We start from the raw sequence: 72,089 nt of genomic DNA on the forward strand, positions 1-72,089 counted from the left end.
GCCTTTGGCTTTCCTCCATTATTATGTATTATATATGTGGAAGCTGTTACCATGCTGAGGACCTCTGGTTCTCACCCATGCGGATTTTGTGGTTTTCAGATGCAGGACGTGAGGTTTCTCGCTGAGGCATGCTGGAGACTTCTAGATTTGCGAAGATCCTTTGTTCTCGGGGCTATGTTTTGGTTTATATGTTTTGCTTAGATACTTTTATCTCCATTAAATAATACAAACTGTGATGACTCCTCTTATGGGAGATTTTGGAGAATAGGTTTTATGTATTTGTGTCCCTTTGGGTTTCCTTTGGGGTTTTCCTTATTTTATCATATGTATATATTGTTATGCTCGGACCGGTTATCTTCGCAGCCGGATCTTGAGTCTTGATATTCCTGTTTTTGACACTCCTTTGTATATATATAATCTCGCGTTGGTTATCCTTGTTCGTTACGTTATCGATCGGAGTGTTGCGCTTTAAGGTTGCGGTTTTTGTTTACCCCTTTTTCTACAAAGGCTCCTAGTTATAATCAATCATTCATACTACTATACGTACTAAATTTTTATTTTAGAGGTCGTAATACCTTACCATCTCTGAATTATGACTTAAGCATAAGACTCTGTATGGTAAGGTGTTACAGGTATTGTTCGAGAACTCGAGTTTAGTTAACTAGAGTTTTAAACTGAAACACTTATTTTCTAATCTTTATAAATGAGCCCCTAAATATTATAATTCACATGGCACACACATAATTTATAAAATTTAAAATTTCACATTTAATTCCCTAAACGAGCAAACTACAATTCTTGCAAAGCTTAGGAGTCAAGATATAATTATTTCTGTACTAGTCATAATGTTCAAAATTTTTTAACAATTATATTTTACCCCTTTTATGTTAATTATCATTTCTAAATAAATTAAAATAGTAAAATATTAATTTTCAAGAGACGAAATTCTAAAATTTATCTAAAATTAGTCCTCCTAATGGTCCTTTAGGTTTGTGATCACAAGCTTCTTCTCATATACAATTTAGGACTTTTCTAGGTTATTGCGGTTTTAGAATATTTCTTTTTTTAATTAGAAATCGTTCTTAATATAATGAACAAACTTATAGGATACACAACAAAAAGGTTTTGTTTTTAGCTTTTTCTCAGTTATTATCTCAATATATCCCAAGTTAGTTTTCAAAAAATATTATTTTTGACCATCAAACATTATTTTTAAATTCTTAGTGCCATTAGTCATCTTTTCTAAATGATTTAAAAAGCTTATTAGTATAAAATCTTCTTATCATTACAACTAGAAAATAGGTTAATATAGATAGATTTACAGACAGATTTAGTTGATATTACAGACGAATTTTTGGTTACCGATGAAATTACCGACAGATTTTGTCTCTCTGTAAAAGCCTCGTCGAAAATTATTTACCAACGGATTTTTTTCCGTCGAAAAATTACCGACGAATTTTTACTAGTTACCGACGAATTTTTCCTCTGTAAATTCTCCATCCATTTCCCCAAGCCGATGAACTTTCCGACAAATTTTCCGTCTGTAATTAAAGACGGATTTTCCGATGAATTTTTCGTCTGTAATTACAGACAAATTTTCCGACGAATTTTCTGTCTGTAATTACAGACGGATTTTCCGTCTGTAATTACAAACAGATTTTTCGACAGATTTTTCGTCTGTAATTTAAACCTTAGAAAATCATCTCACACTCTTATTATAGACAGAAAATCTGTTTGTAAATCTGTCAGTAAACTAAAATAGATTTTTTTTATTTTTTCAATTACAAAATAAAATTATTTTCATACAAAATAAATATAAATTTAGTACAAATTTTTATCTAATTTATATTCAAATATTTATAATATTACAAAAAATAAACAAATTCATCGTATTATAAAATTAAAAGAAAATTATTATAAACAAGCAAGTCAATATAATTCAAAACATAAACAAAATGTATTATCAACTATAATTCTCAGTATATTGTTCAACCATACTAAAATTTACACAATTTTACATATATTACAAAAAGATTAACTGAATTCTTTCTCAAAAAATGGACATGAATCAACATCCATCAACCATATGTGCATGAATTCTTCTTGAACCTGATAGGCTTGATTCAGAAGAGTTGATCACCAAAGGGAAAGTAATTTCCTGAGGGTGCTTTGTTTGACATGCCAGAGCCTTCAGCAGCAAAAACAAAAATAAGCATTGAAAAGAATTCTGTAAATGCTGCTCTAATTGCATCAGGCTGAGCAGCTTCTCCAGGAAACCCAATTGCAATTCTTTGGACTGCCATCAATTCATGTGGGAACAACAAAGGATCCACATCCTCTTCTGCCCAACTGTGGCACAGAATGAGAAAAAGATAATGTTAATACAATGATTGAAGTTTTACAATAGGAAAGAGCTAGATACAGATAGAGAGAGAGAGAGTGAGAGAGAGAGTAGCATACCCAGAAACACCATCAGCAATAGCAAGAACTCCCCCATTAACTGCAGTTAGGTGAAATTCTTATCAACATCACCTTGGAGAACCCATCAAAACTTAATGTCTTGCAAAAAAAAATATATTTACGTATAATTAATATGTACATATATGAATCACTAGAGCATCAAGTGCAAGCTTTTTGTAAGCCCTTTCAATTATTTTCTCTTCAATTGTATACTGTGAATTTTCATTTACAAGATATTAAGACCAACCAAAAGTATAAATTCAGTGCTTCAAATTGGTTGTTGTGCTAGAGTTGGATATATATCTTGTCGAATATTTATAGAAAATTTGTGCCAATACAAGTGAGATATCGCACTTACTAGATATACAGGCTTTTAGTTTATCTATAATGACTAATGCTGACAATGGCATTCATTCTAGATTAATATTAATAGGTTTTAAATCACATTCCCTTCAACTACAGATATATTAAAGTCACACTGAAGACACCAGCATGATGTTGCATACAGCAGGTCTAAATCTGGAAGTTAGTAGCACAACAAAGAATAAAATCAAATGCAGTAGAAACCCACCATCATAAAATGTATAGTCTTTGATCAATTAAGCAATCAAGAACTGTCATTGAGTTGTGGAAGAGAAGAGGCTTCAATTTACAACAATTATATGAACATGAAAATGCAGTGTCTGAAGAGAAAACAACATAAATGAATCAATTAAATAAATAAAAAAACACTAAGAATTGAAGTAGAAGATGATGATGGAGAAAGAAGAATACCTCTTCCCTATGTGTTGCTCTCTCAATAGCATCAAGGTTCCTTCTTGAAGAAGCATTCTTCCTTGCCACCACACAATCCACAGAAGCAGAAGCATGATCTGATGCGAGTCCAATTCCAGGGCCACACCATTACAATATTAATAACGATAATGATAATGCTAACTAAAGCAAAAGCAAAAATACCATCACAGCAACACAAAAGCTGTGCTTATCACTATGTTCTTATCACTTTTCTGTTTTATGATATTCCAAGTATTAAAGCAAAACCAAAAGCAGTCAAAGTGAGGTTCAATCAATTGAAAACGAAAAATACCACAACTATAAACAATTAATTAGAACAAAAAATAAGTCAACCATGAAATATCATTCTTACAAATTAGAACTAATTTACCTCTGTTGGAACGCAAATCAGTGAAGCAGCAATGCCCCCTATGGCACCTGCAGTCTAATAAAATTTAAAAACCCTGTGAGAGTTTTGTTTTACCTTGACAAAAGAAACATATCACAAAGAACTTATCATCGAGAAATGCATAAGAAATCAAATAAAGGAGGTATTGTAGTTACCAAATAAAGTGCGTAAGAAATCAAATGGCTTCTCCTCTCCCATGCTAACTGAAGCAAAAGGATTTCTCAGCCGCATGTTCTGTTTTCTCTTAGTGCAACCACAAGCAAAACCAAATTAGCAGTTCAAACAAAAAAGCAGAGCGCACTATGCAACATAACTATGTCAATATTGTATCACATTTTTCTTTTCTAAAGAAAGAACCCTTCTACACCAAGTGACCAAGCATAAGAAATATGAATTCAATCAGCATGAACCTACAATCGCATAAGCGCAATTAGGCATGGCCCTTGTTAGATTCACATCTAGACAGATACAAAATTATATAAAGAACTTTGTTTTGACATTCTTTTAAAATTTTGACCAATTATTAGAAATTGCAAGAAATGCAATGACCAATGAAAATGAACAATGTAAAGAAAAAGATCAAGAATACCATGTGATGTGACAACAAAAATTAAAAAAAGTAAAAGCATTAATAAGAGAGTTGTATATATAGGTATCATTGAATCAATGGATTTCTGGTTCATGCGATACTCCTTAAGCTTTTGAAGCTCTTGAGAGAAGTTCTACAAATACGGGAAGAAGGCACCTGAGGCTAAGATTGGAACACAGAGTCAGGTAGCAGTAGCAAAGCAAAAGCAGATAAGGTATTCAATCAATCAGTTCATAATTTCTTATAAATATAAATCAAGCTAGAGCATTAACAGCTTCTCATATCATATTATATTGTTCTAGTATGATTTTCAAATGAAAAAATATGCAATCCATGAATTACCTTTTTCAATGATTTGGAGTGCTTACAGCTAAAGAACCACACTCACCAATGCTTTTGCTCTGCATAAACAAAAAAAAGAACAAAACTTAGCTGCACAAATGAACCAATTAACCTTCTTAGATTTAACTACTATAATGACAGCAAAAGAACCACGTTCGACATTATTATATGAGGCTCAAACAATTATCATTTAAACTTCTCTAACTACTTATGAACTGAAGAATAAGAGAATAAGCAACATAAACAAAGAAGCACAAATGAATTTTGTTTATATGAGAAGCCAAACCTTGCTAGTAACCTTGTTCTTCGGGAACTTTACGGTACCTGCGGTTCTCTCATTCCACCAGTTCCCTTTCTTGCGGAATCCGTAAAACTTCGATTTTCTAAAATCAATTGGAAAAGAGTAATAACAATTAAAAGCACAGATTTATTGTAATATTCAAAATAAATGATTAAATGATGATCAAAGATTTCATGAACTGGTAATTATAGTTACCTCAAAAGCAGAACTGTAAAAGGCACAATAGAGCATTGCAGAACTGAAATAAAAAATTGCATACATGCATAAATGATCTAAACAAAAGAAGTATAATTTTGCAAGTAGTAATGAAGAAGCTAAAAGAAAAATTAGTAGTTTCAAAGACAAGTGAAAATTAATAGATAAAAAGCCACAGATTGAGGTACCTTAAAATAGCACTGAAGCCAGTTGAAAATATTTTCTTTGCCTACATCAAGAAAAGAGAAAATAGGTTTACCATTGAAAAATGAGGCACAAGATAAGAGTTGACTTTGTCAAAATGGAAATAGTCTTTGCATATTCGAGTGTCAAAAGCAAAGTGAAATATTGGTCAATCATTATTCCTTACTAACATCTGAAGAAGATGACGAGCATTCCTCATATGAATATGTCTTTTTTTCCACTCCTTGATCTTGATCTGTTCCTAGAACTCAAAAGCTGTTCCAAGAATTCTTCCCTTTTCCCTTCAACACTATAGACAACACCATATTATATTGTCTTCCTTTATCGTTACTACTAGCTTTTAGGGCATTTGTTTTGATTGAAGTAGATTTGCATGAAATCTAACCTCCAAGCGAAAGGAACGAAAGCATATATGCATAAATATCATCAATCACCATTATCAAATCGTAGAACAAAAGCAACAAAAGGAACGAAACGCTGAATGAACTAACCTCCAAGCGAAGAAAAATGGAGGGCTTTAGTTTTGGTTAATTAGCGGATTAAAAATCTAACCTCTAAGGGACGATGACGAAGGGAGCAGATGCGACGAGAGTGGCGGCGGAGGGGGCTCGTGCGACGCGAGCGGCGGCAGCAGCGGCAAAAGATGCTCGTGCAACGGAGAGAAAAAGCATCTCGTTGACGGAGAGAGGGAGAAGCTTGTTAGATTTGTGTGGAGTGTGAATGGAGCCGCCGGCTCTGAGCTCAAGAGAAACGTCAAAAGGAGGACGGTAGCACCGCCGGCGAGGGGAGCGGAGGAGCACAGTTTTATATTGCAAAATAAGAAGGAGAGAAGAAGAAACTCGTGCGATGGAGCTCTCACTTGTGTGGGGTGTGGATGGAGCTCGAGAAGATAGGGTTGAGTTAGGATTATCTCAATGTTTCGGCAGAAAATTTTAAATTACAGACAAATTTTCTGTCTGTAATAATTTAATAAAACGCAGCATTTTTGTCTATTTAATTACAGATGGATTTTTCGTCTGTAACCATTTTTCACGGAAAAAATTAATTTTTTCGACAGAATTATCGACGGATTCTTTTTTTCGTCTGTAATTTATGCTAATTCACTTTTTTTGTTTTCCGACAAAAAATCTCTCTGAAATTTCCTCTATATTTTCGTGGGATAAAATCCGTCGGAAATATCTGTCTGTAATAACTAGCTTTAGTAGTGCATCAATCCAATTTTTTTAGGAAGATTTTTCTAGAAAAATCCAATCTGAGTACGTGTAACATTCCAACTTTTAGTATGTCATGTTGCAATCATAACTGTACTAATCTCCAAGAGTTATCAACCGGTCAACCTATGAAACTCAGTATATATATATGAGCCTGTTGTACTACGGTGAACGATCATAAGGTCGAGAAAGAGTACCATCGTGCGTTACAAGATGGATAAAAAGAAAGATTTATAATATATGAGTAAATGATACAATATTAGTCCATTAACTTTCATATCATACATTTAGTGCCGCAAAGAATTACAACATGAAGAAGCCCTAGACTAGAACTTGAGTTAGCTACGCAGTAAGATCTTGTCCCTCAAACCAAATGCTAACCAAGAGTGTAGAAAAGATTTGAGTCTTAGGAATGTCACATCATCCGTGACTGTTTAGTATTTCCCATACTCGCTTATAGGTAGTTTAGCCGTAAAAAGTCTTTATTTCTTGAGTGTTGAAACTTCTTCCGCTCCTAGACCTTTAGAATAGGTTTCTGGAAAAGAAGTTCTTCGAGGAAACTCTCTAGTGCCAACCATGGATCCGATGCCACATATGATTCTATTATTACTTCCGATAGGCAGAAACGAGATCCCTCCTGCTACCCAAAAGGGTAGACCAAAAGCACTGAAATGAATATGAGAAATGTGGCCTACCTATAGCCTATAGCTATAGAAGGAATCTTTCGTTACTAGAACCCCTTACTAGTGACTGTAAGCAAAATGTATTTAGTGAATGCCTGGTCCTCTCGAACCAGATAAACACTAACCTGGGGATACTGAGTTCAATATTTTTATGTATAGCTCTATAATCTCTATCTAAATGACTAAGTCTTCCAGTGGTCTCTCTCCTACCCAAAACCATCCCTTCCAGTGTTAGCACACTAGATCCCAATCTTTTTTGCAGTTCTTAGAGAACCAAAACACCGCATGTTGCAAGCTATTTTAGCTTGTCCCAACCAACCCCTTCTATCAATCAATGCACACAAATATGCTTGCTTGGACAGACACAAACATATGCTTGCCCCTATACCTTCCTATGCCGGAAACCACTATGTCTCTATAGAGGTTCTTAGTCTATATGCCAATACTAGCAACTGAGAAGGAGACAGATTCCGTTAGACCACTAAGTGAAAAAAATGAAATTGTTGCTTTACTTTAGATCTTTCGCTAAAGACGAGCTATTTTTTATCCCGAGATCAGAATTAGAAGGAAAGGCCAGACAGAAGAAGGAAAAATTCTTGATGATAGCAATCCTTTCACAAGCCCAATCTTACTTTCTCTTTTCACAAGCAACAGCAGAAGAAAGGGCAAAGAAGCGGCATTCAAGGATTTCCTCAAGCCTACTTAGAGAGAGGGGGATGTGAGACTGAGCTGGTAAAAATCCCTCGTAAGATGGTGACTTTCGCCTTTTGTGTGTTGACGATTCTTTAGGTATGGTTATAGAAATGATCCCTACCAGCATATCTAGTTCAGGATGATCCCGGATATATGTTTCAGATTCAAAAAGGATGTTAAATAACCCAGCTTATGATGACAAAAGGCGGGAAGTGCAAAATCCTGTATTATTGTTCACGATTTGCTCCCTCTATAGGTACCAAATCTCAAACAAAGCTCTTATTAAATGGTAGCCCCAGGCTGATGTCGTAACATCTGTAGGGAAATTGACGCATCTCCCACTTACCAAAGCTTATGACTAGTGAAAAATCTCCAAACACATCCAGCTCTTCAATACCTATATAAACTGCTACTTTCAGTCTGGTAACACAGCAACGTTATTCGAACAGTCGAACTTCAGCTTCACTGCAATGGGGATGTGAGCACCAGGGGTGAGACCGGAACTTCCCCTATTCCGACCTTCTGATTTGATGCACCGTCGAAAAGAATATTCCAGCCTGCTTTTTCTTCTTCGTCAGGGTACCTCATGGGTTCGTAGGCAGGCAACAGATGTTCTCCCAAGTGATCCACAATCGCAATGCCTTTGATTAGCTTAGAACTTCTCCTTAGAATAAAAAAGTTTGATCTATTGGATTCTAATACTTTCACTGCATCAGTTTAATCAGATGTGTCTAGGAATGTCTCTCAAAATTCTGAACTGGTCCACTAACTACTTTATAGGCCAGGGGATGGTTGTGGCTCTGGCTGTAACTGGGACAAAGGGTCTAAAGGAGACTCCAATTCAAAAGAGGATGGATGGTGAGGTCCTTCAGGTTGCAATGCAGCGAGAGAAAACTCATATGGTGAATCCGGATAGAAGGAATGAGTAAGGAGCGAAAAACAGAAAGGTTGGTCGTGAAGGGTGCACACACGAATACGAATTCCATCCTAGATGAATGTGATTTCGACGTCTATGTTCTTTTAGGTGTACAGTTCCAACAACTCTTGATGCACGAAAACTTGTCTCTCAACAAATTTCCATTCGACAAGTATACCGAATTTGTCGTCAAGTAAAAACTCACAATAGAGTGAGGTCGAATCCACAGGGATTAACGGATTAAGCAATCAATGGTTAATTGATTATCCTAGTTAGAAGAATCATTAAGGAGTGATATGTAACAAGGAAATGTAAATGGCATAAAAGTAAAGAAAGCAATAAAGTGCAGAAAAGTAAAATGGCAAGAAAAGTAAATGTAAGAACTAAAAATAAAATGAACATTGGGATCAAGAGATATTGCAATTCTCAGATCAAGTTCATTCTCATCTCTTCCTCAATCAATGCATTCATTGATCTCCTTGGCAATCTTAAGTGATTGGATCCTAATTCCTTGGCAATCCAATCTCTCTAAGCTTGAACAATTACCCAATTCCTTGATTTAATTGCTCATGGGAAGAGATGAAGTGTGGTCACTGATTATACCACATGTATTTCCAAATCAAAGTGTTGGAAGGATTACATGTCACTATATCCACCCAAACCCCCATTTGGTCCAACATTAGAAAGCATTTCTAGCATGATCTCCTCATCCCTTTTCCAAGGCTTAGAGGAGATCCAATTATGGAGAGTTTCTTTTCCAAGACAACTAACCAATTGGATGAAGATCGAAAGCTTTCTAGTAAAATCAAGAAGAAAGAAAGAGGAAGAAGAATAGAAACTATAATTGATCTATTGAATCACAATAGAGCTCTCTAACCCAATGAAAAAAGTTAGTTGATCATTGCTCTACCAAAATAGAAAAGAAAGAAAGTGCAGAAAAGTAAAGATGAAGATTAAAACTAAAATTGAAACTTCAAAATTCATAAATGAAAAGTACAAAGAAAAGAAAGAAAAGGAAAAGTGTGTGAGGGGAGGGAGTCCGAAGACCCCTCTTCAATCCCCCATTTCCAGCCTCCTTTCAAAGTAAAAACTAAGGCCTTTATATAGGCTCTCCTAAATTACAAAATGAAATTAAAAGCAAATTACAATTAAATGAAAAGTCCTACTCTAGATACTTCTTGTGGCCTTTGATTGGTTGAGACTTGTGGTGGACGAAATTGTGATCACTATTCTTTAAGTTGTATGAAATTATTATTGTGACACCAGTTGAATTCACAACTCCGTTCAACTAACCAGCAAGTGTACTGGGTCGTCCAAGTAATAAACCTTACGTGAGTAAGGGTCGATCCCACAGAGATTGTTGGTATAAAGCAAGCTATGGTCACCTTGTAAATCTCAGTTAGGCAGATTAGATCTGTTTATGGGTTTTCGAAAATAAAGATAAGAAAATAGAAATAATAAAAGGGATAGAGTACTCATGCAGATTCATTGGTGGGAATTTCAGATAAGCGAATGGAGATACTGTATGGCTCAAGGACGCCTGCTCTCCCACTGCTTCAACTCAATCCTTCTTACTCCTTTCCATGGCAAGCTGTATGTAGGGCATCACCGTTGTCAATGGCTATATCCCATCCTCTCAGTGAAAATGTTCCTATGCTCTGTCACAGCACGGCTAATCATCTGTCGGTTCTCAATCAGGTTGGAATAGAATCCCTTGATTCTTTTGCGCTTGTCATCACGCCCAGCCTTCAGGAGTTTGAAGCTCGTCACAGTCATTCAATCACAGAATCCTACTCGGAATACCATAGACAAGGTTTAGACTTTCCGGACCCTCATGAATACCGCCATCTATCTAACTTATACCACGAAGATTCTGTTGGGGAATCTAAGAGATACACATTCAAGCTCTGTTGCATGTAGAACGGAAGTGGTTGTCAATCACGTGCGTTCATGAGTGAGAATGATAATGAGGGTTACTTATCATCACATTCATCATGTTCTTGGGTACGAATGAATATCTTGGAATAAGAATAAGAGAGATTTGAATAAAATAAAATAGAACTTCATTAATACTTGAGGTACAGCAGAGCTCCACACCCTTAATCTATGGTGTGCAGAAACTCCACCGTTGAAAATACATAAGTGAAAGGTTCAGGCATGGCCGAATGGCCAGCCCCCCTAACGTGATCAATGATCTCCTCAGATGAAGAATAAAACAAAACTGAGACCAAAGATGAAACGTGGTCAAAAGACATCTAATACAATAGTTAAATGTTCTATTTATAATGAACTAGCTCCTAGGGTTTACATGAGTAAGTAATTGATGCATAAATCCACTTCCGGGGCCCACTTGGTGTATGTTTGGGCTGAGCTTGATCAATTCACGAGCTGAGGCTTCTCTTGGAGTTGAACTCCGAGTTATGACATGTTTTGGGCGTTCAACTCCGGATCATGACGTTTTTCTGGCGTTTAACTCCAGACAGCAGCATGAGCTTGGCGTTCAACGCCAAGTTACGTCGTCAATCTCCGAATAAAGTATGGACTATTATATATTTATAGAAAGCCCTGGATGTCTACTTTCCAACGTCGTTGAGAGCGTGCCAATTGGAGTTCTGTAGCGCCAGAAAATCTACTTCGAGTGCAGGGAGGTCAGATTCCAACAGCATCAGCAGTCCTTTTTGTCAGCCTTCTTCAGAGTTTTGCTCAAGTCCCTCAATTTCAGCCAGAATTTACCTGAAATCACAGAAAAACACACAAACTCATAGTAAAGTCCAGAAATGTGAATTTAACATAAAAACTAATGAAAACATCCCTAAAAGTAGCTCAAACTTACTAAAAACTATATAAAAACAATGCCGAAAAGCGTATAAATTATCCGCTCATCACAACACCAAACTTAAATTGTTGCTTGTCCCCAAGCAACTGAAAATCAAATAGGATAAAAAGAAGAGAATATACTATAAATTCCAGAATATCAATGAATATTAGTTTAATTAGATGAGCGGGACTTGTAGCTTTTTGCTTCTGAATAGTTTTGGCATCTCACTTTTTCCTTTGAAGTTCAGAGTGATTGGCTTCTCTAGGAACTTAGAATTTCGGATAGTGTTATTGACTTTCCTAGTTAAGCATGTTGATTCTTGAATACAGTTACTTATGAGTCTTGGCCGTGGCCCTAAGCACTTTGTTTTCCAGTATTACCACCGGATACACAAATGCCACAGACACATAACTGGGTGAACCTTTTCAGATTGTGGCTCAGCTTTGCTAGAGTCCCCAATTAGTGGTGTCCAGAGCTCTTAAGCACACTCTTTTGCTTTGGATCACGACTTTAACCACTCAGTCTCAAGCTTTTCACTTGGACCTTCATGACACAAGCACATGGTTAGGGACAGCTTGATTTAGCCGCTTAGGCCTGGATTTTATTTCCTTGGGCCCTCCTATCCATTGATGCTCAAAGCCTTGGATCCTTTTTACCCTTGCCTTTTGGTTTTAAGGGCTATTGGCTTTTTCTACTGCTCCTTCTTTTTCTTTCTCAATTTTTCGCCATTTTTTTTCACAAGCTTTTGCTTTTTCACTGCTTTTTCTTGCTTCAAGAATCAATTTCATGATTTTTTTCAGATCATCAATAACATTTCTCTTTGTTCATCATTCTTTCAAGAGCCAACAATTTTAACACTCATAAACAACAAGATCAAAAATATGCACTGTTCAAGCATTCATTCAGAAAACAAAAAGTATTGCCACCACATCAATATAATTAAATTAAATTCAAGGATAAATTCGAAATTCATGTACTTCTTGTTCTTTTGAATTAAAACATTTTTCATTTAAGAGAGGTGAAAGACTAATGGGTTTTATTCATAGCTTTAAGGCATGGTTACATACTAATGATCATGAAATAAAGACACAAAACATAGATAAACACAATAATTAAAAACCGAAAACATAAAGAAATAAAGAACAAGGAATGAATCCACCTTTAGTGGCGTCTTCTTCTTGAAGGACCAATGATGTTCTTCAACTCTTCTATGTCCCTTCCTTGCCTTTGTTGCTCCTCCCTCATTGCTCTTTGATCTTCTCTTATTTCTTGGAGAATGATGGAGTGCTCATGATGTTCCACCCTTAATTGTTCCACATTATGGCTCAAATCTTCTAAGGAAGTATTGAGTTGCTCCCAATAGTTGTTGGGAGGAAAGTGCATTCCTTGAGGCATTTGTTGATGATGAACTTCCTCATGTACTTCTTGAGGGCCGAGAGGAGCTTCTCTTGTTTGCTCCATCCTTTTCTTGGTGATGGGCTTGTCTTCTTCAATGGAGACATCTCCATCTATAATAACTCCAGCTGAGTAACATAGATGGCAAATAAGGTGAGGGAAGGCTAGCCGTGCCATGGGTGAGGACTTGTCGGCTATTTTATAGAGTTCATTGGAGATGACCTCATGAACTTCCACTTCCTCTCCAATCATGATGCTATGGATCATGATGGCCCGATCCACAGTAACTTCAGATCGGTTGCTAGTGGGAATGATGGATCTTTGGATGAACTCCAACCATCCTCTAGCCACAGGCTTGAGATCCAGTCTTCTCAGTTGGACTGGCTTGCCTTTGGAGTCTATTCTCCACTGAGCTCCTTCCACACATATGTCCATAAGGACTTGGTCCAACCTTTGATTAAAGTTGACCCTTCTAGTGTAGGGGCGTTCATCACCTTGCATCATGGGTAAGTGAAACGCCAACCTCACATTTTCCGGACTAAAATCTAAGTATTTCCCCCGAACCATTGTGATATAGTTCTTTGGATTCGGGTTCATACTTTGATCATGGTTCCTAGTGATCCATGCATTGGCATAGAACTCTTGAACCATCAATATTCCGACTTGTTGCATGGGGTTGGTTATGACTTCCCAACCTCTTCTTTGGATTTCATGTCGGATTTCCGGATACTCATTCTTTTTGAGCTTGAAAGGGACCTCGGGGATCACCTTCTTCTTTGCCACAACATCATAGAAGTGGTCTTGATGGCTCTTGGAGATGAATCTCTCCTTCTCCCATGACTCGGAGGTGGAAGCTTTTGTCTTCCCTTTCCCTTTTCTAGAGGATACTCCGGCCTTAGGTGCCATTGATGGTAATGGAAAAATAAAAAGCTTATGCTTTTACCACACCAAACTTAAAATTTTGCTCGCCCTCGAGCAAGAAAGAAAAGAAAAGTAGAAGGAGAAGAAGAAGAGAATATGGAAGAGAGGGAGAAGAGGTGGTTTCGGCTATATGGGAGAATGTGGGTTTGTGATGTGTGAAAATGAAGAAGAGTGGAAGGGTATTTATAGGGAGAGGGGAGGGTATAGGTTCGGCCAATTTGGGTGGGAATGGGTGGGAAAATGAATTTGAATTTTATGGAGGTAGGTGGGGTTTATGGGGAAGAGGAGGTTGATGTGAATGGTGGATGGGGTAATTGGGAAGAGGAATTGAGGTGATTGATGAAGAGTATTGGGTTTTGTGACATGGGGAATACAAATCACAAAAAAAGGATTAAGAGGTAAGGTGGGAATATGGTAGGTGGGGATCCTGTGGGGTCCACAGATCCTGAGGTGGGGATCCTGTGGGGTCCACAGATCCTGAGGTGAAAAGAAATACCATTCCTTCACCATATATGCATGTAAATTGCCTTCGTGCATCATCCTAGCATTCAAACGCCCATTGGTGCACGTTCTGGGCGTTCAACGCCCATGTAATGCATGTTTCTGGCGTTGAACGCCAGTTTCATGCTTGTTACTGGCGTTCAGCGCCAGTTTGTCCTCTCTGTGCATCATCCTGGCGTTAAACGCCAGGTTGTTGCTTGTTTCTGGCGTTCAACGCCAGAATGGTGCTCTGTTCTGGCGTTGAACGCCAGCCAGATGCATCTTACTGGCGTTGAACGCCAGTCTGCGCTGCCTCCAGGGTGAACAATTTTTTTCTTCTGTTTTTGACTCTGTTTTTAATTTTTTTGATTTTTTCGTGACTCCTCATGATCATGTACCTAATTAAACACAAAAATAACAAAGAAACAAAATAAAATAAAATTAGATAAATAAAATTGGGTTGCCTCCCAACAAGCGCTTCTTTAATGTCAATAGCTTGACAGTGGCTCTCATGGAGCCACAAGATGATCAGGTCAATTTTAGTGTGTAGTCCCCACACCAAACTTAGAGTTTGGATATGGAGTTTGAACACCAAACTTAGAGTTTGGTTGTGGCCTCACAACACCAAACTTAGAGTTTGACTGTGTGGGCTCTTCTTGACCTTGAACTGAGAGAAGCTCTTCATGCTTACTCTCTTTTGTCACAGAGGGATGGCCATGTGCCTTAAACACAAGGTAGTCCCCATTCAATTGAAGGACTAACTCACCTCTGTTGACATCTATCACAGCTCCTGCTGTGGCTAGGAAAGGTCTTCCTAGGATGATGCATTCATCATCTTCCTTCCTAGTGTCTAGGATTATGAAATCAGCAGGGATGTAAAGGCCTTCAACCTTTACTAGCACATCCTCTACTATTCCATAAGCTTGTCTCACTGACTTGTCTGCCAATTGTAATGAAAACAAGGTAGGTTGTACCTCAATGATCCCTAGCTTCTCCATTACAGAGAGTGGCATCAGATTTATCCCTGACCCAAGATCACATAGAGCTTTTTCAAAGCTCATGGTGCCTATGGTACAAGGTATTAGGAACTTGCCAGGATCTTGTTTCTTTTGAGGTAGAGTTCTCTGAATCCAAGTATCTAGTTAACTAATGAGCAAGGGGGTTCACTTTTCCAAGTCTCATTACCAAACAGCTTGGCATTCAGCTTCATGATAGCTCCTAAATATTGAGCAACTTGCTCTCCAGTCACATCTTCATCCTCTTCAGAGGATGAATAGTCTTCAGAGCTCATGAATGGCAGAAGGAGGTTTAGTGGAATCTCTATGGTCTCTGTATGAGCCTCAGATTCCTCAGGATCCTTAATAGGAAACTCCTTCTTGCTTGAAGGACATCCCAGGAGGTCTTCCTCACTAGGATTTTCGTCCTCCTCCTCCCCTATGCATTCGGCCACTTTGATTAAATCAATGGCCTTGCACTCTCCTTTTGGATTTTCTTCTGTATTGCTTGGGAGAGTACTGGGAGGAGTTTCAATAACTTTCTTACTCAGCTGGCCTACTTGTGCCTCCAGATTTCTGATGGAGGATCTTGTTTCATTCATGAAACTGAAAGTGGCCTTTGACAGATCAGAGACTATATTGGCTAAATTAGAAGTGTTTTGTTCAGAATTCTCTGTCTGTTGCTGAGAAGATGATGGATATGGCTTGCTATTGCCTAGCCTAGTGCGTCCACCATTGTTAAAGCCTTGTTGAGGCTTTTGTTGATCCTTCCAGGAGAAATTTGGATGATTTCTCCATGATGGATTATAGGTGTTTCCATAAGGTTCACCCATATAATTAACCTCTGCCATGGCAGGGTTCTCAGGATCATAAGCTTCTTCAGAAGCTGCCTCTCTAGTACTGTTGGATGCATGTTGCAATCCATTCAGATTTTGAGAGATTATGTTGACCTGTTGAGTCAACATTTTGTTCTGAGCCAATATGGCATTCAGAGCATCAATTTCAAGAACTCTTTTCTTCTGAGGTATCCCATTATTCACGGAATTCCTCTCAAAGGTATACATGAACTGGTTGTTTGCAACCATGTCAATGAGTTCTTGAGCCTCTTCAGGCGTTTTCTTTAGGTGAATAGATCCACCTGCAGAGTGGTCCAGTGACATTTTCGAAAATTCAGAGAGACCATAATAGAAGATATCTAATAGGGTCCATTCTGAAAACATGTCAGATGGACATCTTTTGGTCAACTGCTTGTATCTTTCCCAAGCTTCATAGAGGGATTCACCATCTTTTTGTTTGAAGGTTTGAACATCCACTCTCAGCTTGCTCAGCTTTTGAGGAGGAAAGAATTTATCCAAGAAGGCAGTGACCAGCTTATCCCAGGAGTCCAGGCTATCCTTAGGTTGTGAATCCAACCATATTCTAGCTCTGTCTCTTACAGCAAAAGGGAAAAGCATGAGTCTGTAGGCTTCAGGATCAACTCCATTCGTCTTCACAGTCTCACAGATCTGCAAGAACTCAGTTAAGAACTGATAAGGATCTTCAGATGGAAGTCCATAAAACTTGCAGTTTTGTTGCATTAATGCAACTAGTTGAGGCTTAAGCTCAAAGTTATTGGCTCCAATGGCAGGAATGGAGATGCTTCTCCCATCAAACTTGGATGTTGGCTTTGTGAAGTCACCAAGCATTCTCCTTGCATTATTATTATTATTATTTTCAGCTGCCATGTCCTTCTCTTGTTCGAAAATTTCTGAAAGGTTGTTTCTGGATTGTTGTAATTTAGCTTCTCTTAATTTTCTCTTCAGAGTCCTTTCAGGTTCTGGATCAACTTCAACAAGAGTGCCTTTTTCCCTGTTCCTGCTCATATGAAAGAGAAAAAAAAACAAGAAAAGAAAGAGGAATCCTCTATGTCACAGTATAGAGATTCCTTTATGTTAGTAGAAGAAGAAGGGGGTAGAAGAATCCAAATACAAGGGATATAAGAATTTCGGATTCTTAGATGAAGAGAGGTGAAGAGAAGTGTTAGTAATTAAATAATTAAATAGAAGAAGAGAAGAGAAGAAAATTTTCGAAAATAATTTTGAAAAAGAGGTTAGTAATTTTCGAAAATTAAAGATAAGATATAATTAAAATTAAAATTTAAAACAAAAAGAATTTTTGAAAAAGAGAGGGAGAATTTTCGAAAATTAGAGAGGGAAAAGTAGTTAGGTAGTTTTGAAAAAGATAAGAAACAAACAAAGAGTTAGTTAGTTGGTTTGAAAAAGATTTGAAATTAAATTTTGAAAAAAGATAAGAAGATAAGAAGTTAGATAAGATATTTTGAAATCAAATTTTGAAAAAGATAAAATTTTGAAAAAGATAAGATAAAAGATAAAATAAGAGTTTTAAGAAAAAGATATTTTGAAAAAGATTTAATTTTAAAAATTACTTAACTAACAAGAAACTACAAGATAAGATTCTAGAACTTAAAGATTGATCCTTTCTTAGCAAGAAAGTAACAAACTTCAAATTTTTGAACCAATCACATTAATTGTTAGTTAAATTTCGAAAATTAGATATAAAAGATAAGAAAAAGATTTTGAAAATATTTTGAAAAAGATTTTTGAAATTTTCGAAATTTATAAAAAAATGAAAAAGATATGATTTTTGAAAAAGATTTTGAAAAGATAAGATTTTTAAAATTGAAATTTTGACTTGACTTGTAAGAAACAACTAATTTTAAAAATTTTTGACCAAGTCAACCCAAAATTTCGAAAATTTGGAGGAAAATAAGGAAAAGATATTTTTTTTTATTTTTTGAATTTTTAATTATGAAAGAGAAAAACAACAAAAATACTCAATGCATGAAATTTTTAGATCAAAACAATGAATGCATGCAAGAATGCTATGAATAGTGGTGTGCATGGTTCAGTTTTTCTATAAACTGAACTGAAACTGCACTAAACCATTTTAAATGGTTTAAAAACTGAACCAAATTGCTTTGTCACATATGAAACTGGTTCTAAACCAGTTTATAATACAGTGCACCAGTTTAAACCAGTTCATAAAAATAAAACTGGTTTTAATTAAAGAAACCAGTTTAAACTGGTTTATAGGCTAAAACTAGTTTTCACACTCTCCCTCTTTCTTTCCCTCTCTCTCTCCCCTCTCTCTCCCCACTCTCTCTCTCCCCCCTCACTCTCTCTCTCCCTCCCTCTCTCTCTCCCTCCCCCTCTCTCTCCCTCTCTCTATCTCTCTCTATTCCTCTCTCTCTCTCTCCTTTCTCTCTTTCTTTCTCTATCTTCTTCTCTCCCTTTCTCCCCCTCCTTTCTCTCTCTTCCTCCTCTCTATTTTCCTTTTCCCTCTCTCTCCCCTTCCCCTCTTTCTCCCCTCCCCTCTCTTTGTCTTCCTCTCTCTCCCCCTCTCTCTTTCTCTTTCCCTTTTCTCCCTCTCTATCCCTTTCTCTTATTCTCTCTCTCTCTCTCTCCCCTATCCCTCTTCCTCTCTCTCTCCTTTCCTCTCCCCCTCTCTCTCTTCCCACTCTCTCTCTCTCTTTCTCTCCCTCTCTTTCCGTCCTCTCTCCCTCTCGTCTTCTCTCCCTCCTCTCTCTCTCTCTCTCTCTCTCTCTCTTCCTCTCTCCTTCCCCTCTTCCTCTCTTTCTCTTCTTTGCTCCCTCTCTCTCTCTCCCTCCTCTCTCTTCCTCTTCTCTCTCGCTCCCCTTCTTTCTCCCCCTCCCTCTCTTTATCTTCCTTACTCTCTCTCCACCTTTTCCTTTCTCTCTCTTCCCCTCTCTCTCCCTATCTCCATATCTCTTTTACTCCTCTCTCTCTCTCCCCTTCCCCTCTTTCTTCCCCTCCCCTTCTTTCGCTCTCCTTTTCTCCCTCTCTATCCCTTTCTCTCATTTTTCTCTCTCCCCTATCCCTCTCTCCCATTTCTCTTTCTCTCTCTTTCTCTCTCTCCTTCTCTCTGTCTCTCTCAATTTTTCTCCCTCTCTCTTCCTCCTTCTCTCTTTCTTTGTGCTCTTTTCCCCCTCTCTTCTCTCTCTTCCTCTCTCTCCTCCTCCTCCTCCTCTCTCTCCTCTTTCTCTCTCTCATTTTGGAGAAAAGAGGAAGAGAAAGAGAAGAGGGATATAGAGTGAGAAAAGGATGAGAGAGAAAGAAAAAAAAGAGAAAGGAAGGAGAGAAAGAAAATAAGGAGAGAGAGGAAGGAGAAAAAAGAGAGAGAAAAGGACAGAGAAAGAAGGGAATGAGAGAGAGAGAGAAAAGGAGAGAGAAATAAGGGAAGGAGAGAGAGAAGAACAGGAAAGAGAAAGAAAAAAGAGAAAAATGAGAAAGAGAAAGATGATGAGAGAGGAGAGGTGGAGAGAGGGCAGAGAGCAGAGAAACAAAAGGGGAAAGAGGGAAAAGAGGAAGAGAGAGAGAGAAGGGGGATGGGAGGGGGAGAGAGAGGGAGAGGGGAGAAAAGGAAAGAGAGAGAGCGATATAAAAAAGAGAGAGAGAGAGAGATGAGAGGGAGAAAGAGGAGAAGGAGAGAGAGAGAGAGAAGAAGAAAGAGGGGAAGAGGAGAGATAGAGAGAGGAGAGAGAGAAAAAAAGGGAGAAAGAGAGAGAGGAAGAGAGAGAAGAAGGAAGGGGGAGGGAGATATTTTTTTGAAAGATATTTTTTTGATTTTCGAATTTTTAAAGAAAAACACAAAAATGACCCAAAACATGAAAATTTTGGATCAAGACACAAGATGCATGCAAGAATGCTATGAATGTCAAGATGAACACCAAGAACACTTTGAAGATCATGATGAACATCAAGAACATAATTTTGAAAAATTTTGATGCAAAGAAAACATGCAAGACACCAAACTTAAAAATCTTTAATGCATGGAAAATATGAATGCAACAATGCACATGAAAAACAACAAAAGACACGAAACAAGAAATCATCAAGATCAAACAAGAAGACTTGTCAAGAACAACTTGAAGATCATGAAGAACACTATGAATGCATGAGAATTTCGAAAAATGCAAGAAAAATTTAAAAGCATGCAATTGACACCAAACTTAAAAATTAACACAAGACTCAAACAAGAAACACAAAATATTTTTGATTTTTATGATTTTCTAATTTTTTGTATTTTTATTAATTTTTTTTTTCGAAAAACATTTTTGGAAAAAACGAAAAATAAAAGAAAAATTTTTGAAAAAGATTTTTGAAAAGAAAATTACCTAATCTGAGCAACAAGATGAACCGTCAGTTGTCCATACTCGAACAATCCCCGGCAACGGCGCCAAAAACTTGGTGGACGAAATTGTGATCACTATTCTTTAAGTTGTATGAAATTATTATTGTGACACCAGTTGAATTCACAACTCCGTTCAACTAACCAGCAAGTGTACTGGGTTGTCCAAGTAATAAACCTTACGTGAGTAAGGGTCGATCCCACAGAGATTGTTGGTATGAAGCAAGCTATGGTCACCTTGTAAATCTCAGTTAGGCAGATTAGATCTGTTTATGGGTTTTCGAAAATAAAGATAAGAAAATAGAAATAATAAAAGGGATAGAGTACTCATGCAGATTCATTGGTGGGAATTTCAGATAAGCGAATGGAGATACTGTATGGCTCAAGGACGCCTGCTCTCCCACTGCTTCAACTCAATCCTTCTTACTCCTTTCCATGGCAAGCTGTATGTAGGGCATCACCGTTGTCAATGGCTACATCCCATCCTCTCAGTGAAAACGTTCCTATGCTCTGTCACAGCACGGCTAATCATCTGTCGGTTCTCAATCAGGTTGGAATAGAATCCCTTGATTCTTTTGCGCTTGTCATCACGCCCAGCCTTCAGGAGTTTGAAGCTCGTCACAGTCATTCAATCACAGAATCCTACTCGGAATACCATAGACAAGGTTTAGACTTTCCGGACCCTCATGAATACCGCCATCTATCTAACTTATACCACGAAGATTCTGTTGGGGAATCTAAGAGATACACATTCAAGCTCTGTTGCATGTAGAACGGAAGTGGTTGTCAATCACGTGCGTTCATGAGTGAGAATGATAATGAGGGTTACTTATCATCACATTCATCATGTTCTTGGGTACGAATGAATATCTTGGAATAAGAATAAGAGAGATTTGAATAAAATAAAATAGAACTTCATTAATACTTGAGGTACAGCAGAGCTCCACACCCTTAATCTATGGTGTGCAGAAACTCCACCGTTGAAAATACATAAGTGAAAGGTTCAGGCATGGCCGAATGGCCAGCCCCCCTAACGTGATCAATGATCTCCTCAGATGAAGAATAAAACAAAACTGAGACCAAAGATGAAACGTGGTCAAAAGACATCTAATACAATAGTTAAATGTTCTATTTATAATGAACTAGCTCCTAGGGTTTACATGAGTAAGTAATTGATGCATAAATCCACTTCCGGGGCCCACTTGGTGTATGTTTGGGCTGAGCTTGATCAATTCACGAGCTGAGGCTTCTCTTGGAGTTGAACTCCGAGTTATGACGTGTTTTGGGCGTTCAACTCCGGATCATGACGTTTTTCTGGCGTTTAACTCCAGACAGCAGCATGAGCTTGGCGTTCAACGCCAAGTTACGTCGTCAATCTCCGAATAAAGTATGGACTATTATATATTTCTAGAAAGCCCTGGATGTCTACTTTCCAACGTCGTTGAGATCGTACCAATTGGAGTTCTGTAGCTCCAGAAAATCTACTTCGAGTGCAGGGAGGTCAGATTCCAACAGCATCAGCAGTCCTTTTTGTCAGCCTTCTTCAGAGTTTTGCTCAAGTCCCTCAATTTCTGCTAGAATTTACCTGAAATCACAGAAAAACACACAAACTCATAGTAAAGTCTAGAAATGTGAATTTAACATAAAAACTAATGAAAACATCCCTAAAAGTAGCTCAAACTTACTAAAAACTATATAAAAACAATGCCGAAAAGCGTATAAATTATCCGCTCATCAACTTGTAGGCTTGCTTTCTTGAGGTTGGGTGGTCCTTGAAAGAGAAGTGAATCAAATTGAGGTCTAGGGTGACTTGGCTTTATTGCTTCCGTTAGCCACACTAACGCTACAAGTGTGGCATTAGTGCTGAAGTTAGTGTGGCTAACGTCACACTTGCTACCCAGTTGGTGTTTTTGGGCTTAAAAGATGCCTCTTGTTTGTGCTTCAATTTCATGCCCACTATAGACTATTATATATCTTTGGAAAGATATGAATGTCAGCTTTCTAACGCAACTAGAATCACTTCAATTGGACCTCTGTAACTCAAGTTATGCTCCTTTGAAGTAGACAAGGTCGCTGACACAGTCCCTAGCGTTACCGGAAAACGTGAGTCACGATAACACTAGCGATCAGGGGCTTAATGTTGTCAGGTTCTGGAGCTCAAACTTAATGTCCACCCCATACTATTATATATTGTTGAAAAGCTCTAGATGTCTACTTTCCAACTCCTTTTGAAGCTCATCATTTGGAGCTCTATAGCTCGACTTACACTTCTTGGAAGGTGAAGAGGTCAGTTGGCCTTACTACAGATTGATACCATGTTCATCTTTGCATTTTCAGGGTATGTTTTCTCACTCAAATTTAGTGTCCACCATGTAGTGCCATATATTCTTGGAAAGCTCTGGAATCCTACTTTCCAATGTCTTTGGAATCACCTCATTTGGAGTTTTGTGGCTCAAGTTATTCTTGTTTGAAGAAGGCATGGTCAGACTGCCAGGTGAGACTTTTGCCCACGTTAGTGTAACTAACGTGGCCATTAATGTGGGTCTTCCTTTGCTTCACAAACGTTAGTGTGGATCACCTTTTCCACTAATGTTGGCATCTCCCCTTCCTTCCACATTAGTTCCCACGTTAATGTAACTAAAGTGGAAGCTAACGTGGGTCTTCTTGCTTCACAAACGTTAGTGGCACTCACTTTTTCCACTAATGTTGGCATTTTTCTTTCCTTCCACGTTAGTTCCCACGTTAATGTAACTAACGTGGAAGCTAACGTGGGTCTTCTTGTCCCTTGCTAACGTTAGTGGTGCTTACTTTTACCACTAACGTTCCATGCTCTCCTTCTTCAAAGTTAATGCTATTAACATTCTCACTAACGTTGGGGCTTCTCTTTTCCTCCACGTTAATGGCTACATTAGTGGCACTAACGTAGACACTAACGTGGCTCTTCTTTGCTTCTTGTTACCTGAAATCAATCAAACAAAGTGCATCAAAGTCTTGCTCTTAATCATGGGATCATGCATAATCCAATTTATCATTCAATTCATGCATAATTCTCATGAAATCATTCAAAATTCACAACGTTTGCTTGAATCATGATGTGAATGCATTTTCAACCAAATACTTGCTTATTTCCTAAGAAAATGTATGAAACCAACCTAAAGCATACAAAAAATGGCTAGTAAAACTAGCTAAGATGCCTTGGCATCAACTCTAAAAACACTACTGCCATTGTCTCTTGCAGAGAACAGTTGAAGAAAAGGGATGAGAATCTATGGTTTCCAATAGGGTACTAACAGGAGGGGTAATAAGGCAACTCATGTGCTAGGGTTTATCAGGACAATCTTGTCTATTGTAGGCTATCTTTAGGTCTACAGTCTTTGTCCTTTTATATTATTCGCCTTATAAAATCAAATAGTGGTAACAATCAAACACAAACAAGCTATAGAATAGCATCATGGAGAGTAATCACAGAAAATATGCTGCAAATAATATGATGCATGTCTATTATAGGCAGACCATGAGCTCAGGTGTTGGTTAACTACCTGCAAACCGACATTATATGGGAACAAGGCCTAGTATAACTTTTCAATTGTGTACGTTTTGCATATGTGTCTAATGGATAAAGCCATGTATATTTTGACAATCAGCAATCATCGCAGAACTTGATACTATAATATGCTAACAATTGAAAAATATTGTTCAAACAATCAATGGGTGTTCCCACATTCAATCAAGAACTAAGCAAGTGGGATAAACCACTATTCTTGCCAGACATATGATCAGAAAGAATGCTCATTCTAAAATCTTAATTTTTAACTCTCTTTTTTAATAATAAAGATTTTAGGTTCATTTATTTGTAATGAATTCTTTCACTTTCTTCAAAGAATCCTTTTGTCTTTAATCTTTTAGAATTATACCAATTCAATCATTTCTTATTTTTAATTATCATTCTGTCTTCAGTCTTTTATAAAAATAATGTTTATATCCTTTAAATTTTAAAATTATCATCTTACCGCCCAATCTTTTATAAAATAATTTTTATATCATTTAAGCTTCAAAGTTATTGATTTGCCCTCAATCATTTATGTCATGATTTATGTTCTCAACGTTTCAAAAATTATTTTTTTGTCTTTGATCTTTCTTTTTTTAATTATTGTTTTACCCTTATATATCATAGTTACTTTCTTATTCTAATCTTTTATCCTAATAACCATTTCATCCTAAATTTCACAATTACATTTTTATTCTTGAATTTTATCTTAACCACTATCTTGTGCCTATATTTTATCATAGTATCAATTTTTCTCCTAAACTTTATCATAATTATAGTTTTGTCTTCAAACTTTCTATATTTATATTTTTATCCCAGAACTATTTTTAATTATATTTTTGTACCTTTTTTTCTCTAATTTACTCTATGTTATCTATTTAGGTCTTTACACCCTTCTCACTTCTATTTCCTTTCTCATTTTGGATGCATCACTTTTTATTCCTAAATTTTCTTATTTTAACCCCTAAGTTATATTCTTAAGGATTTTAAGCATTTTTCTTAGTAACTATCAATCTTGCTCTCACTTTTTATTTTAGGACATATTCATAAAAGTTTCTCTCTTAATATTTGGAATTTACCTATCTTGATTTAATTTTTCTTTATTTACAAGTTAGCCCAAAATGTCTTAAACAGATTCATAAAACTTTCATATTCATCTTAACAAACCAAACTATTCATTTAGACTGACTTTTCAAATTCTTTGCTTGTTATATGGCCATTACCATGGGCAGTCATTTCTTGGATAAGTTTATGTGAATCTTCTGAACTAACTTAGCATTACTAATAGTGTAACTTAGATTTCTTTTAGTTAACAATACTCATAAATCTAGTGAACATCTCATCAATGTTTACACCTTTCTTCATCTTGCAATCTTCACATTCTCTAAACAAGATGTTGATAGTGGTTTTCTTGACTTGTGTTCTTTTATGTTGCATCTTTATTCTATCCAAAATCTCTTTGGTAATATCAGTACTCAGACTTGGGCAAGAGCTAGATGAGGAGATATTTTGACCTAGAATTAAGTTAGACCTTTGTTTTATGTCAGACCAGCTATCCTTAGAAATTACTATTCTGATAGATTTTCATGCTCACCCATAGTTGAGTTGGAACATTGTTCCCATTCTCAACTATGTTTCACATGTCAAGATTAGTGAACTCAATAAAGAGTTTCATTTTGTCTCTTTAATATAGATAGTTGCCATCATCAAATAACGGTGACATGTTGAGAGATTATCCTTCAGTAAGGTGATTAGAGGTTTTCTTCATCATGGATTTTTGTCGCTAAAACTAAAAATGTGGATTGAATTGGGCTTTGAACACCTTTTATAAAAAGGTTTACTATATTAGAGGATAAAAAGGTTTACTATATTAGAGGAGTTTTAAAAGAATTATATGTTTTAGAAAATTCTTAATATTATTTTAATTTACAAAATTATATACTAGATCATAAGTATATATTTTATCCTTAACCCTAATATTTGGTTTTAATTTTATATTTAAATTTCATCATATGTTAATTATATCTCTAGATATTGACGTGTGACATTGCAATCGTACGCTAATGTATGCGTAGAATTTCTAACACACTCACTACTAGACCGGATGCGCTACTCTGATAGCAAGAAGTATTACGACTATTTTATATACTTAAAATTAAAATAGGAGCCTATGACTCGACACCGTATTGCTTATTTTTTTGAAAATCGGAAATAAATACTTTACCTTAAAAAAAAACAGACATAGATCATATACCAAACTTCTTACATAATAGCTTATAATATAATATATATATAAAACATACAACTCCTATCCCTCTTATAAAATTGCAATAACAAAGATGAGGGAAGAAAAATTATCTAATTAATACAATATCATATAAACCAAAACGCAGTATAACTCTTCATAATGCTCCTTCATCCGATTCCTGAAAAGGTAATGCTGTAAGGGGGGTGAGAACCTAACCACACGGTCTCACCACGGAGTTCTATAATTGTCATAAGAAGATATTTAATAAGAAAACTATTTTCAAGCTTAGTGATTATCATTGCCTTATGAATCTTTTAAAAACCAATAGCTAATCATTCAAAACCTTTTCAAAGAAACAATATTTAATCTTTTAGAAATCCAAAACCTTTCTTTTCTTTTCTTGTAAGAAGATCTCAATCAAAAACCAACCACGCAATCAATCAACACAATCATCCATTCAACACCAAAGTTCATTCTCAAAAGTAGCACACCAGAACAAACACAGGCAAAACAGACAAGGAAAACACAAGTTTAGATAACAGTTACAGCAAATAGTTCAGGTAGCAGTTAAGAACAGTTTAACAATTAGACAAACCAAAACAAAATTCAAACCCAAGCAAAGCATACAAATGCTTATGATGCATGCCTATCCGATTGCTAATGAGCTCATCTATCGGTTATACAGCCAATCCGACAATTCCTGTTTGCTAAACCATTGGACTGTCCCCCGACGCGCATCCCCATGAGTCTATGCATAGTTTTTTCTCATATATATATCAAATCGCTCAATGGGGGTACCATTCCCGGGAATTTATAAGTGTCCGGTCACCCTTATGTCGTAGGGTCAACAGAGTATCGAGTCTTAACTTGGAGCAAGTGGTGGCAAGCCACTACGTCTACCCAGAAAAACTCGTGTCTCAGATAATTCAAATTCATAAACTATATGAATAATTCATTGAACATTCATCAATATCTAAGTCATTCTCAATATCATCATCATTCGTCAATCCATATCTCATTTCCAAAGTCATTCAAAAATCATATTTCAAAGTCAATCCTCATCATCCTTCCTTCCATTCCGTTTATCAACAATCCCAATTCAAAACATAATTCTTCCTTTGCTAAATAAATCAAACTTAAAACATATAGTATTTAAAACCAAATATTTTTAAATAATTACTTCAAATGAAACTTCCAATTTTATAAAATTTCGACAACATCTCTAAAACTCTAAAACTCAGATTCTGCCGCCCTTTTCAGATCCCAACCAGCAACCAAACCAAACGCCTGTTGATCATTCAAATCACTTCCAATTATCATTATCACAACAACAACACTCAACCCAAGGAAATTACAAAATCCAGAATTCAATCAACCAATCCTATAAATCGTAATTTAAACCAACTTCAATCAACAACATCAATCAATAATTAAGAATTCTCGGTCTTCTCAAACAGTTTCAGACCAAACCATTCCTCAAACCCTTTTCGAATCATTTCCAAAATAGCAAATCATTCTCAATAAACAAACCGTTTTCAAATATAAAGTCCTTTCCAAATTTATTTTAAAATCAAATTCCAATATCAAATCGGGTTTAATATCAAATCAAATTTCAATATTAAATCTTTTTTAAAATCAAATCGTTTCCAAAATTAAACTAAATGCCAATATTAAATATCTCCCAATAATTCAAGAAAAAACACTTTAACAACATCAGTCAACTAATCAGAATATTCAACTTTCTCAATCGATCAATCAATCAATCGAACTAATAATCTCATTCATCCAAAGCAACTCAATTCAATTCATAAGACTTACGAAATCACAAAAATGTATTTTACGTATTAATATCGATTTATAACAACTCTGGAAAGAAAAACAAGTTTAAGAAAAGCGCCCCTACCTCAAAGTCGAAACTCGCAAAACCAAAACACGTCAAAAACCCCTTTTCCTCGGCCAGCGACAGCTGTAGCTGGAACCTCAGCTTTATCCACTATCCGTAGCAGCAACCGCAACTCTAAGCGCGACAAGCAACAACCAGAACTCGATCCTACGTTACCATCATCTCAGAATCTTTATCAAATTCATAACAGAGCAGACATACACTAGCGGTGAGGTTTTGAAAAAGATATACTTACTTAACAAAGGAGAAACATGGAGACGAAGCAATGGCAGCAGCTCCGAACTATCCCCACAGCAGCTCCGGTGATGGCGGAAAAACTCACCGGCAGCTGCAATAACATCGCAGTGATAACAATACCCCGAGATATTGAAAGGATGGGAACCAAAAGCAAGAAAACTCTTTACCAACGGTAGTGGCGGCAACTAGGAACTTTGACAATGGCTGCGGCAGCTCAGGAGTGGCTCTGTCGGTTCAGCAGTAGCAGTGACTCCCTTATCTCTCTTCCGTCTGCGTTTCTGTTTTCCTCTCCTTGCGTCGGATCCTCGTGGCGGCCTGACAACTTCAGAACGGCGATGGCAGTGGGTGACCCAGCGGTGGCAGAAGATCCCAGCCCCAACCGCGACGCCGTTCCTCTCCTTCGCATGCGATAGCTTCGACCTCCCTTTTGCACGCAACATGATGGCTCTCCTCTTCCTCTGGTTCGTGCGACGGTGGCAACGGGGTTTCGGGCGGCAGAAGCAGCGTAGAGCTCTGGCGAGATGGACCTTCGGGAAGGTGACAGCGGAACAGAACGCGATGACGACGATACAGATGACGGTGGCGGAGACCCGATGAAGTTGGCAGCGGCGGGTTTCTTCCACGCCTGCGAGTACAACAGCGGCCATGAAGAGGATCCGCGACGGCGACGCTGGCGGCGCTGGCTTCCCTCGGTGATGGTGAAGACGGCATGGACAGCAATGACGACGCGATGCCCCTCACGGCACCTTCCTCCCTCGCGCTGCTCTGCTCCGGCGATGTGCTAAACGGCGAGACGGTGGCAGCGCAGACAGCTTCCCCTTCCACCGGCGCCCCTCTTCCTCTTGGATCTCCTCCCTTTCTTTCTTTTTTTTTATTTCATCTTTTCTCTCTTTGTTTTTCTAAAGCAAAGCAATAGGTTTAGGTTAGGTTTGGGGAAGGGAAGGCGGTGGGGTAGAGGGTTAGAATTAGGGTAGTTTAGGTAATTTTAATAAAATTAGGGATATAGAATATTAATTAAAAATCTAATTTTAACTTTTAAGATTATTTTTAAAATATTATTTAATTATCAATTTATTAATTGGTTTTTAATCAAATATTTTAATTTTAAATTAGAGATAATATAATTAATTTTTTTGTTTATAAAATTAAAGTATTGTTCTGGGGCTTACCTAGAACAGGACGGTGGTTGGGCTTGTTTGTGAGGCCCAAGCGTTGGAGGAGGGTGGTCTCCGACTTGGTTTACGTCTGGGAGCCGCCTCCGAGTTGTGTATGTGAAAGAATGGGGGGTGGTACCTGCAAAGACACTCCGATGTCTAAGTCCGCAAGGGTATAAGCAGGTCTAGAGAGTATTGGGACTTATGAAATACCTGAGATGTGTCAGTGTATTTATAATGGTGAACCCATAACCACCGTTGAAGTAGTTCTGCCATTTAAGGTGGATAACCATCCCTTTATCGTAGGGAGGTTGAGATATGGCTCCTGGAAGTGGGTAGAGAGATTTTAGGGGCAGTTACTCATTTGAATGAGTGGTTATCTGCCAGCTAATCTTCGTCCCGACGTCTTTAGGATAAGTCGTGGTAAGAACCGACTTCGTAGGGAGGAGGTCGGTACAGGGCGAGGCTCAACCCTTTGGATTGGGCTTTTCATTTGGTCCTGGGCCTTATCGTTGGGCTAGGGTATGAACAGTGCCCCTACTCGAGCCCAATTTCTTTTAAGACTTGGGTTCGAGTATTCTACTCGGGGTCGTGGTCGACTTGTGAGGGAACCGACGTGATCGTTCGCAACCGACGTGACTTTTCATGACTTTTGATTTTCACAGTTACGTCTAATCAAACGTCGCGTCCGTTAGGGGTTTGCGTAGGTATTAATTACCTTGGTAACGGTGCATTCATTAATGACCGCTTCCATTTTTACCATTATGCCCCTAACGTGCTTATAAATATTTTCCCTTTCTTTCGTTGTTTCGTTTCTTCGATTTTTCAAATTTTCTTCTCATCTGTGGAGCAGTTTCATATCTGTTCGTGGAACACTTTCGCTGAAGGCTTCCATCTTCCTCCACCCCTTTTCAGGCAAAGGTTGGTTCTCTCTTCTCTTCTTTTACTAAGTGCTTCTTTTTGCATGCTTTTTATTTTTGTTTTAGAAAGAGAGAAGGTGACATCGTAGGCTGCTTAATTCCATGCCCCCTTAGGAACTCTCGTTTTTTATTCTTTTTTCTTTTTCCTTTGTAGTTTTTCATCGTATCTTTAGGAAAAATGTCTTCTGTAGAAGTACTTACTCAATGGGTTGATGTTACGGTCTTGGGGGAGGAATCCTTGGTCGATACCGAGTTTATCACCCACCTTCGCACTCACCACCGAATTTGTACCTCTGAGGAGGACGAGCCAAAGTATGAATTGGTGGTCCCTGGTCTGGAAGACCGGGTTTGTTTCGGGAGGGACACTGAGGAGGTCCCTCATTTTTTCTATATGTATGAGAGTATGATTACCCGTTTGGGTGTTTTTCTTCCATTTTCTGATTTTGAAATAGCTGTTTTACGTCACTGCCGAGTTGCTCCCACTCAACTTCATCCCAATTCCTGGGGTTTTCTGAAAATTTATCAGTTTGTCAGCCATGCCTTAGACTTTCCGACTTCTTTGAGAATTTTCTTTTTTCTTTTCCACATGACCAAGCCCTTCAGTGGGCAAAATAACAAGCAGCAGTGGGTGTCCTTCCGAGCCATACAAGGTCGGAGGGTCTTCACCCTTTTTGATGAATCCTTCCATGACTTTAAAAATTACTTTTTCAAAGTTCAAGCCGTAGAGGGTCACTACCCCTTTTTCTTGGATGAGAATTCTTCTCCTCGCTTTCCTCTGTACTAGTTAGAGGCCTCCCCCTGTGAGAAATATGGTTTGGACGACCTGGATGAGGTGGAGGCGGCCGTTGTGGGGTTCCTCCGAGAAGTGTGGGGAGGACCCATATTTGGATACCAAAAAATTTCTCCAAGAGTCGCCGACCTTTGTCCAGACACAACTAGGTAGCTTTTTTTATTGATCTACTTATTTCCGACTTGTTTTTACCGACTTGTTTCGCTGACTTTTTGGCTACTAATTGTTTTCTTACAGAGATGGCGAAGAAGAATTCCAGTGAGTCTTACCAGAGAGTCTAGGGGGCCAAGGCGAGATCTCGTGCCAGGACCGGCGGTGCCAGGGTAACTAGCTCCTCTCTCTCCTCCTCCTCCTTCTCAAAATTTGGGGACCCCTTCTCGACCTATCGTTATTTCCTCCTCGGCTTCTTCTCAGCTGCCCCCTCCCCCCCGACCTTCTCCTGAGCCAGAGAAGAAGAAGCGTAAGACTTTATAGTCTAGCTCTTCTTTTGAAGGTGAGGCTAAGGTGGATGCTCCTGCATTTATCCAAAAATACATCTATCCTCATACCTGTATAGGTATGGATGATGTTTCTATCCGGAACCACCTCACTATTCTGGCACAGGAGAGTGTCAGGGCGGCGGCGGTGTGCACCAAGTTTCTTGATATTTTTTAGAAGACTCCTCTTAGCTCTCTGGGTTCAACCTCGAGGGTTGAAGAGTTGGAGGAAATGCTTCTCATATATCAGAAAAATGACAAGGAGTTGAAGGAGGAGGTCGCTAAGTTGAAGGAGGAGAGAGATGGTCTTCGGGAAAAGGAGAGCAAGTTACAAGCCCAACGCAATATGGAGGAGGGCTTGAGGAAGAAGGCGCAGGAGAGTTATTCGAGCTTGTTCAAGGACCTCGTGGAGGTGAGGAAGGACTTGTTGAATTCTCGGAATGCTTACGCCGAGTTGGAGGACTCTATTGCTGAAGGAGCCGAGGAGGTCTGGAGGATTTTTAAGGAGCAGGTCAGGGTCCTTGCTCCCGACCTGGATCTCTCTCCTTTAGATCCTAACAAGGTCGTCATTGATGGTGACATAGTTTCTCCTCCTGCTTCCGAGGTTGTCTCTGAGTCAGATTTGAAGACTCGGGGGCAGAGAATCATTGAGTCCCCTCCTCGTCCAAAGGATGCTCTGAGTTCCTCAAGGTCTCACAGAACCTCCTCTCCGTCTCCTATGGATACTTCTCTCTCTGGACCTGATGGCGCTCTGTCTGCTTTTCCCGACTCTGGTGGTGATCCGACTACTCCCTTCGGCTCTGGTGGTGATGTTCTCTAAAAATTTATTGGCTATATGGGGGCCTGGCCTGTGGGTCCCCTCTTTTTTAAACTCTTTTTATATTTGTTGTGGTAGTGGTATGCTGACATTACTTTTGGCCTTTTAAGGCCGTAAACAAAATATTTATAAATATCCCCTTTTTTGGATAAGGGTTTAAGTTACCTTTTGTGTGCATGCTTTTTTTTTTGACACTTTGGAAGACTTATGTGACATTTTCTTTAAAAACCTTTTTCTTTGGCTTGTCTGTCCTTTTTGAGCTTTTTTGCTTTAAGGACTTAGGACAGTCTTTTGGCCTTTTAATAGGTTTTTCTATCTCTTTTTCACTATTCCTTATACTCAACTTTGTGGTTTATTGAGTTTCTTAGGTTATTTTTGCGATGCGTTTTTTCCTTTACTCGGATTTTCATTTCGACTTATGAATCGAAGTGTTTCCGAGTATTTCTACTCGGTTATTCGTTTCGACTTATGAGTCGGAGTGTTTCTGAGTTTCTCACGATCAACTTTTATAACCTCTTTACACCGACTTGTACCTCGTCGTTTTATCCTGACGACCATCTAGGTCGGTTCATGGGATTTTCATGCTTTGTCGAGCTTAAGTCGGCGCGTTTCGTAGAAAGAAAAAGAAAAAAACGAGAAGGAATTTATAAGAGATATTGTAAAAGATCTTTATTTATTTGGGAAGGTACTTTACTACTACTAAGGGATTTTGATAGTCTATTTTCCCTTAGCCTCTACTGTGATGCCTCGTTAAAAACCCTTCTTCAGAAAAAACCCTTTGATTTTTGGGAAAAAATCGTGAAGTTGGGAAAAGAGTACATCAGGGAGTAGAGTTTACTTTTAACTATAGTACCATTTTAAGTTACAAGCATGCCACGACCTTAGTAACTCGGTGCCGTTTAGGTCGGTCACCTTATAATAACCTTTTCCTAAGACCTCACTAATTTTGTATGGTCCCTTCTAATTAGCAGCGAGTTTTCCTTCCCCCGATTTGTTGACTCCAATGTCGTTTCTGATCAAGACCAAGTCGTTTGGGGTGAAGCTTCTTCGAATGACTTTTTTGTTGTACCTGGTAGTTATCCTTTGTTTCAACGCTGCTTCTCTTATCTGGGCTTGTTCTCGGACTTCGGGGAGCAGTTTAAGCTCCTCTTTGTGCCCTTGTATGTTTCCGATCTCATCGTGGAGAATCACCCTTGGACTTTGTTCACTGATTTCTACTAGTATCATGACTTCTACACCGTAGACGAGTCGGAAGGGCGTTTGTCCAGTGGCAGATTGTGGCGTCGTCCGGTAAGCCCATAACACTTGTGGGAGCTTCTCAGCCCAGGTTCCTTTTGCATCTTGTAGTCTTTTCTTTAGTCCTGCCAGTATGACTTTGTTGGCTGCCTCGGCTTGTCCATTTGCTTGTGGATGTTCCACCGAGGTGAACTGGTGTTTGATCTTCATACTGGCCACCAAGCTTCTGAAGGTAGAATCGGTGAACTGGGTTCCATTATCTGTGGTAATGGAATATGGTATCCCATACCTTGTGATGATATTTTTGTAGAGGAACCTCCGACTTCTCTGGGCTGTGATGGTGGCTAATGGTTCTGATTCTATCCACTTTGTGAAGTAGTCTATTCCCACAATCAAGTATTTGACTTGTCCTAGGACCTGGGGAAAAGGACCTAACAAATCCATCCCCCATTTTGCAAAGGGCCATGGAGAAGTTATACTGATTAGCTCCTCGGGGGGAGCCACGTGAAAATTTGCGTGCATTTGGCATGGTTGGCACTTTTTCACAAATTTTGTGGCATCTTTCTGCAAGGTCGGCCAGTAGAATCCAGCTCGGATTACTTTCCTGGCTAGCGACCTGGCTCCGAGATGGTTTCCGCAGATCCCATTATGAACCTCCTTTAGTACTTCAGTGGTCCTTGAGGTCGGTACGCACTTCAACAATGGTGTTGATATTCCTCTTTTATAAAGGATATTTTTCACCAGAGTGTAATGTTGTGCTTCCCTCCGGATTTTCTTAATCTCTTTTTCCTCTTTGGGGAGGATGTCGAATTTTAGGTATTCGACCAAGGAATTCATCCATCCGAGGTTTAGCCCAGTTACCTCTAGGACATCTCGTTTGTCCTCTACTTTTACCACAGAGGGTTCTTGGAGAGTTTCCTGGATCAAGCTTCTATTATTCCCTCCTAGCTTGGTACTTGCTAACTTGGATAGGGCGTCTGCTCTGCTATTGAGATCCCGGGCTATGTGCTTAACCTCAGTTTCCGCAAAGTGCCCGAGGTGCTTCAGAGTTCTTTCCAAGTATCTTCTCATGTTCGGGTCTTTAGCCTAATACTCTCCATTTATCTGGGAGGTCACCACTTGAGAGTCACTGTATATCATCACTTTTGCTGCACCGACTTCTTTTGCCAGCTTCAATCCTGCAATTAGGGCTTCATATTCTGCCTGATTATTTGAAGCTGGGAATTCAAATTTGAGGGATACCTCTATTTGGGTTCCCCTTTCGTCGGCCAGTATTATGCCTGCACCGCTTCCTGTCTTGTTTGAGGATCCATCTACGTAAAGTTCCCATGCAACTGGCTTCTCTTGATCTCCCGCGTATTCTGCTATGAAGTCGGTGAGGCATTGGAGAGCTCTATTGCCCATTGAACCATTCTCCCTGCAATATCCGTCTTTTGGAGGATTTGCTTTATGGGTTGGTTCGTTCGGACTCTTATCGTATGACCTTGAAAGTAAGGTCGTAGCCTCCGTGAGGCTATTACTAAGGAGTAAGCAAATTTTTCTAATTTGTGGTACCTTAGTTCGGGGCCTTGTAGAACTTTGCTGACGAAGTACACTGGATGTTGTCCGACCTCGTCCTCCCTTATCAGGGCTGATGCGACAGCTTTGTCTACTATGGACAGATATAGGACAAGATCTTCCCCAACTAGAGGTCGGGTCAGGATTAGAGGTTGGCTCAAGAACCTTTTGAACTCCTGGATTCTGGAGTCCACTCAAACTGGCTTCCCTTTCTTAATAAAGAGAACAGTGGAAGGGATTTTAATGCTGATCCTGCCAAGAACCTGGAGAGGGCCGCAAGTCGGCCATTTAGTTGTTGAACCTCCCTTAAGCAAGTCGGGCTCTTCATTTCCAGTATAGCTTGACACTTATCGGGATTGGCTTCAATCCCTCTTTGCGTCAGCATAAACCCTAGGAATTTTTTGGCCTCCACTGTGAAGGTACACTTTGCGGGATTTAGCCTCATCCCGTGCAACCTTTTGGTGTCGAAGACTTGCGAGAGGTCTGTCAAGAGATCAGCTTCTTCCTTAGTTGTCACTAGCATGTCGCCTACGTAGACTTCCATTAAGTTCCCGAGGTGGGGGGCGAACACCTTGTTCATCAGCCTTTGGTATGTGGCCCCTGCATTTTTTAGTCCAAATGGCATGACCACGTAGCAGAAATTTGCTCGGGGCGTGATGAACGATGTTTTCTCTTGGTCTGTCTCATACATAGGGATTTGATTATATCCCGAGTAGGCATCCATGAATGACAAGTATTGATACCCCGAGCTAGAGTCTACTAGAGTATCAATACTTGGGAGTGGATAAGGGTCCTTGGGACACGCCTTATTTAAGTCGGTGTAGTCGACACACATCCTCCATGGCCGTTTTGCTTCTTGACTAGCACTACATTTGCTATCCATGTTGAATATTTAACTTCTCTGATGAAGCCGGCTTCTAGGAGTGTCTGTATTTGTTCTTCCACCACTAGGGCTCGTTCTGGGCCGAGCTTCCGCCTTTGCTGTTGTACAGGTCGGGATCCTGGATACACCGAGAGCTTGTGGGACATAAGCTCGGGATCTATCCCATGCATGTTGGAGGCTTTCCAGGCAAAGAGGTCAGAATTGTCTCTTAGGAGCTTAGTCAACCCTTGCTTCAGGGTTTCCCCTAGGTTGGCTCCTATGTTGGTATTTTTTCCCTTCCTCTTTGCCGACCTGTATTTCCTCGGTTTTTCCTCCTGGCTGTGGTCGCAACTCTTCTTTGGCCCTTGCACCGCCGAGCTCTATGGTGTGAACTTATTTGCTTTTTCCCCTCAGGTTCAAGCTTTCATTATAGAACTTTCTTGCCAATTTCTGGTCTCCCCGCACCGTTGCTACCCCCGCTTTTGTCGGGAATTTCATGCAGAGATGGGGGTGGATACCACCGCTCCGAGTCGATTTAGGGTAGCTCTTCCGATTAGGGCATTATATGCTGACCCTACGTCGATGACTATGAAGTCTATACTCAGAGTTTTGGATTTTTTCCCCTTTCCAAAGGTAGTATGAAGGGGTAAGAATTCCAGTGGCTTTATTGGCGTGTCGCCTGGCCCGTATAAGATGTCGGGGTAGGCTCTTAGCTCCCTCTCGTCCAACCCTAGCTTGTCAAACGCGGGTTTGAAAAGGATGTCAGCCGAGCTTCCTTGATTTACTAGAGTTCTATGGAGATGGGTATTGGCCAGGATCATGGTTATCACCACTGGAACGTCGTGTTCAGGGATTACTCCTTGTCCATCCTCCTTTGTAAATGAGATGGTAGGAAGGTCAGGCAATTCGCTCCCGACCTGGTAGACTCACTTGAGGTGTCTCTTGCGAGAGGACTTGGTGAGTCCCCCTCCCGCGAATCCACTTGAGGTCATATGTATATGTCTCTCCGGAGTCTGCGGTTGTGGGTCTCTTCTATCTGCGTCATCTCGCTTTCTCTTCTCATGATTGTCCGACCTTTCCATGAGATATCTATCAAGTCGGCCTTCTCTGGCCAGATTTTCTATCACATTTTTGAGGTCGTAACAGTCGTTTGTTGAGTGACCATATATTTTATGGTACTCGCAGTAATCGCTGCGACTCCCCCCCCCCCTTTTTATTTTTAATGGGCCTAGGAGGCGGCAGCCTTTCAGTATTGCAAATTTCTCTGTATACGTCCACTATAGAAACTTTTAGAGAAGTATAAGAGTGATATTTCCTGGGTCTGTCGAGACCGAGGTCCTCTTTCTTCTTGGGCTCCCTCTCCCTTTCTTTTATCGAGGGAGGGTGCCCAGATCGCCAACTCGACTCTCTCAGTCTGGCATTTTTCTCCATGTTGATGTACTTTTCCGCTCTCTCCTGTACATCACTCAAAGAGGTCGGGTGCCTTTTTGATATGGACTGTGAGAAGGGTCCTTCCCTAAGTCCATTTACTAATCCCATGATAACTGCCTCTGTGGGGAGATCTTGAATTTCTAAATACGCTTTGTTGAATCTTTCCATGTAATCACGCAGAGGTTCCCCGACCTCCTGTTTAACTCCCAGAGGCTCGGTGCGTGTTTTACTTTATCCTTCTGGATGGAGAATCGCATCAGGAATTTTCTTGAGAGGTCCTCAAAGCTGGTAACCGACCTTGGAGGGAGGCTATCGAACCACTTCATCGACGCTTTTGATAGGGTGATCGGAAAAGCCTTGCAACGTGTTGCATCAAAAGCATCAGCTAGATACATCCGACTTTTGAAGTTGCTTAAATGATGTTTTGGGTCTGTGGTTCCGTCATAGAGGTTCATCTCAGGGCTTTTGAAGTTTCTTGGAACCTTCGCCCTCATTATGTCCTCGCTGAACGGGTCCTCTCCTCCCAAGGGCGACTCTTCTCGGTTGCCGCGGGAGTCTCGGGCTTTAAGGGAGGATTCAAGCTTTGTGAGTTTTTCTTCCAACTCTTTTCGTCGTTCTATTTCCTCCCTGAGGTTTCGCTCTGCCTCTCGTTGTCGTTCTAGTTCCTATTCTAGTTGCTCCAAACAACCTTGGTGGCCGTGGACCAGCCCCATTAGCTCGGTTGCATGGGGTGGCCCTTCCTTTCCGGACTCTCGTCCTTCCGAGGAATTTGCCTTTGGGTTTTTGAGCCCAGAGGTGCCTTCTTTATGCTGGTCGCTGGTTCCTTGATGAAGGGTCAGGTCTGCGTCATTGTTTCCGGTATCTGGATTTTCTTGCTCGGAATCAGACGCTGCATGTCCATCTTCTGGTGAGTTGTCCACCATTACTGGTTGATCTCTCGGGTCCCCGGAAATGGCGCCAATGTTCCGGGGCTTACCTAGAACCGGACGGTGGTTGGGCTTGTTTGTGAGGCCCAAGCGTTGGAGGAGGGTGGTCTCCGACTTGGTTTACGTCTGGGAGCCGCCTCCAAGTTGTGTATGTGAAAGAATGGGGGTGGTACCTGCAAAGACACTCCGATGCCTAAGTCAGCAAGGGTGTAAGCAGGTCTGGAGAGTATTGGGACTTATGAAATACCTGAGAGGTGTCAGTGTATTTATAGTGGTGAACCGATAACTACCATTGAAGTAGTTCCGCCATTTAAGGTGGATAACCGTCCCTTTATCTTAGGGAGGTTGAGATATGACTCCTGGAAGTGGGTAAAGAGATTTTAGGGGCAGTTACTCATTTGAATGAGTGGTTATCTGCCAGCTAATCTTCGTCCCGACTTCTTTATGATAAGTCGTGGTAAGAACTGACTTTGTAGGGAAGAGGTCGGTACAGGGCGAGGCTCAACCCTTTGGATTGGACTTTTCATTTGGACTTGGGCCTTATCGTTGGATCAGGGTATGAACAAATATTAAATTCTAAAATTTCAATTATTTAAACTAAATCATATAAAATTTTTATTCTTTTATAACTACTCAATTTTATAGTTTAAATATAAAAAATAATTTAATAATTATAAAATTAGATAAAATTCTAATTAATTATCAAAATCTGATTTAATTAGCTTAAATAAAATAATTTCTAAAAATAAAATTTTTAATGAATAAAATAAATTAAAATTAATTTATAATAAGATTTATTTAAAAATTCTGGGTCAAACAGAATTGTCATGAAAACATCTTTATTAACGATGTTAACCTAAGGATATAATTGACGCATTTGTAAGTAGGAATAAAATGAAACAAATTAAATGTTAAAAATATTTTTAATTTTTTTTTTAAATTTCAGAGACGAAAAGCATATATTTACTGTAGTTTTATCTTGAACCACAATATGAATTGATGGGGGTGTTTATGTTACATTTTTGTTTTTTTTTTTCTTTTTGGTGTAATCTTACTAAGACAACTAAAATTAAAGGATTAAAATTCAATATTTAGTGTTTAAATGGCATATGATGCAAGGAGGAAAAATTATTGGCTACATAACTTGATTTCTTAGTCACAATATTTATTGAATTATTTGATAGATTGCATTTGATAACGTAATATATTCATTCAAAACAAAAATTGATAATTCCAAAATGAAGAAACAAAACAAATGAAAAGCTAAATGATGACTTCATGCCAAATCACAGCAAACAGAGTCTACCATATGGATTATTTAGTATAATAAATTAAGAATATTGAGAGAAAAATGAGAATCCTCAAAGCCAGATTTTATTCAAAAATTTTTCATTTGAAGAGCCAATAATCAGCCATCTTCAAATAATACAGAAAAAAATCACTTTGAATTTTATTCATAAAATTTATTTTTTACTTGCATAGAAACTTATCATTGCTTTAAAAAAATTGAAAGAAAAAAAAAGATAATTTCTCGATGGACAGCGCAAATAGATCCTCTTCCCACTCCCTATAATAATGGGACAAGACAAAATAATGAAGTAACAACAGCTGACACTTATCTATCAGACTATCATCATCTATTGATGATTGGCACTGCACATGATGACATGTTCATGGTCTGTGATAAACATATTTTGTTCTTGGATCTACCATGAGACCCTTTCCTCCATTCACTTCTAAATCATGCCTATGTGAAGAAAAACACCAAAATAAATTTTATTCCTTGGTATAAAGTAAAATTTCAAGAGGTATAAATTGAAGGTATGTTTGGTTGTGTAAAAAATAGGGTGAAAATTTTAAACATGATGCTCATCAATGAAAAATTTCATCCCCTTTTTTTAATCCTAAATCAAATATACTCTTAAGATTCCATTTGGTAAGTATTTCTGGACAATTATAAAAACAAGCAAAATGTTTGTCCTGAGACAATTTTCTCTCCATGCAAAAACCGAGGATAGTGGAAACCTAAATAAAGAACCATTCTGTCTTGTTTCTTCTTTGAAGCACTTACCAAACATAACTTGAAATTGTATGTTTTATGAACAAAATTATGAACAAAATAAATGCTGATGACTAAGAGAACAAATAACAAAACTCAACTGGAACACAAAATCTGGAATGGTCAATTGCTCACGAGGGACGTATCGGAAGAGCTGCAATAGTCTATCAACATATACCACTTTCTTCCATCCCTAAATGTTCATCAACAATGACTAAGCATTTGGATATCCTGCAAATGCTATGCAGGTTTAAGTTCAACAAAATAATTTTGATGCATAACTTACCATATTGTCCACGAGCAACTGGAGTGCAAATACAGCTACTTTTAGCCCCAAAGATGGGTGAAGGACATATACCGCCTGTCAGAATATAAAGAACAAATGTTCAACAGTAATGCATGGCAAAATAAAAACATATATTAGGAAGACAAACATATGTGCATACATGTAGGTTCCGCTGGTGCTTCCGACCAAGTATTTGTTGTAATCTTCTCATCCATCCCAAGTTTGGTTGCCTATATAGGAAAATATACTGTAAACAAATTTGAAGCAACTAATTATAGGAATACTAATGTTCATAAAGTTTCATAAAGTAACCTACAGTGAAAACAAATACTTCATAAAATATAACTTGTTCTCTAGTTTTATTTTATAAGATCCATTTTTCTCCAAAAGAAAACTCTTTAACACTTACATCTGTAGTGATGCAGCAGAGTGGAAGTAGACAATAGTATACGGCTTCTGTATTATAGGCTCAAACTCCTGAAATTTAATATAAAGATAATTTTAATTATATTTGAAGAGTAAAAAAGGGAAGAGGAAATAACATAGGAGTTAAAACTTATGGCCATATATGATTTGTGAAGAGAAATAACATTCACAACATTAGATATTGAAACATTTTTAATGGCTTAATTGCCAAAACATAAATATGCCAAGAAAATAGGTATAATCAGACCAAATCACCTTCACAACATAGAGCACAAATCGATCCAAATCAAGGCATCTGAGCAAAAAGTGAGCCCCCACAACAACCATGACAGGACGACCCTCACTGTCTACACCTCCACGGTAGCTGAAAAACATAAATACCTCTGAAATTAGGCATATTATCAATCTTAAAAATTGCATAAAATCCTCATACTAAATAGGATAAGTAAAAAAATAGAGATTTTATTATATTTGTTTCTATGATTGAAATCTAATGAGAATTAATTGTTATCCATAACGTTTCCTCTCCTTAGCAAATGAACACCATTTTTTTGGATAAAATCGAACAAAAGAACATGAATACCATCATTATATAAGACTCCAAAAATCAGAAAACTTTCACACTTAGAAACTAATAAATCTAACATATGTGATAATGAAATAGGATACATACATAATTTTCATCTCTGCTATTTCAGAAAGATTCAAGGAATTTGCTTTAGAAAGATATCTTGAGTGTAGAGAATATTCTTCGGCAGCAGACAATGGAGGTCCACCAAGCTCGCCAAGTCCAAGAAATTTAGTAAAATTCCAGCTATTTTGGGCTTTAACAGTTTTCTCCCACTGCTCCAGACGTCTTTCATCAGGGTCTTTAATCAAAGACATGAAGGCAGGATCCAGAAATGAATCCAAATATGATGAAGTCCTATAATAGTTCAATAAAAATGAATATGGTGTTTAATCAAACAAAGAAAAAACTTAAAACAAAACGTTAGTAGTAGCAATTCATACTGTCATGTACGAACATAAAACCAGTGTAAGAGCAACTTGTAAACTGGAAGGAGATAACAAAACTTTATTTTGGCAAGTTTTTATGCACCTTTCGTACTTTTAGAGATGCTGAATGGACATTAAATATCTAGCAATAAATTATCGTGGCCATTGTTAATACTGAATGTTAGGGTTGGCATGAAAAATGTTTTCGCAAATGTCTCATGCAGATGTACTTTAGTTATATGATGCAATATTATTTAGAGAAATAAAGTGAAACACATCATGTGCTGTACACAAATGTAACATTATGTTAATCATATCAGGCCCAGTGAAAATCCATTGTTTATCTATGTTCATATTGTTAATGTGAATTCAGGTTTTGGTATACAATGCAACACACTGAGTTATGTAGAAAAGAAACAGATTATGCAGAAATCTCCTTAAAAGTTTAGAATTCACTAACCTACGAATTGTGCCTACATCACTAACAGGAACATCAGCTGGAGGTTCAGGAGGTCTTCGAACTTGTTTCTTAGGTAAAGGCTTGATTCTAATTTTACGCTCATCTATGACAGTCTCTCCATTCTCATCCCCAACATCTGCAGGAAGCTTTAACAAAGCTACCTCCTCCTCATGTTTATCCCGTGGAAAGTAAAGTGGAAGTAACCTAAGTAGAAACAAAATAAAGGTAAGAACAAATAAGTAACATAACACCCAATATAGAAACCCAAATAGACATTTCCACAAACTTTTGGGAAGTTTATGCCGCTCAAAATAAGTTAGGTATCAACAATAGAGAAACAAAGAACCTCTTATATATCTCGGTATCTAGTGTACTGGTAGTACAAAATACAACAGCAATTATGTTGTCTTTCTGCTTCTCAAGAAACCGTCTAACAGTCCCTGGCACAAGAAGAAAGCTATAATATAACGATACCAGGTTATCAACATTGAAAATCATATATTATAGGACATAGGTTCACCATGGCATGATTAAATAAGTAGAAGGTTTTCAAAACTGTGTACAATAGTGCAATCAAGCATAAATTAGGTTCTGAAAATGCATTTTATTAGATGGAAAGTTAAAATAAAATTAAGCAAACAACAATAAATTGATCGGCAACTTCATGAGGTAGGAGCTTCTTTTGTTTTGGGGGGCAGGGGGTAGGGAAGTGGGGTAAACTATGCCTATACTATATATGCTATTTTTCAGGTTATTGCCAGCAAAACCTGTTATTTTGATGTTAAATATCCAAGAAAAGTAAGGAACCACACTTTAAAATAAAAAAGTAATCTCATACTACTTGGTTTGAAAATTTAGATACCCCAGAGTACCTTAAGTCCCTAAAATAGTATGGAACAAGAATCCAAAATCATACAAAAACAGTAAATTTACAAGAAAACAACTTACTTATAGCTACATGTGCAGCCGGTTCACGAGGATAATTCTTTGCCTCTGTATAAATACAGCTGAAAGCAATGCTGATATATGGCATAGAAGAAGCAAGTTTTAGATCATTGAAGTAACATTGGAGGTTCCATAGTTCCATACTAATAACTATTTCTAGAAAAATTGTGTTAAGTATCGAAGTGAAATGGAAAACCACACTTTAACAGCTAGCTATTAAGGAGGAAGAACTACTTAATGATAACATCAAGCATCCATACTCCCAATATTTGCTATTTAGTATTCACTTTAATCCAACGCATAGGTAACCCTTTTTATGGTGCTAACAACCCAAGCTTTAATACCATTGTCAAATACCTAAGTAAAATGAAAAATCACACCTTAAAAGCTAGCTATTAAAGGAGAAGAACCACTCTTCTTAAATACAACATCAAGAATTCCATACTAGTCGATGTGAGACTTTAGGCAACCCATAATACCAAAGTCCCTAACAAATTGACATAAAATTTGAAACTAAAACCTTTGAAGGCCATTTTCAATTAGAACCTCCAAGCAAGACCGATAGCAATGACTTAAAGCATTTTCGGCAGCAGTGTGGTACTTCACAGCATACTTTGGTCCAACAGTATGAATAACTTTTCTGCGAGAAATTAATAAAAGGCATAAAACAACATATGGATGGAAACTTAATTTTGTGCAAGAGACTGCAGTAGTGCAGTATGATGTATTCATATAAGGAAGAAATATAAATTTATGAAAAAACAGTAGAATATATTGAAATAACTTGTGCAGATTAACAAATGATTAACCGTCTCCAAACAAAACACATAAGAAGAAAATATTGCTAACTAACATTGCTCTAATTTTACTTAACAAGTGATTGTCAGAGGCTAATACACAAACCTTGCAGGAAGGTTATATGCACAGGTAGCTTTAGCCATCCCCGTTCGGCATCCACCCTATCAAGAATAAAGACGTGCAATATCAATCCATAAAGATGTTAAGGCACTATAGTAACAACACTTAATACTGATGCAATGCTTACATCTTAGCCATTCTTCCTACCAAACTCCTGGCTCAAACAACAATAACAACAAGAGGCTTTTCTCGTATGAATCAACAATGACATTTTGTTTTTTCAAAAACCAAGTTTTCAAAATTGGCACTTAAAACTGAGTCCTTCATATTTTTTTCACTTCTTAGGGATCTTCTTGGTCTTCTCTACCTCTAAATGTTCTGCACTTTCTATCATGCCTAAATGGCTTCTATTGGACTTTTTTGAATGTCTTAACCATCTTAGGCATGAATCTACTTTTCAAATCTCAAACGGTGTCAATCCTACTTCTTGTCTAAGTAGTCATTCTGAATTGCACTTTATCTTTAGGATTCCTCATCCACTACAACCATACTCATATGTTCAACACATTTATTTGATCACTACAATTATAAGCTCAAATGTCATCAACAATGACCACATGACAAAATAGTTTTGCAAAGTAATTAATGTGATCTATACCAAAGTTGCGCACTCTTCTGCAAGACCAGGTCCAGCTGCAGCATGCAGCCCAGCGCTGCTATGTGCTTCATCCATGACCTGTGTTAAAGAATGAAACCAGGTGAAGAAACTAATTGTAATATAGATTCCTCATATTTACTAGAGGTCTTATAATATCATTATAATATTGCATAATTATAATGGTCTATGGTTTAGGATAGACAATGTGAAGAAAACTTGAGATCACTTATATTCAACTAAATTCCCTTGGCCACAAGTAAATACAAGTAACAAGTTAACTATTGTTAATGGAAAATAGAAATTAGCATTTGGTTATGTTTATTGGATAAAGGGCACGACGTAAGGTACCATTATTTATCAGCAATAGAATCATCACTAACCTAGAATTCTACTTCATTGAAAACCAAAAAGAGAGCAAGCGCCTCTATAAATAAGCATAAGTTCCTTCTCAAGCCCTTATTGTCCTATTTTGAACTGCACAAATTGTTGTCAAAAGAAAAAGACAGCACAAGATGGTACCTCGGGCATTGCAAAATAACCAAGAACTAAACCTTATTCCACTGGGTATCATCAACTATATGGTAATGAAGCTATAGTATCCTAACGTAAATCATGTTCATCTTTAAAGCCATTTTTCCCCTTGATTTTTTTCTACCTCTAGTTGCTAAATTGCTCTCCACCTAATCTATTATCCTTACCGTATATTCTAGCAGTCTTCTCTAGACATGTCCAACCCAATTTATATGAGATTGTATCCTTATTTTGGTTTCACCATAATAAGGACAATTTTATTTTTAATCATTCCTTCCTAATTTTATCTTACCTAGTTGCCAAATTTTATAATTACCCTCATAAACAATGTTAAACACTTTTATTGTAACACTAAATAAAACAATAATGACAATGATAACAAATAACAATAAACAAGAAATCATATCTCACCTCATTTGTTGAATTGACCACAGCATCCACCTCAAGGTTCCACGGATTTCCCCTCCACAAGTATATCTTCAAATTAACTTCATTGTCAACAGGAAACCTCGACACAGAGCCAATGCCACCACTGTCGGCTTCTGATTGGGAAGTCAAAGGATCGGGAAAGTACGGATTAGAAAATGATGAATCTCCATTATCATCATGTCCCACAGATTGCTCAGCATCAATCCACCGCGGAATTTGATCCAGAGTCACAACGGAGATCCCAGTTTCATTAGGAAATCCAACCTCAGGTGTGGCTGAATGAGCCACAGGCACATACATTGTAGGCACTTCTATAAATAGCACCAATCACACTATTCAGTTTTATATTTTGTCTGTCATTGCCACAACCACCCCACACAATCACAAACTCAACTATGCAATCACCATAATCATAATCAACAGTAATAACTCTACTTCCAAATTCGAACAAATATGAGATTCTAAAATAAAATTTCAATCATTCTCCTTCCAAATTTAAACAATGATATCTAAGATAATTCAAGTGTAATTCAATTCTTCAATTATTATGTTTTGGCATCCAACGAAAAAAAGCACAAAAGAAAAAAATAGCACAAATTCATAATTTAAATTTGTATGAAATGGTAAAAATCTAATTTGAGAATAGTTTTATCTCGCAATCCCTTTGAACTGCATGTGAAAAATTCAGAAGACAAGAATGGAAAACCTTAATTGGATGACAGAAAGCATGAAATACCTGGAATTATAATCTAGAGTCAGAAAAGAAAGTGTTTTTTTCTTCTTTCTCCTCAAAGTTAGTTTTGCTGGGATCAAATGAGAAACGCAAACTATTTTTCTAATTTGTGTATTTACGTATAGTTAAAATTAAAATAGAATGCAAATTTTTTAATTTATTTTTGGATAATTAATAAAAGAAAAAATTAAGAGTATATAGCTTTTTGTATTCACTATTTATCAGCGGCTTGCGGATGACGATGGGTCGTAAGTTTTTTGAAATTGAGACGAAAATTGTAAAGAAGTCTTGAGGTGCTAATCATTTAACCAACATCGTCGTTGCTAATTAACTGACATTTGTACAGAAATTAACACTTTTTTATATTGGGTTGTTCTATCATTTATTTAGATTCATCTGTACCATATCGTTATATTATATGACACGTGGATAGTTGTCTCCCTTTAAGAGTTTGTTTGGGATTTTTTTAATGATTTTTTTTAAAATAAAAATAATTTTATATTTAAATATTTTATATAAAATTATTTTTTGTTTATTTATTATATTAAAATGCCTTTTTTTAATTAATTTTTTATAAAAAATACAAATTATAATTTTTATAAGATATTTTTTATTTTTATTATTTTAATTTTTATCACTAAAATTTTGTCCGCTAAAAAATAAAAAAAATTATTTTTTAATAAAAAAGATTTTTCTTAACAACAACTTGTCTTAAAAGCATCTAAATAAGTATTAAAAAATATGTTTTAGAGAAACAACTTCAAAGATTAGCATGTGGGTTTGTTTTTTCTTGGAAATTAATAAAATAATTTTATTTTTAAAAAGTTAGTCAATTAGTTAGTTTAAATGTGTCTTTTAAAAAGTTAGTTAAGGTGAAAGAAACTGAATTCAGTTTATTTTATTTTATTTTATTAGAGTGTAGTTAGATGGAGCAACAGTTATTGAAAAATGAGCATACGCTTTATAAATTGGATCAGGCTAAATACATTGCAGGCAGACTTGATCTAGTGGTACACTTCTTTTATCACTCTTGTTTATTATATTGTAATAACATGTGAATTTGTAATTTTATGTGTTCACCGTTTTTTTAACTTGTTTATTTTATTTGGTAGGCGCCTTAAATCTTGTGCACCAGACGGAATTTGATGAGACGCCTGCCTTAGCAGATTAGGTCATATCTCAGATGAGCTGGGTCTCAGCATGTGGCATACATAGTGGAGTTTGAGCGTGATTGACCATTGGCGTCAGCGTTGATAGAGAGATGGAGACCTGAATCCCATATGTTTCATCTGCCATGCGAGGAGATGACTATCACCCTACAGGACATGGCGTACCAATCGGAACTCAGAATCAAGAGTGATCCTTTTAGTGGCTGCATTGGTAGGTGGGAGCAGCACCATGATGGACGGTCCATTGAGGACTTCTGCCTGTAGCTACTGGTACTGTTCCGAGCCCCAAAGCTCGAACGAGGACAGCGAGATGTCAAACCTTCTGCATTAGGCATATAAGGATGTCTCGATGCGAGGTCTCATGGACGATGTCCTGGTCCACGTGGTGGTAGGCGAGGTCATGGCCAGCAGGATAGTTTAGAGTTTTACGCATATAAATGTATAATGTACAACAGTTAGTTTTGATAACATATTAATTTTGTTATAATTAATATTATTGTTTTAAAGTTCAATCATATATTCCATTTTCAAGTTATCAAATGAAGTGAATTACATAGTACAATGATACGAGAAAAATTGCCAGTAAAGAATTTCTCAATGAAATCTTGTTGTAAGTATAGTTCTAAACCAGCAAACAATCTTCAATCAAGATTTAATTTGTTTGTCACAAGTACAAACTCCAATAAAAATAATCGAAGTATTTAAACCTCGGGTCGTCTCTCAAGGAATTATAGGGAAGTGTACATGTTATTGGTTATGGGTTGTAGATTTTTGGGATTTTGGAATAAGAGACAAGAAATGTAAAGGATAAGAAAGTAAATGAAACTCAAATGATAAAAATATCTTGGCAAGGGTTGATGGTTAAGGATCTCTATCCTTGTTACTAACCACAACATGATAATTGCAAGGATCAATCCCATTAAGTCATTCTCTAAGAAGTGAAGAAAAGTCAAATGGGCTACATTAATCATAGTCCATAAGTCCTAGCTAACTCACTAATTGATTTAGTGAAAGACTAGCGTCAACGAACACCAATTATCAATCACTTGGACATTAGCAACTCAAGGGTTCCTAAGTTACCACCCCAAACCAAGAACATAAAAATCTACTCTAACATCCTACCAAGCATTTCATCAAACAATTGGAAGGCATAAAAGGAAAGTAAGATAAAAGTGTAAGAAATGTAAATCTACAACTACCAATTGCAAGAAAAGAAGAATAGCAAAGCAATTAAACAATAAAAGAAATCAAACATAAATTGCATTAAAGGAAAATAAAAGGAACAAGAGTGCATAAACATAAAAGTGACTAGAATAGGAAATTAACAAAAGAACTAAGAAGAACAAGGATGTAGTAACAATAAATTGAAAGAAAAACAAGAATTAAACCTAGATCTAAGAGAATTTACCCTAATCCTAACCTAATTTTAGAGAGAAGAGAGAGCTTCTCTCTCTAGAAAACTACCTACAATATGATGCTAGCTAAAACTAATTGCTACCCCCTTGTCCAAGCTCGAATTATGCATGAAATAGCCTCAGGAATGAGTTAGATTTGGGCTTGGGCAGCTCAAAAATCGCTCTCAACTAATTCACTTTAATGAGGTTACGTGATCAGCGTCACTAGCCAAAATCCCTCCTCACACGTATGCATGGGTGACACGTGCGTATGGCTTGCAAATCTCTTCTCACGTGTACGTGTGGGTGACGCGTGCGCGTGGCCCTTAATTCTCCAAATGCTCATTTCTTCATGCAGCATGCTTTTTTCTTCACTTCTTCCTTCCAATACTTGCCTTATAAATCTGAAATTACTCAACACACATATCAAGGCATTGAATGAAATTAAGTGAATTAAATTTATCAATTTAAGGGTCTAAAAAGTATGTTTTCACTCTTAAGCACAATTTAAGAGAGAATTATAAACTCATGCTCTTTTATTGAATAAATGTGAGATAAGTTGATAAAATCCCCTAAATTAAGCACAAGATAAACCACAAAATTAGAGTTTATCATACAACACTTACAATAATAGAGTTATTCATCCTAAAATGACACTTATAAATAACGTCGACTAGACGATGCCTCTCCACTGTCAAGAGCGATACAAGTCTTTTGTGTGTGACCGAGTTGACGACACACTCTGCACCTCTTCTCCTTGCTATACTCAACATCATCCATATTGTTATGAATCCTGAAGCTAACGGGACGACCTCTCTTCACTCTTATCATCCTAGGGTTAGGACGAATACGGGCCCTGTCATAAGATGGCCAGTCATTGAGCAGCTGTGTTTTTATTTGGAAACTCAACGTGAAGTTCGTTGGGGGTATGGCGAACTTGCCATAAACTCTAAAAGAAAAAATGTATCTCAGAAATTAAAGTTCAAACAATTTATTTTTGGAAATAAATTTTTTTATTTATTGCAAAAAAAAACCAGCATGTGGAGTCATATATAATTGTTTTTTTTTGTAAGAGTCGTTTATAATTGTTACTCTGTTTTTTTTTTTTTTGGTCAAGTGGATTGGACAGCTCCCGATCCTAGGTATTACACCCATGTTACACAAACAAAAAAAAAGATATTGGATTTCTTTTCCAAAACAAAAAAATGTTATAATAAATTCATCAACTTGTATGTAGATATGATCATATGAAAAACACTTTTAAGATGACTTGTGATAACATCAAAGCTATTTCTTTAAGATAAATACTATCATAAAGATTTTATTATTGTCTTTAAATGAAGATACTTTTTTTTTACAATTAGATGATAAAATGTATGGTTTAATTTTGATATGTTATAAAAGTGTTATTTTTTTTAAAGTGTGGCTAAACAAACAAAGTACACTTTTAACACAAGAATCTTTATAAAAAGATGTTTTTAGCATCTTCATTTGAGTAATTGCCTTTCTTTAAACTCAAAATTTTTTATTTTGTTTCTAAAATAAAAGGCAGAGATATATCTCTTGCTGGCGAGTTTGCTTTTTAACAAGGAAAATTAAAATATGAATTATAAAAAAAGACACTTTATATTAATACAATATTATTAATTATTTATTAATTATTTTACATATATAATATATAATATATATACTAAAATCGGATAAGAGTAGATATTACTTAAAATCAATCTTATTCTGTCTTGTCCCACCAAAATTTGTCTTGACCGAATATGAGCAAAATGAATACCTATAAATCCGAATAGTATTATCATCTTTAGTGTGAGTTTTATAATAAAATATGCTATCCATGTATTCTCTCACAATTTATAAATAAAAAAGGACAAATATGAAAATGAAATTAATTTAGGACAAACAAATAATATACAATCTAATTTATTTTATTTGGGTAAATTATTCTATTAAATATTATATATATTTATACATAATTATAACTAAATTGATGGATAATTTTTGCTATTCTAATAATTTAAAATTATTTTATAATGTAGAATTTAGCATTTGAATTTTATAATTTAAAATTTAAGATTTTGTATTTAAAATTTAAAATTTTTAATTAATCTAATAATTGTTTTCATCCTTTGCAAATGTCATAGTATTTCTAACTGTCAAATCTTTCATAATATCGTACCCAATTTTAGGTACACAATACACACTCACACACTCCTCACATACTTATCAATTTTTTCCTTCTCGGTTGCAGCTGATAGGACTCGAACTCGAGACCTTTGTGATGGGGAGAGAACGAAATGCTGTGTGAACTATGGTTTCTTGGCATCAATTTCGATTAAACTACTACAAAATATTATCCCATTCGCATATTTTGAAAAATACTCCGATCCACATAAAGGCCCAATAAAACACTATACCGGTAACGCTGTGTCATCCTGTTATGAAAATTCAGCTGAACCTCATTCAAAGCAAGCTGTCTTGCTGACCAAAAAAAAAAAGCAAGCTGCCTCCAACAGTTTTTGGCATAGTCACTATCATGCTTCTTTACCTATCGGGTTAGGGAATATCGTGGACAAAAAAATATCTTTATATCTGACTATCTGTACAACTATAACATGTGTACCCTGCAATTGACCTTATTTATTTGGTGGGTTACTCTAGTGTACAGATACAATTCTATAAAAATATACAGAAATTCCAAATCTTTCAATAGAGCAACAACACGTGGTGCTTGCAAGTGTCAGATATAGTAAACCCACTCTCCTGAAGCTGGCTCGTTCAACTAGAGATAAATTTTTATAGCTCAATAGGATTCTCTATGTAGCGGGCTCCGTAATTAAAAACCAGACCTTGTTGTTGTCATTTTTTTGGGTTTAGACTTCTAGCATCTTTATCATATGCTCTGTTTAGGGAGCTCTACTTCTCTCAATAGGAGAGTCTTCTGAGAACTTTGGGTTTTTCTCCAAATTTAAGGAAGTTTTTCAGCCTTGTTTCTTCAACAAACAAATCTACACTCTTACATAATCCTCATTCCACTTGAATCGTCAAAACCACTAAAACCTGAAACACACATCATTCTCTTCATTAACCTCTGAAACCTGAAACACACAAAATCTTCTTCATTAACCTTCAACATGAACAACATCGAGGAAAAAGTCATAAAGTTCAACAAGCCGGGAGAAATGGGATATAAGAAAGATGGCTTAAATGTGGTGGAAAAGTTAATAAGTGACAAGGAGATGAGCTTCAAAACTTGCAAGAATGCTTTACTAGGAATGTGGGAAAACCTTCAAGGAAGAAGATACTATTCAGCTTCAAAGACAGGAAGAAAGGGTTGCAGATCATTCAGAATGGACCATGGAATGTCAAAGGTAATATGATTAATCTCAGACTATGGAGAGAGGGCAAGTCAGTTTTTGAAGTTGACCATGATTTCATGGAATTTTGGATTCAAGTGCATGGCATTCCACTTGAATTCATGGAGAAAGAAACTGCTAGCCTTATTGGAGAAATGTTAGGAGTCTTAGTCGAAGCTGAAGAACCAAAGACGGATGGAGTCCTCAAGAGGCCATATCTGAGAATTAAGGTGAGCATCAATATCACAAAGGCATTACCTACAGGATTCTGGTTAGATAGAGAGAATCTGCCTCCACTGTAGATTTTTTTCAAGTATGAGAGGTTGCCGGACAGCTACTGCTTCAACTGTGGTATACTAGGACATGAGAAAAAGTCATGCAAAAATCCAACAACCATGGCATGTTGGGATCCTACAAAGAAGAAATATGCACCGGGACTAGGAGCAAGTCTGGGTCGAACAGGATCAACCATGGGAGGAGGCACCCCAAAACAAGGAGGACGGAGTCAGGATGGGGAGGTACAGGCACGTGAACAAATGAACCCTGAGAGAGAGAGTAGCGAAGAACGAAGCTCTGAAGAAACTAGGATGAGGCAGAAAGAGTTTTGCAGCAGAAAATCCAGGAGGAAAGTGTCTGGGAAAACCAAATGAGGAGAGAAGAAGAGATGGCAGACGTAGAGGAGCAGGTAGAAGAAATACCAAAAATCCTTGATTTTCAAGAAGAGGGGGATACGCATCATGAATTAGGAACAGCCTATAAAATCAGCAATCTGATTAAAGAGATAAGAGAGAGGAAGAATGAATGGGCCAATTTCAAAAAGGTCCAGATGCAAGAAAGGAGGAATCAGACAAAGAAATCAGATGGAAATGGTCAAGCAAGGGATATTGGGCCCAAAATAGGGGCTTTTAAAGGAATGCTGGAGAAAGTGGGCTGAATAATTACACAAATGAAGGGGAAGAAGTGAACAGCTATAAAATAGAAGAATGGAGAATGGGCCCAAGAAAGAAAGAAAAGGAAACCATATGCCAAGAATTAAAAAGGCTGATGTTAGCAAGGAAGTGGGATGAACAAGGGTATGAAGCCAGAACAAAAGGAAAAGAAAAACAAGAATTTCTGAAGAGGGAAACAGAGGAGAATGCAACAAGAAGACTATCCAAAGAAGCTCAGAAGGCTGAACATAAAGGAGAGTGCCAAAAAGCAGAGCCAAGGGAGAATATCTACTATGTTGAGTTAGCAAGTGATGAAGATGAAGAAAAGGAAACGGAAGCACAAACAGATTGGGAAACGCGACTTGCAAAGAAGTTGGAGCTGAATTTGAAATTAAAGAGGAAACGAGAAACCAAACATATTCCAATGCTAACTTATAGGGAGAGACAGGAGGAACAAGAGGATAGAGAACCCAAGAAAACAAAGAACAGCACCAACTCTAATGGTTCAAGGGAGTATCAGTTAGCTAGGTAAGTTACTGGTCAGATTATAGAAATTCAAATGGCTGAGGAGGCTAGCCTTATCAAGCCCCAACCTTAGCCATGAGTATCATCAGTTGGAATTGTCGGGGAATAACAGCTGCCCTGACAATTTCTGAGTTGTATAACCTTTGTAAAAAAGTAAAGCCGGTTATAGTATTTTTAATGGAAACCACGGCCAGTCAAGAAAGAATGAGTAGGATAAGAAGAAGGCTGAACTTTGACAAGTTTTTTTGTGTAGAACCCCGGGGCTTGTCCGGTGGGCTATGTTTGTTATGGAAATCCAATATTAATATCGATGTTTATGAGTGGCGTGATAATTATATTAAAGCTAGTATTAACCTTAATAATATGAAATGGCAGGGTGTTTTGTGTATGGCAACCCAGTTTTCCAAAAGCGAAGGAAACTCTGGCGGGAGCTTACGGTAAGTAATAGGAATAGGGAAGAACCTCAAGCTGTTTTGGGGGATTTCAATGATATCCTAAGTCAAGATGAAAAGGTAGGCCTTCATCCTCAACCAAAAATTTATTTGAATTCCTTCAGAAGATTTGTAGATGACAATGGTTTAATAGATATTGACCTTAAAGAAAGTAGGTACACATGGTACAACAACCCAAGAAATAACTTTGTCACTAGGGAAAGACTTGATAGGGTTTTAGTGAATTGGAAATGGCTGAGTTTACATCAGAATGTTGTTCTAAAAGCCGCTCCGGCCATAAGTTCGGATCATTGTGCCTTAATTTTAGAAACACAGCCGAAAGATCGGATAAAAAAAGAATTCAGATTTGAGGCTTTTTGGACAGAGCATGAGGAATGCGAAGAGGTTATTAGGAGGACTTGGCAGCAGGATGATGGAAATAGAAACTATTGGAACCAATTTATTAGAAAGAGGAGCAGATGCATAAGGGAATTGAAGGAGTGGAGCAGAAGAAAGTTCAAAAGGGCAGATAAAGAAATAGAAAAAAAGAAGAATGAGCTACATCAAATACAAAAGGGTGATATGACGGACATAGATCAAATAAGAGAGAAAGAACTAAAGAACCAGATAACTGATCTTTGGAAACAAGAAGAGAAATACTGGGGGCAAAGATCAAGGTTGAAATGGCTTAACTGGGGAGATAAAAACACAGCCTTCTTTCATGCAACAACCATACAGAGAAGAATGAGGAATAGAATTGACAAACTAAAAGACGAGGCTGGACATTGGACACAGGGAGAAGCAGACATTATGAGGCTAGTAGAAACACATTTCACCAAGCTGTTCACCTCGGAAGGGGATAGGAACATGGAAGACTGCATAAAACATATACCTACGAGGGTCACGAGAAAGATGAATGATGACCTAATGGCAAAGATCAAAGATGAGGAAATTAAGGACGCAGTCTTTAGCATGGGAAGCTTAAAAGCCCCGGGCCCAGATGGATTAAATGGTCTTTTCTTTCAACAGCATTGGGATATTCTGAGTAAAAAAGTGTGTGGCGTGGTGAGGCAGATTTTTGAGGAAGGCAGTTTACCAGAGGACCTAGGTGAAACAACGGTGGTTTTGATTCCAAAAGTGAGGCAACCGGACAGCCTGAATCAACTCAGACCCATCATCTGCTGTAACTTCATATATAAGATTGTAACAAGAGTCTTGGTTGGAAGATTGAGGAAAGTGCTTGATGTTATCATATCCCCGGTTCAGAGCGCTTTTATAAAAGGAAGGCTCATACAGGACAATATAGTGGTAGTGCAGGAAGTGTTTCACAAATTAAACAGAAAAGGAAATCACTAAAGTAATGACATAGCCATCAAATTGGATATGAATAAGGCTTACGACAGACTGGAATGGAATTTTTTGCAAAGGGTCATGGAAAGGTTCGGTTTCAGTAAAGAATGGGTGAAGCTGATGATGAGTTGTGTTAAGAGTGCCACTTATAGATTTAAAATTAGAGAAAAATTGTCGGCCAAGATCCACCCTCAAAGGGGACTCAGACAGGGAGATCCGCTATCGCCATATCTCTTCATCTTAGCAGCGGAAAGCTTTACTGTTCTCATGGAAAGGGCTTTGACGGACAACCTGATTTCTTGAATAAAACTAGCTCCAACTGCACCGGTCATAACCCATTTGTTATTCGCTGATGATTGTATCATTTTTGCAGGTGTGCAAGAAGAGGAGATTTATCAATTAATTCAGATCATAAACAAATATACAGAGGCATCAGGACAGAGAATAAATACTGAGAAATTCGGACTGATCTTTGGAATCCAGGTATCGATTCAGAGGAGAGTTAATATTAAAGAGATCACCGGAATGGCGTCGTGGGAAGAGCCAGGTAAATACCTAGGATTACCAGCCACTTGGAGCAGATCCAAGAACAAGGCGCTAGAGTGGATTGAAGAGAAAATTATAGACAAAATGCAAGGATGGAAAGAGAAACTTTTAAATCAAGCGGGAAAGGAGGTTTTGATAACGGCTGTTATACAGGTGATTCCGGTCTATGCCATGAACATCATCAAATTTCTTAAATATTTTTGCAAGAAAATTGAATCAACAATTGCAAAATTCTGGTGGACCAACAATGGTAAGGAAAAAAGCATTCATTGGAAGAGCTGGACAAAAATGACCAAGAGCAAATTAAACGGAGGCTTAGGGTTTAAGGATTTTGAAAGCCAAAACATAGCACTCTTGGCTAAGCAAGCTTGGAGACTGGTAAAGGAGGAAGGTGCAATATGGGCTCGGATTCTAAAGGGCATTTACTATCCAAATTGCAGCTTTTGGGAAGCGGGAAGAGGAGGCAACGCATCATGGATTTGGAGGAGTATGTTGGAGGGTAGAGATTTTCTCAAAAGGAAGGGAAGGTGGAATTGTAGGAAGTAGAGCAGGGATAGATATTTGGGAAGATAATTGGGTGGTAGGAATAGACAAGTTGAGGAAAGTCGGAGAAAATCAGCATAGAAGAGTGAGCGAGCTAGTAAGAGAGGGCGAAGGCTGGGACTTAGACAAAATTCGGGATATTTTACATGATAATGAGACTGAGCTGATAACAAGAACGCCCATTAGTTTGATCAACAAGAAGGACCATTTTGTTTAGCCGTATACGAATGATGGATAGTATTCAGTCAGATCTGGATATCAGGCAGCGAAGGAGGAGAAAGATACAAGGGAAGTCACAATGCTCGGAAAAGCTTCAACAAGTCAGAATTCAAAGGAGGTATGGGGGAGGATTTGGAGACTACCATTACCGGAGAAGGTTAAAATGTTTCTATGAAAAGCAATGCATCAAATTTTATCAGTGAACGCGAATTTATATCAGTGCAAAAGTGCTCTCACTCCCAAGTGCAGCATATGTCATGAACAAGATGAAACAATAGAACATGTATTGCTATTATGCCCGTGGACTAGAGCGGTATGGTTTGGATTTAGTATTCAAATCGTGCCTACGGCTTATGAAGTGAAATCTTTTGAAAAATGGTTGATGAACACTATTGACAAAATCAAGAGTCTGGCAGGAAATGAACAAGACAAAGTTTTGTGCAAATTAGGATGTGTTTGTTGGTGCATTTGGAAAGCTAGGAACCAGCACATATTCCAGCAAACAAAACTCAATCCACAAAATACAATAATCCATTCAGAACAGATTGCAGCAGAATATCATAAAAGACCTCAACAAAGATAATAGAGCTATGGCAGATAGGATTGGAGAGAGTCGAAAAATTACCTAGAGGCCTCCTCCTCGCAACAAGGTGAAAGTAAACATAGACGCGGCTTTTCAAATGGAGACAGGAATCACAACATCAGTAGCAGTGTTAAGGGACTGGCAAGGAAAAATCATTACCGAAACTTCATCAAAATTCAAGTCAACATCAGCTTTAGCAGCTGAAGTACAAGCATACAGAGAAGCTCTTATTCTCACAAAAAATTTACAGATAAGGAACTGCATAATTGAATCAGATTGTTTACCTCTGGTTCAAGCGATCAGGGCAAGAGCGCCCTTAGCTGAAGCAGACGCAATCATTAGGGACATTCTGCAACTGTTGGAAGAGGCTCCGGATGTGGAAGCTACTTGGACTCCACGAGAAGGCAACACCTTAGCTCACCAACTGGCAGCGATGGCAGCAGTAAATCAGCTACAGAAGCAGTGGACAGTTACTCCGCCTGTATAGGTCAGGAATATTATTAGAACAGAAGCAGGATTCGCAATTCTACAGAACAATCAATGCAACCGAACTCAAGAAAATCAGGTTTCAAATTCAACCAACCTTCAAGGAAATCAAAGCGACGAAGGATCACCTGGGAGGGTGGAAACGGAAACCTGGAACAGCCATGCAACTCAGGGGGAACGGCGACTTCAGCACCCGATCTTACCTCGGCAGATGAGAGCCGTCAGCAGCGACACTATACACATCAGAAATAGACCAAATGGAGGAAACGATGCCACATTTAATCAGGGGAAGAATATCTCTCGGCAAAGGGGTAGCAGTGGACACATTGCGGTGGTGAGCTTTGCAAGCTCAGGATGTTGTCAAGGGCACTAGAGGGAGCTTTGGCGATGGAGGCAAGTCGTGCCGGTAGAGTACAGCACGCACAAATCGAACGGCAGGTGAACCGAAGCAGGTGACACAGCTTCGGAGGACACACAGCAGCTTCCTGATCTTCGCACGGTGGTTCAGTGATGATGGCGAATCAACGACGCCTTCATCTCAAGGAAGAAGAGGGTGCTGTAGGTTAGGTCGGGCTTGGAAGTTGGAGAGCTGAGCGGGTTCAGGTAGGGTTTATGGGTCTGGGCGAGTTCGGGTTCTGGGTCTAGGCCGGGTTAGTCTTTTGGCCCATGGCCATGTCCAAAAAAAAAAAGACTTCTAGCATCTTTAGAAAGATAATGCATGGTTTCATTCTAGAAGCTTGAATATTAGGTAATATACTCTAAATTTGGTACGGACATAAATAGAAAATAAAATAAAAAATAACAAGAAAATTACATTAGACATAAAAAAACGAACAAAAAATTTTGTTAACATATATATCGAAACATATAGATTTAAATAATTGAGATTATTAAATACTAAATAATCTTTCATTTATTCATTATCAATACTAATATAGTTATTAAATTAATTTATCTTTTTATAAATTAAATCTCGTAATAATAATTGTGAAATTAGTTAAGATAGTAAGCATATTATCTTTTAATCAGAAATTTTTATACATGTCTTTGAAATAGCGAAATACGCTTTTTATAATTATATATGATGAAAGTATTTTAAAAAAATACACCAAATTCTCCATATTCCTTTATATATTTTATAGTTTATCTGATAATTATTTAATTATTCAATAAAAGAAAAACTGAATTAATTTTTGATTTAATAACACCACCACCGATAACAACAAAATTTGTTGGTTAAATTATTAGATAGGTAGATAGAAATACAAAATATTTTATTATTTTATATTTGAGAATTAATTATCAAAATATAGTATAATATTTTTTAGTTTAAAAGTTTAGTTAAAAAAATTCAAAAATATAAGCTTAAACTAAATAAAATTTTTAATTGAATGGCATTATAATATCTATTTTTTAATTATATATATATATATATATATATATATATATATATATATTGTAATTTTGGATAAAATTTAATAAGAAAATTTTTATTGTTCTATGAGAGTAAATTTAATAAAATATTTTTTCGACGCATGAAGAGAAAACACATAAGATTAGAGTTATCAATTATGCTCAAATCTAATTACTGAATGGAGCTATTAACACTATATTTCTAAATAGCTTTGGCTTCTCACTATCCTTTGAAGCTCAGAAGTATTGGCGGAACTAGAACTCGGATGGTATTATCGATTCTTTTTTTTAGGTTCTTGTTGATTCTTGAACACAGCTTTCATTTCTTTTGGTGCTTTGCACCTTTGAGTCTAGCCGTGACTCTAAATGTTTTGTTTTCAAGTTAGCTTGATACATAAACACCACAAGCACTTAATTGGGGGAACCCTTTGGATTCGACTTTTTTTATTGCTTTTATTCCCAGACAGTGGTGCTCAGAGCCTTAAGCACACTCTTTAACAACATTGAGTCATGACTTTAAATGTTCAGTCTCAAGGATTGCTTGACACTTTTACACCACAAGCATATAGGTAGGAAAAACCACTCTTTTGAGCTTTTAGATCAATTTTGACCCTCCTAACCATTGATACTCAAAGCTTTAGACCTTTTTCTTTTTCCTTTTCTTTTTATTTTCTTGTCTTTTTACTGTTTGTTTTGCTTCAAGAGTCAATCTTTTTTATTTTTTTTCAGAGAATCAATATTCAAAAAATAGAGATAAGGCCACTACATCAAAGTAAATAGAATGACTCATAATATAACTTAAGATCTTATGCATCTTACTACTTTTTTTAATATTTTTTTAAGCTTGATATGAAATACATAAGACATTTTTAAATAAAATAAAAAAGAAACTACTAGAAAACAAAAGAAATCCTAAGAGTGATCATGAAACTAGAATAAAAGGCAGATAAAAAATTGAAATACTAGGAAAAACAGGGATAAAATAAAGATAGGGAGAATGGAACTAGACCACCTCAGTGATGGTGGCTACTACTCACTCCGGAAAATCCTCTGGAGTGTTTAAGCTCCTCAACATCACGCCCCTACCTCCTCTGCTCCTCCATCAATCTCCTTTGATCTTCCATCATCTGATGGAGGATAGCAGATTGGTCTTGATGCTCCAGCCTCAGCTGATCAACTGATGATATCAGCTCCCATAGATATGTGGTCAACTATTTCCAGTAGTCTCGGGGAGGAAAGTACATCCCTTGAAGCATTTTGGGAATATCTTGCGGAGGTGGTAGAGCTGGCTCTTGCTGCGGTCCTTGTACGGGCTCCCTACCATGCTCCATACCCTTTCTTTGTGATCAGTCTCTCCTTATCAATCAGGGTATCTCCCTTTATATGAGCTTCAGCTACTGCACATAAGCGGTGATTGAGATGAGAGAATGCCAGCCTTACTTGAGTGGAGGGCTTGTCAGCTACTCTGTAAATCTCTTAAGGGATCACCTCATGCACCTCCATCTTATTGTCGAGCATAATGTAGTGAATCATCACTGCTCACTCGACTGTAACCTCAGAGCGATTACTCATAGGGATGATTGAATGTTGGATAAACTCCAACCATCCTCTAGCCACTGGCTTAAGGTCAAGCCTACCTAGTAGGTAAGGCCGACCTTGAGTGTTCCTCCTCCACTGAGCTCCAGGTACGCATATATCAGCAAGAACTTGATCTAGCCTTTGGTCAGTGTTGACCCTTCGAGTGTATGACTGAGGGTCATTTCATGGCTTTGGCAACTATAGCACCACCCTCACACTCTCGGGGCTGAAATCTATGATGTGTCCTCTGATCATGGTGTGCCAATTTTTTGGCTCCGGGTTCACGCTTGTATCATGCTTCTTTGTGACCCAGGCGTTGGCATAGAACTCTTGCACCATCAATACTCCCACCTCGGTTATGGGATTGGCAAGAATTTCCCAATCCCGCCTCAAAACTTGGTACAAGATCTCCGAGTACTCATTGTCCTTCAGCTTAAAGGGTACCTCGGGAATCACCCTCTTTTTCCTCACCACATTATAAAAAAGGTCTTGATAGGCCTTAGTGAGAAATCTTGTGGTCTCCCGTGACTCGGAAGCGAAAGAGGGGGCTTTTCCTTTTCTTTTTCTTGAGGACTCTCTGATTTTTGGTGCCATGAAGGTAAGATATAAGAAGAAAAAAGCAGAGCTTCCAACACCAAAATTTAAATATTTTGCTCATCCCCAAGCAAATAGAAATACAAGAAAAGGAAAAATAAAGAAAATAAAAGAAGTAGAGAGAGGGGATAGGGTAGGCTTCGGCCTTTGGGAGGGAAGAAAGGAAAAAAATGAAGAAAGAGGGTGTGTATGGTAATGAATCTATAAGAGGAAAAGAGTAGTGAAGGTGTGTTAAAGGTGGATGGAGTGAGGGGGTATATATAGGAGTCGGGTGGGTTCGGTCATGGGGAGGAAAAATTAGGGGAGAATTTGAATTTGAATGTGAATGGTGTTGGTGAGAAGAGAAATTAATAGCATGGATGAAAGGTTAATTGGTAGAGTGAAAGGTGGGGTGAGGGAATCAAGGAAATTGATGGGGTGATGTGATAGATGAATGTAGATGGAAAAGTGGGTAAGAGAGGAGATAGAAGGGATAATAGTGAGTAAATGGTAAAGGGGTTGGTGGTTGGGTAGTATCCATTGGCCTAAAAGCTTCAAAATTCAACTCTGCTGCCTCCCCTCTGGGCGTTCAGCGCCAAGATTGGCATTAAACACCAGTGGGGGACCCCTTTTTTTTCTAGCATTCAACACCAAGGATGGGTGTTGAATGCCCAAGGGGGACCAAGAATTGGTCCTAGACTGCTCCTGTATGGACGTTAAACGTCCACCTTGCATCCCCCCTCTGGCGCTGAACGCCAGATTTGGTGTTCAACACCAGCAGGGGTATCTTCCAGGGTGTTCTGTTTGTCCTGTTGTGCTTTTCTTTTTCTGTTCTAAGTGCTATACATGATCACAAACGTTAGAAAAATGAGAAAAACTATTAAAATCAATAGAAAATAAAATAATATGAAATTAAACTCAAATAAACTAAAATAGCATAAAGGAAAATAAGAGTAAACTATAGGATACATAAGGTTGGGTTGCCTCCCAACAAGCGCTTCTTTACCATCATTAGCTTGACGAACAGCTCCTTCTACGGAGGTTCATAGGGGCTTATATCTTCACCCCTCATGGTGAACTTCCTTCCTATGCTCTCATGAATCAGTTCAACATGCTCCAAAGATAGGATTCGGTTCACAGTGTGTGGTATGATTGGACTTCTTGTGAAGACAACTCTCATGCTAGGTGAGAAGTCTTCAGTAGGAATCTTCTTGTTCCTCCAGCCTTTGGGTACTTTCTTCTTGGTGCCTCCTTCCTCAATGGTTGGTGGTGAATGCCCAACACCACACTTAGATTTGATGTCAGAGGATTCTGTATGGTTTTACATTGAGAGAGAAGGTTGAAATACTAAGTGTTGTACAATAGTACCTCCTTTATTAGAGAGAGAGTGAGAGTTGGGCATTTTAAACATTATATAGTCCTCCCATAACCTTAGAATTAACTCTCCTTTCTTGACATCAATCAAGGCCATCCCAGTGGCTAGAAAGGGACTTCCTAGGATGATGGAGTCATTCTTGTCCTCTCCAGTGTCAAGTATCACGAAGTTCATAGGGAGGTAAAGGTCTTCAACCTTTACAAGGACGTTCTCCACTATTCCAAATGCCCGCTTTAGGGACTTGTCTGCCATCTCCAGTGAGATCTTTGTGGGCTACACCTCTTGGATCCCCAACTTCTTCATTACCGAGAGAGGCATAAGATTTATGCTTGATCCAAGGTCGCATAGTGCCCTCTCGAATGTAATGGTCCCTAGAGTGTAAAGAATCAAGAAGCTTTCGGGATTTAGCATTTTCTGGTAGCTTCTCTTGCACCAATGCACTACACTCCTTGGTTAGCACCACAGTTTCATCTCCCCTTAGGGCCTCCTTATCAGAAATTACACTTTTTAAATAGGCCATATTAGGGGGTTTTCTTCTCCAACACCTCAGCAAAAGAAATATTGACTTGTAACTTCTTGAGGACATCCACGAATTGAGCAATTTGCTCATCCTCAGTCTCCTTTTGCACATCTTGTAATACCCCAGATTTTGAAAATTAAATAATAAATTATTATGATTTATTTTATTTATTCGAAAGCAAATTTTCATAAATTTTTGTATTAATTGAGTACTTTTAATTATTGATTTAAAGCTTTAATGATTTAAAAAAAACAATGGGAATTTTATATGTACTAATTTGAATAATTAGATTTTGAACTTTATTTTATAATTTAAAAAAATTAATTTGATTATCTCTAATTATTGAATTAGAGTCTTTATTTGAAAAATAAATTATAAATTGATAATTAAATAGTATGTTCATAGTTATTATTATTTGATTAAAATTAATTTTAAATTATTACTTTATTACCCTAATTTTATTAAAAATACGTATACTAGCCATAACTCTTTTTCCCAATTGAAACCATAATCCTAAATTCCTAATCAAAAACCCTAATTTCCCTTTTCCCAAACCCAGCAACATACCCACACATACCCCCCACCTGTTTTCACCTGTTAGTAAGCCACGCTCACCTCTTCCTGCCACTCAATCGCCCACCTCCAACCATTCCCAATTTACACACACAAAGCACCAAAACTCTCTCTCACACACAAAAACAGTGAAGAGAGAGAGAGAGGAGAGGAACGAGGGAGAAGGAGAAGAGGGCAGGGAGTCGCGCCGCCACCGTGCCGTCGTGCCCAGCTCGTGCTCCTTGCTGCCATCGTCAAGGTCACCACACGTCGCATCGCTGAAGGAGCTTCACATCAGTCACATCGTGCTTCTTGGTCGTCGTTCAGCTGGGCTGCGAAAGGAGAGACGGTCGCGTGGAGGAGGAAAGGACCGCTGGGTGCCACCGCACCTTGCCTCTGTCGCTACTGTCGCCGTCGGTTTGCCGTGGCCGCGGTGAGGAGCGCGGATGAGAGTCCGTGGAGGAGAAGAGGGAGAATAACGCGAGAGGAAAGAGAGAGAGATAGAACACATGCAGAGAGAGAAAAGGCGTCACGAGGTGGTTTCCGTCGCCGTTCTGCCGCTGCTGCTCTCGTCGCCATCGCCGTCGGTTGAGCTCGCCGCCACTGGCGGTGTACCGGCGTCGTACCCTTGCTACCAAATGTTATTGATGTTGTCACTTGGGCACATGGCTACTGCTGTTGGGTTCACTGTAGAAAGGAGTCCGAGCAAGGAGAGGAAGAAGGTGGCCATGTAGTCCTCCGCTGCTACTGCTACTATCAATGTTACTGGAGTTTACAATTGCTGCCATCATTGGTGATGAACTGGATTGTGTCCTCTCTGTTGGATGATTGAATTGGAGACGTTGTTGCTATTACCTTTTGTTTTGGTAAGCTTATGAAGAATTGCTCTGGTTCTGCCCTTTATCACCTTACTCTGCAACTGTTTCTGATTCATTTAGTTTTTCAGAGTCATTATTGTCATTGTTCAGCGTTGCTGCCCTTGTCTAAAGCTATTGAATGTTTCTGCTGCGAGAATATTACTAAAATCGCTGCTGCTACCACGAATTGGGGATAAAGGGAATTCCTGCGTTAAATCCTGCTATTGCAACAACGAGGTAGGGATTTGTTTTAAAAATAAATGTTTTAAGTTATGAATGCCAATAAAATTAAATGAGTAACTACAAATGGTTTATGGTTGCTTGGTGTGAATAATTGTTGGAATTGAGTTGAATCATAGCTGTAATTGGTGATTGGTTTAATGATTTAATGTAGTGATTATTGACGATATTGTGTATTTTGAAGTTATACTTGTTGCTAGTACTTGTTGATGATGATTTTGTGTATGAAATGTTGCTATGGTTGCTGGAAATTCATTTGATGAATCTGAACTTGAGATATGTTGTTATAGATGAGATGCTGAAGAATGGATGCTGTGATAATATGGTTACGTTGCACCTATGATATGAAATTGTGATATATTGAATTAAGAGTTCTTGGGCAACTTTGGTTAGTCAAAAAAAGATAAAAATGTAGTTTTAGATGAATCCTAAGCTTGAATATAGGATTTGGTATGTGAGGTTATTGGAAATACTTTGTGAAGAATTTCTGCAGAAATCTGCATAAATGGCAGCAGAACGAATGCCTTTTTGGGAGCAGTCCAGACCCAATTTTTAGTTAAAATTATTTTTCTGTAAAAATTTAGTGTGTCTTGAATGTACCATAAAAATTTCATGGAATTTGGCCAAGTGGTTTGGAAGATATGATTTTTTAACGTTTAGTGGTTGCTGCAGATTTTTCTGGTTTTTTGGTTCTGTAGTACCAACTTTCAGACGCTATAACTTTTAATTAAATAGAAATTTGAGTTGATTTCAATAGGATTTTAATGATCTATCAGTCTATTTTAGTTGAGTACAAGTTTCATGTTCATATTTATTTTGTAGACTTAGATAAGTCACTTGGAAGGTCGGTTGTTTGCTGGAAACTCTGAACTGGTTTATGAAAATAGGGCTCCACTTCCAATTGATAATTAATTAATCAAATAAAGTGATATGAACTTGAAACTTGTGGATTCTAAAACTTAGGGATGTTGACTATATTCTCACCAAAATTTAGAACCAACGGATTAGAATTGAAATTATTATGGAATTTATAAAAAATATGGATGCTGTCTGTTTTCCAAATTTTTGTAAATACAACAGCATAATTTTAAAGCTTGTATAAAATTCAATTCTAATCCAAATTCAGTAAAACCTAACTTAAATTAAAGATTAAGATCTTTAGAATTACCTTACCAACATGGTTTTAGATTTAGACAAACTTAGGAAAGGAAAAGGAATGTAAGTTGCCCCTATGAAAGGTTAAAGTTAAAGACAATGATATTGAGAGATATAGTGAAGAAAGAAAAATGAGGAACAAGGAATGAAATAAAAGATGAGAATTATATTGAATGGGCCTTTGTGCCGAGTGCTAATGCGGAAGTGCCTGCCTAACTGATAGCCTAAGATTGCTAATGCAGGAATGTCCGCCTAACTGATAGCATATTGTACGTTTAATTTGGCTTTTGTGCCAAACTGATAATGCAAAAGGGCCCGCCTAACTGATAGCTTGAGATTGCTAATGCGGGAATGTTCACCTAATTGATAGCATTGTTCCTTACTGTGATACACATTGAAATGTTACTATAATGAGGCTTAATTGACACGGGTAACCGTGATGCCAATGTGTCTAATTGACACAGTAAAGGGACCATATTCGGGATTCACTCAGAGTAATGTCGGGTTGGGGGTAGATAACCGATGCATGAGCTCATGACCTGCTTAGGATAGACATGCATCATATTGATTGCGCATTTGCATTTGGTCTTATTTTTCTTGTTATATTTTCTCTGTGATTGTGCTGCTTGACTTGTTTGTCTTATTGCGATTTGTTTGTGTGTTGATCTGTTTCTTGTGCTATTAGTTGGTGTATTGAGGTGAATGAGAATTGGGATTTATTTTTAGTTTAAAAAGTTAAAGAAGGTAATTAAGTATATGAAGTAAGAGTAAGAAGTATTTCCAAAGGTTTTAGAAAGAAGAAAATAGTATTATTAAGTAAAGTTAATTATTTGCATGTTAATCATTACTTTTACGGTATTTCCATTCCCTACTGAGAACTAGTGGTTTGTTCTCACCCCAAAATCTTCCACCCTTTCAGTGACACGGGTTCGGAGACTCAATTTGAAGCCGTGGGCGATTAGGAGTTTTATTTAAGTTAAGTTTATGTGTTGAGTTGCTTTTATAGAATTCCCTCGCTCTTGTTATTTAAGATTTTATTTTATACAGAGGGATAGGAGTTGTAACTGAGTTTCTTTTGTATTCTTTTGTATGATATTTATTATTGTTAATAACTAAGTGACTAGTATTTCTTGGAGATCTTTGATATATGATTTTAAGTAATTGAAACAAAAGTTTTCGGCTTTTTCCTAAAAATTGAAACGCAAAATCAAACTAAAGGCTCAATATTAAATAGTAAATAAGAAAAACAGGTCAGTAACGCCTTGCTTTTGGTACGATCATGACGTGTTGAAAGTTAGGGTATTACATTATGGTATCAGAGCAGTTCGTTCCCATTAGAGCCTTGGGATTGGACTGATTATACTTCATTGCATACTCTGAGTGTCTGTCATGCTTAGTGACTTGTTCTAATAACAAGAATTTTGATTTGATATGCATGACTGATGAGCGGATAATTTGTATACTTTTTGGCATTGTTTTTAGTATGTTTTTGTTATGATATAGTTAGTTTTTGGTATATTTTTATTAGTTTTTAGTTAAAATTCACTTTTCTGGACTTTACTATGAGTTTGTGTGTTTTTCTGTGATTTCAGGTATTTTCTGGCTGAAATTGAGGGACCTGAGCAAAAATCTGATTCGGAGACCAAAAAGGACTGCAGATGCTGTTGGATTCTGACCTCCCTGCACTCGAAGTGAATTTTCTGGAGCTACAGAAGCCCAATTGGCGCGCTCTCAACGGCGTTGGAAAGTAGACATCCTGGGCTTTCCAGCAATATATGATAGTTCATACTTTGCTCAAGATTTGATGGCCCAAACCGGCGTTCAAAGTCACCTCAAGAAATCCCAGCGTTAAACGCTGGAACTGGCACCCAAATGGGAGTTAAACGCCCAAACTGGCACTAAAGCTGGCGTTTAACTCCAAGAGGAGTCTCTGCACGAAATTTGCTTCATTGCTCAGCCCAAGCACACACCAAGTGGGCCCAGAAGTGGATTTTTATGTCATTTACTCATTTCTGTACACCTTAGGCTACTAGTTCTTATAAGTAGGACCTTTTACTATTGTATTAAAAAAGGACTTTGGTAGCTATCTTCATTTTGTATGCTATCTTAGATCATTGGGAAGCTGGCCATTCGGCCATGCCTAGATCTTATGCTTATGTATTTTCAACGGTGGAGTTTCTACACACCATAGATTAAGGTGTGGAGCTCTGCTGTACCTCGAGTATTAATGCAATTACTATTGTTCTTCCATTCAATTCCGCTTGTTCTTTATCCAAGATATCACTTGTTCTTCAACTTGATGAAGGTGATGATTGACGCCCATCACCATTCTCACCCATGAACAAAGTGACTGACAACCACTCTTGTTCTACAAGCAATCAAGGCTCTAGTGAATATCTCTTGGATTCCTGATTGCACGATGCATGGTTGATCGCCTGACAACCGAGTGCTCGTATGACAAACGAGCCAACCATTCCGTGAGATCAGAGTCTTCGTGGTATAGGCGAGAACTGATGGCGGCATTCAAGAGAATCCGGAAGGTCTGACCTTGTCTGTGGTATTCTGAGTAGGATTCAATGACTGAATGACTGTGACGTGCTTCAAACTCCTGAGGGCGGGGCGTTAGTGACAGACGCAAAAGAATCACTGGATTCTATTCCGGCCTGATTGAGAACCGACAGATGAATTCCGCTATGCTGTGACAGAGCATATGCAAATCGCTTTCACTGAGAGGATGGGAGGTAGCCACTGACAACGGTGAAACCCTTGCTTAAGCTTGCCATGGAAAGGAGTAAGAAGGATTGGATGAAGACAGTAGGAAAGCAGAGAGACGGAAGGGAAGGCATCTTCATACGCTTATCTGAAGTTCCTACCAATGAATTACATAAGTATCTCTATCTTTATCTTATTGTTATTTTCGTTCATCACCATTACCATTTGAGTTTGCCTGACTAAGATTTACAAGATGACCATAGCTTGCTTCAATACTAACAATCTCCGTGGGATCGACCCTTACTCACGTAAGGTTTATTACTTGGACGACCCAGTGCACTTGCTGGTTAGTTGTGCGAAGTTGTGTAATGCCATGGTATTGAGCTACCACGTTTTTGGAGCCATTACCGGGGATTATGAGAGTTGTGAAAAAGTATTGTTCACAATTTCGCGCACCAAGTTTTTGGCGCCGTTGCCGGGGATTGTTCAAGTTTTGAGCAAGCTTTTGATCCGGTAACATCAGTGCCAAAATTCGGCAACAACATCAAGTTTTTGGTGTTATTGCCCGGGATTGTTCAGGCTGGACAACTGACGGTTCATCTTGTTGCTTAGATTAGGTATTTATTTTTTTCGAAATTCTTGAAGATGAATTCTAGAGTTTCATGATGATTTGTTGAAATCTGGCTGGCTGAGAAGCCATGTCTAATCTCATTGGACCGAGGTTTCAACTTATCATCACAAGAGCTTGTTGATGTCTTATCAATCTTGCTTTTGGAGCAGTGATCTGCTAAGGCTTGGCTGACCTTTGGTCATGTCTAGTGTTTTGGAGCTGTGAAGCCATGTCTAATTCCTGGACCGGAGTCTTAGACTAGCATTGCACTGATTCCTGGAATTCTCATTAAGAATTTTGATACCTTTTTCCACTTAATTTTCGAAAAACAAAAAAAACATTTTTAAAATCATAAAATCCAAAAATATTTCTTGTTTGAGTCTAGTCTCATCATAAGTTTGGTGTCAATTGCATGCATTCATATGTCTTATTGATCTTCAAGATGTTCTTGATGATTTGCTTGATCTGATCTTTGAATTCTATTGACTTGAGTATCTAGTGTGTCTCATTTGCATTTTCATTTTGTTAGTGTCAGTAGTATACAAACTGCTAAGTTTGGTGTCTTGCATGCATTGTTAATTGATTCTAGTTGCATTTTGATTTTTTTTCTTATTATTAAAAATCCAAAAAAAAAAAAATTTTTTTTAATTTGTGTCTTTTCAAGTCAATAATACAGAGAATTGAAGATTCAGAACATACAGCAGAGGAATTGCACAGAAAAAGCTGGGCGTTCAAAACGCCCAGTGAAGAAGGACAGACTGGCGTTTAAACGCCAGCCAGGGTACCTGGTTGGGCGTTTAACGCCCAAATGGGTAGCATTTTGGGCGTTAAACGCCAGAATGGATACCATTCTGGGCGTTTAACGCCAGGATGGCTAGAAGGGAAGATTTTGTTTTCAAATCAAATTTTTTCTAAGTTTTCAAAATCTCTTCAAAATCAAATCTTTTTCAAATCATTTTTTTCAATCAAATCTTTTTCAAAATCAATTTCTTTCCATTTTTAAAGATACTTACTAACAATTAATTATTTGATTCAACATTTCAAGTATGTTGCCTTTTCTGTTGAGAAAGGTTTAATGTTTGAATCATATCTTTTCTTGTTAGTCAAGTTTTTAATTTTCAAATCAAATCTTTTTTAAAATGTTTTTCAAATCATATCTTCTCAATCACTTTTTTTTAAATCAATCATATCTTCTTAACCACATCTTTTTCAAAATAGTTTTCAATCAAATCTTTTTGATTTCTGATTTCAAAATCTTTTTCAAAAATCACTTGATTTCTTTTCCACTTTCATTTTCGAAAATTAAGTAATGTTTTTCAAAAATGCTTTCAAAATTTTCACTTAATTTTCGAAAATTACTTCCCTCCTTTTCACATCCTTCTATTTATGGACTAACACTATCCCTTAATGCAAAATTCGAACTCCATCTTCTTTGATAAGTTCGAATTTTTCACTTCTGTCTTCTACTCTTCTTTTCCTCATACACTTCAAGGAATCTCTATACTGTGACATAGAGGATTCCACATTTTCTTGTTCTCTTCTCTTTCTTATGAGCAGGAGAAAAGACAAAGGCATTCTTGCTGAGGCTGATCCTGAACCTGAAAGGACCTTGAAGAGAAAGCTAAGAGAAGCCAAAGCACAACTCTCTCTAGAGCACCTGAACGAATTCTTCAAGGAAGAAGAACAAATGGCAGCCGAAAACAACAACAATGCCAACAATGCAAGGAAGGTGCTGGGTGACTTTACTGCACCTACTCCCGACTTCTATGGGAGAAGCATCTCTATCCCTGCCATTGGAGCAAACAACTTTGAGCTTAAGCCTCAATTGGTTTCTCTAATGCAACAGAATTGCAAGTTCCATGGACTTCCATTGGAAGATCCTCAT

The 72,089-nt window shown here is 37.7% G+C and overlaps 2 protein-coding genes and 1 non-coding gene across 7 annotated transcripts; 2 read left to right on the forward strand and 1 right to left on the reverse strand.

The window, feature by feature from the left end:
* Positions 1 to 16,604: 16,604 nt before the first annotated feature.
* Positions 16,605 to 16,708, forward strand: LOC112805028 (small nucleolar RNA R71). The gene has a single exon (XR_003203641.1). It is a non-coding gene; the product is annotated as a small nucleolar RNA R71 (small nucleolar RNA).
* A 9,661-nt stretch (positions 16,709 to 26,369) lies between these two features.
* On the reverse strand, positions 26,370 to 47,433 carry LOC112801559 (uncharacterized). 5 transcript variants are annotated; one of them, XM_025844369.3, is made up of 15 exons: positions 47,083 to 47,433; positions 46,329 to 46,657; positions 45,387 to 45,464; positions 44,774 to 44,829; positions 44,391 to 44,510; positions 43,874 to 43,944; positions 43,272 to 43,365; positions 42,926 to 43,129; positions 42,143 to 42,394; positions 41,725 to 41,833; positions 41,453 to 41,520; positions 41,204 to 41,273; positions 41,044 to 41,118; positions 40,859 to 40,950; positions 26,370 to 26,567 (listed from the first exon to the last, which is right to left on the reverse strand). In XM_025844369.3, the coding sequence occupies exons 2-15, from the start codon at positions 46,644 to 46,646 to the stop codon at positions 26,504 to 26,506; spliced, it is 1,671 nt and encodes a 556-aa protein (XP_025700154.1). In that variant the 5' UTR covers positions 46,647 to 46,657; positions 47,083 to 47,433; the 3' UTR covers positions 26,370 to 26,503. The 5 variants fall into 5 exon arrangements, with proteins under 5 accessions (XP_025700154.1, XP_025700155.1, XP_072093330.1 ...); XM_025844370.3 differs by having other exon boundaries at positions 26,370 to 26,581; XM_072237229.1 differs by having other exon boundaries at positions 46,329 to 46,699; positions 47,083 to 47,209.
* Positions 47,434 to 54,051: 6,618 nt separating this feature from the next.
* Positions 54,052 to 57,334, forward strand: LOC112803536 (uncharacterized). Its single transcript, XM_025847024.1, has 4 exons — positions 54,052 to 54,464; positions 54,837 to 54,898; positions 55,047 to 56,075; positions 56,616 to 57,334. The coding sequence occupies exons 1-4, from the start codon at positions 54,052 to 54,054 to the stop codon at positions 57,332 to 57,334; spliced, it is 2,223 nt and encodes a 740-aa protein (XP_025702809.1).
* Positions 57,335 to 72,089: the final 14,755 nt, after the last annotated feature.

This window comes from Arachis hypogaea, chromosome 5 (assembly GCF_003086295.3).
Source record: "Arachis hypogaea cultivar Tifrunner chromosome 5, arahy.Tifrunner.gnm2.J5K5, whole genome shotgun sequence".
Lineage (NCBI taxonomy): Eukaryota > Viridiplantae > Streptophyta > Magnoliopsida > Fabales > Fabaceae > Arachis > Arachis hypogaea.

Coding starts and splice junctions, on each gene's coding strand:
- LOC112801559 (XM_025844366.3), bottom strand. CDS start 46,646: ATGTATGTGCCTGTGGCTCATTCAGCCACACCTGAGGTTGGATTTCCT. Junction 44,511..44,773: donor GCATATAACCTTCCTGCAAG/GTTTGTGTATTA, acceptor AATTTCTCGCAG/AAAAGTTATTCATACTGTTG. Junction 42,395..42,925: donor GATGTAGGCACAATTCGTAG/GTTAGTGAATTC, acceptor GAACTATTATAG/GACTTCATCATATTTGGATT.
- LOC112803536 (XM_025847024.1), top strand. CDS start 54,052: ATGTTAGCAAGGAAGTGGGATGAACAAGGGTATGAAGCCAGAACAAAA. Junction 54,465..54,836: donor AGGGAGTATCAGTTAGCTAG/GTAAGTTACTGG, acceptor ATGAAATGGCAG/GGTGTTTTGTGTATGGCAAC. Junction 54,899..55,046: donor AACTCTGGCGGGAGCTTACG/GTAAGTAATAGG, acceptor ATGGTTTAATAG/ATATTGACCTTAAAGAAAGT.